This window comes from Myxine glutinosa, chromosome 3, assembly GCF_964187855.1.
Source record: "Myxine glutinosa chromosome 3, kmMyxGlut1.1, whole genome shotgun sequence".
NCBI lineage: Eukaryota > Metazoa > Chordata > Myxini > Myxiniformes > Myxinidae > Myxine > Myxine glutinosa.
The window spans coordinates 82,659,236-82,731,324 of record NC_136263.1 but is presented as its reverse complement, the minus strand read 5'-3'; positions in this window follow the sequence as shown (position 1 = coordinate 82,731,324).

Genomic DNA, 72,089 nt, shown 5'->3' with positions numbered 1-72,089 from the left:
CTTAATATCTCTTCCTGGTTACTCCCTCCTCCGGTATGATAGACCTGAGCCTCGGCCTGGTGGTGGGGTGGCTATCTTTGTCAAAAACTCTCTTCCTCACTCTCCTTGCACTGCTCTCTTTCCTCCTCACCCGCAGGAGTACCTCTGGTTACGGCTTCCTCTCCGCTCCCACCTTTTGTTCATATGTGTTCTGTACCGTCCCCCAAACAGTGATGACTCCATCTACATTTCAATGTCTGACAACATGGACCAACTTCTATCCACTCATCCCAACTCTCTCTTCCTCATATGTGGTGACTTCAACTGTCATCATGCCACCTGGTTGGGTGTGGGTTCCTCTCTCACTAGTCATGGCACCTCAGCAAAGGACTTCTGTGACTCACTGGGATTGACACAATCTGTCAATTTCCCGACCCGGATCTCAGCCAATGGAGTATCTTCTCTTCTAGACTTGGTTATGACAAACTTCCCTGCTAATGTCTGCTGCTCTTCTTCTGCTCCAATCGGTTCTTCTGATCATGTGCTTGTCAAAGTGGACATCTCTCTGGCCATTCTCAGAGAGCCTCCTCAGCGTCGACGAGTCTGGCATTTCACTCAGGCTGACTGGGACGGTCTTCAAGCAGCCATCAATCGTCTAGATTGGTCTCCCATCTCCACTGCCTCTGACATCAATTCTTCCTGGGAATTCTTCCAAAGCAAACTGATCTCTCTCATGCACAGATTTATCCCATCTCGCCTTCAATTGTCTTACCCTTCCTCCCGTCCATGGTACACTGAATCTTGTGGTGAGGCAGTTGCCCTGAAACAACTTGCCTTTGCCTCTTGGAAGGCTAATCCAACTGAAGGAAATCTCAGTTCCTTCCACCAAGCTCGGAACAAGTGTGTGTCTACCCTCAGGAGTGCCAGGAAGCACTATCTCTCCTCACTCAAGAATGAACTCTCAAACCTGTCTCCTTCCTCCAAATCCTGGTGGCGTCTGGTCAAATCCGTTTCTGGTGTTTGTTCCCCCTCCATCCCCTCCCTTACCTCAAATGGCCACACAGTTGACATCGCACGTGACAAAGCCGAATGCCTCAACTCTGTGTTCGCCTCGAAATCCTTAGTCCCAAACCCATCTCTCTCTGTTCCCACCTTTCCCAGTCGAACCCAAATGCTCCTGGACTCTGTGTCCTTCTCTCCTGACAAGGTGGAGGAGTTTTTGTCAAACCTCGACTCTGATTCTGCAACTGGACCAGACGGCATCAGCCCACGGGTCCTAAAATCCTGCTCTGCCGCTCTATCTCACCCTCTCTCTGTTCTTTTCACCCTATCTTTTGCTCAAGGTCATCTGCCAGCATCCTGGAAATCAGCTAACATTACCGCTTTACACAAAAAAGGTGCAAAAACAGATCCTTGCAACTACAGACCAATCAGCCTGCTCCCAATTATCAGCAAAGTCATGGAATCCACCATTGCTTCGGATATGAAATCTTTCCTCTTCTCCAATGGCTTGATCTCTGATCATCAATTTGGTTTCAGACCAGGTCACTCTACTCTGGACATGCTGCTTCTGCTGTCTCAACAATGGATGGAGGTCCTGAATGCCAAACAGGAAATCAGAGCTGTCTCCCTTGACATATCAAGGGCCTTTGATACGGTCTGGCACCCAGCTCTGCTCACCAAACTCTCCTCCTATGGTATCCATGGAAATCTCCATGCATGGCTTGCGGACTTCCTCTCTGGTCGTAGTCAACGTGTGGCCCTGAATGGATTTCTCTCATCTCCCCTTCCTGTTCAGGCTGGAGTTCCCCAAGGAAGTGTGCTGGGCCCTGTGCTTTTTCTGGTCTTTATCAATGATCTTTCTGACTCTCTGGAAAATCCTCTCTATCTCTTTCCTGATGACTCCACTCTCTGCCGCTCCATTCCTCTTCCCTCAGATAGGCAGTCTGCAGCCTCCTCACTCTCTGAAGACCTGGACAAAATCACAGACTGGTCAAACAAGTGGAACATGTCTTTCAATCCTGCCAAATCTCACTCTCTTACTATGTCTCTCCGAAAAGATCGACTGGACAACCCTCCCATCTACTTTCTCAACAATCCTCTCCAAGAAGTTCTGTCACTCAAGCTTTTGGGTCTCACTATCTGCCATGATCTTTCTTGGGAAAACCACATTTCCAAGCTGGCCTCCAAAGCCAGTCGCCGACTGGGCATCCTCCGTCGTGCGAAGTCCTTCCTCGGCACACCTGAGCTCCTCACCACATACAAGGCTTTCATCCGCAGCTCAATGGAATACTGTTCTCCCCTATGGGCTGGTGCTCCTGCCTCACACCTGGCTCGGCTTCACGCTGTTGAATCCAAAGCTTTCAAAATCATTGGAATCTCCCGCGATGAAGCTATCTCTGAGGGCCTTTCACTCACTCACCGCAGGCAGGTAGGTGGTCTTTCTGTCTTCTACCGACTCCTCTCCGGCCTTGCTCCCCCAGCTCTCTCCGTGCTCTGTCCCCCAAATATTCCTACAGGTCGCACAAGATCTGCCAGCAACCCTCTGATGGTTAAACTGCCGAAATCTCGGCTCTCTGCTCACCTTCACTCTTTCATTCCTCTTTTCTCCCGCCTGTGGAACAAACTCCCACACTCCCTTCAATCCCTCTCCTCCCTCCAGGTCTTTAAAACAGCTGTTCACCACCATCTCTTATCTTCCCCCATCCATAACCTTGATCTTTTCTACCCCCACTAATTCACCCCAGATCCACCTTGTTTGAAATTCCAACTTATTTCCTGGATATCCTGGCAGTGTCCATATGTTTATACCTCTCCCACCCCCCCCCCCCCCTTCACATGCCTCCCCCCCAAAGCCCTCTCCCTCCCACAGATCTCTCGATGTATCCATGTCTCTCGGTCCCTGCTCTCAAATGTTGTGTTTGTGTCCTTCCCCCTCTCTCCCCATCTTGTCTACCGCTCCCGATGTTATTTGTTTTATGTGTCTGTCTTTCTGTGTGATTAATTTTCGCTCTTTCACGAGCCTCGATCTTGTATACAAAAAAAAAAAAAAAAAAAAAAAGGAAACGGAAGGAAACGACACACACACAAACACACACACAAACCGGAAGGAAACGGAAGGAAAAAAAAAAAAAAAAAAAAAACCATTGACACACACACACACACACACAATTAAACAAACACACACGCGCACACACCTGAAAACAATAAACCTTAACCTGTCGGTGAATTCAGACGCCCATTCAAGTTCTCCCAAACTTGTGCCTTCTGGTCCTTGTCTTTGTAATCCGCCACACGAGGATCCCACAGCAGGGGCCTTGCTCTCACTAACTCGATCAACTGTTCTCGGTAGTCGTCCATTTTGTTTCGGAAGTTTTGCCCGGATGTCAGTCTAAAAATAATCAGGTCGACCGAGATCTCCGTTTTCACGCATAGAAAAAGTGTGCATGTTCATTCCGCCTTTCACGCGTGAAACGTGACACGTGAAACGTGAAACATGAAAGGCGTTCTATGGCCCAGAGCAAGTCATACTACGTTTGTCCATTTTTCTTTACACGCGTGAACCGTGAAACGTGAACCGTGAACTTCTATGGCCCAACAGCCTTAGGTGACAGCTGAAGGTCATGAGTTCAATTTCATAATGATTCAACAGCTCAGTAATATCCAAAGTTGTCTTAATGTGTTCCTTGCCCCCAAAAACCTGGGGATAGACATCAAGATCATTAAATTTGAGTCAATAGTTATGGACTTGCGGTCATTTGGAGGTGTTGGCGGCCATTATTGACGCCATATTGGATTTTTGTGTTACATATAATGGCCCACTTTCATTTTTAATGGTCTTAATGTGTTCCTTGCCCCCAAAAACCTAGGGATAGACACCAAGATCATCAAATTTGAGTTGATAGTTACATAGTTATGAGCATTAAGAGGTTTCAGCGGCCATCTTGGACGCCATCTTGAAAAAAACACTTTTCAGGGGGTCCTACTTTGGTAAACTTTTAGTATGTTATAACGTACGCTAAACCCTACCAGAATCAGTTGAGAAACCTTTTGTAGCAATTTTTTGGGGGTTAAACTGTATTTTGACCTGACTATCAGGATAGTCTGAGATACTGTTTGCCTGTACGAGTATCGCTTTGCTACCTTTGTGTTCAATCTCGGCGCTCAAAAAGGTACGTTTTAAGCTCTTCTTAGCCCCGATGCCTTTCATCAATACTTCCTCATATACCATATTATCTTGAGGTTGTGGCCTCTTGTCCACATCGACTGGATCCTCAGCTGCTGCACTAACCTCAGCAACACCGCCACCACTTGCCACACCCTGGTCATCTGGTGTGGATCTCTGTACCCCACCAGGCTCATTAACGGGGGGCACTGGTTCAGTCACAGGGGTGGGCGGGGGGGGGCGACCCAGCTGCTGTAGCGTACGTCTTTTTGGCGTCTGGACAATACTGCTTAGTGTGTCTGTGTGCTCCACATCCGTAGCAGATCAAGGTCTCGGTCGCCATGAAGATTCTATATTCATGTTCGCCTACTTTAAAGGTGTGGGAGGTGCTCAACTGTTTCGCTGCGTCTTTTAGAACAAAACAAAAACGTCTAAACGATTGTACGTGCTTCAACCTGCCGTTTCTCGTACGTAGAGGAACCCGAATGATTCGAGACGACAGTACCAAACTCACCGAGCTTATGCAGGATTTCCTCGTTACCTAGAAAAGGCGGAACATTGCTCGGAATGACTTTAACTGCCGGCGTGTCCATCGACGACACAGGAACAAACAGATCGTTTCCCAAGGTCAAACCATTCTGCACAACAATGTCGGCAAGACTCACTTGCGAGACAAATACCACAAACACAATTTTGTGATTCATACGGGACGCGGCACGAATGTTACTCACGTCGATCAAATCCCCAATCGCGAGCAAAACGTCATCCATGATCCATTTCAACTCCCGCCGGCGGGACAAGGCACAGCCCGAGCTTACGCGATAAACCCTCATCGGTAACACGATCGGCAGGCCTTTGGCTACTCCTATTAGCCATATCGTCAAAGGAGAAACGAAGTGAACAGTAAATAGATTTGTATAATCCCCAAAAAAAAAAAATTGGGAATAGAAAAAAACTAAAAAATTATTAAATAAATAATAACTAAAGCACGGTTTAAACCACGTTAGGAAAAAACGTGGTTTAAACAAACCCTCACCGTGCTGGCTCTCCCTCTCTGTCTCGAAAGAGGGGAAAGAGGGACAGGTGGTAACGAAGAAGGAAGGGAGGAAAGGTCAACAGACACGACAAAGGTACAAAAATGGGGAAAAAAGGAAAAGGGGAGGTGGAAAGGGAGGTGGGGAGAGGACGAAACCGACACGAGCACGAGCACACGCCATCTTGCCACGCCCAACAGCACAGCAGGAGCGATAGAGACTTGACTTTTGTGTGCTTTTATTATAAAAGCATCAAAACACAAACGGGAAACACCACAAATTTTTACAAGAAAAGAAAGTTGTAGAAGCAAAAAAGATGTACATACATATATATGTGGACATTGAGCATAAGTAACATTTACAAAAACAAACAACACCTCATCTGTAAAAAAAATCGTCGTTCACACTGCCGAAACTTATCCGGGCCGACACTATTCCTTTGAAGCAAAAGAGCACATTGTCATCTCTGCCACTCAATTTGATCTTCCTAGTTTTATATATTGCAAGTTTAGCAATCCCGCACAGAAAATTCAAGAAAAGGACCACTGTCTTGCTCTTGGTGCTCCTTTCAATGCCATACACAAAAATTGCAACAGAAAAAACAAACTTAAATTTATAAATTAACTGTTGGAGGAAACAAAAAAGGGGTACCAATCTCTTACATTGACAGTAGGAGATTGGTACCCCTTTTTCATGGGTTCATGGGGTACCAATCTCCTACATTTCACGAAAGCATGGGTCACATTTTCAGCCTCTTCACAAAAAGGACAAACATTCTGCACAGAAGGATCAAACTTATTAAGTAAGTATTTGGTGACCAGGGCCTGATGAACTAATCTCCAATTTAAGTCTCCGGTTCGACCTAAAGTGGGAGACCTATACATCTCTTTCCACACTGGAGATCGGAACGAACTAGCCGGAATGATCTCCTCCCACCGATTTTTTAAAGGTTTTGTGAAACCCAGTATAAGCACCTCTTGGCATATCCCATAAATAACTTTTTTTCCCATCACATGAAACACACCACAACCATCTGACTTTGAGAAGACACACTGTTGTTTTTTTGAGGTGATTTGAAGCTCAGAGAAATAGAGACGAGAGTCCACCACTTCATCTGCCCCAGTCCAACCGATATTTAATTCCCTGAAAGTTTTAATCACAACTCTCAAAACTTTGTCCACCATTCTGGATGACCGAACCCCCACTTTTGATGTGAGAGAACCGGTGGATAAGCATCCATTTAGGGAAGGCTTCATCAGGTCTCGCACTCTGTTTATTCCATTACTGGTGAAGCAATGCATAAATGACCTGGAGGTTGAAATTTCAGGGAATAAGGGATTCAAAACCAATGGCTCATGCATATATTTTTTGGCATCGAAGGACACCTCTAATCGTTGTATTCCAAGGACTTGCCAGGCATTCAAAAGGCTCTGATGAAACTCGGAGAGCAGAGTCGTGTTGACATGCTGCAGGTCCATGAGGAAGAGCTCTCGGTCATACTTCAACCCATCTGCTTCCTGCAGCCAAGCATTTGTGAGAGGCCGCCATGGGACACACTCACCATACAATAAACGCTTTATCATCAACATGCGGAAAGCCATTATCCGACTCGGAACATGTATCAAGCTTTGGCCACCTGCATTTCGTGGTCTGCACACCACGTCTTGTCCAAGCCAATGGTGGCCTCCCCAGAAAAACTGAGTTAGAACCCTCTGAATGCCTGTGACCAAGTATCTCGGAGGTTGGAGGGGGATAACTTTATGCCACTAAATGGAACCACCACGTTATTTATTATTGTCACCCTTGCCTTAAGCGATAGAAGGTGGTGAAACCGTTTCCATCTAGCCAGTTTCTGCTTAATTCTTTCCAAGAAACCCTCCCAATTTTTGGTTCATATGCTTGGACTCCGAGAAATAACCCTAAATATTTAAACCCCTCTTTATTCCACTGCATTCCTCCTGGTAACACAGGCAGAGCTGAGGAAGGCGGACTGGGGCCCACCCATAAGGCAACACTTTTGTTCCAATTTACTTTTGCCATGGAAGTGAGCTCAAACTGGGACAGACATCGAGAGACCTCACCCACATCATTTTGGCTGGAAACAGCAACACAAATGTCATCCGCATAAGCTGAAGTAACCATTTTGTAGTTTTTTGTTAAGGAGACCTTTTCCACTGAGTTGCGGAGCAAAGCTAGTAAAGGTTCGACCGAGAGACTGTAGAGCATACCTGAAAGCGGGCAGCCCTGATGGATGCCTCGCTGAAAGGGAAAAAGGCGACATAAGCTGTTCTTTACCTTCAACAGACAGGATGCATTTTCATACAACAACTTAACATAGGAAACAAAATTTTGTCCAAAACCAGCTCTCCTTAGTACAGCAAACAAAAAAGAATGGTCAACACTGTCAAAAGCTTTTTCTTGATCTAAAAGAACCAAACCAAAACCATGAGATGTAGTACGACCGAGACTGATCAAGGCTCTCACCAAAAAAATGTTATCGTAAATAGAATGCTCGGGAACACAATAAGACTGATCAATGTCAATCAAAAGGGGGATGACTTCCATTAGACGTATCGCGAGCACCTTCGACAATATTTTATAATCCGTATTTAGTCGTGACACAGGCCGCCAATTTGTGATGTCTTGCAAGTTCCTTTTTTGGAAGGAGACACAAAACTGACATCCGTCAACTTAATGGCAATTCACCTTGTTCAAGGCTATCATGAAAGATGTCAAGTAGAGTAGGGCCTAGAATGTCCCAAAAGGCCTTGTAAAATTCAACTGGGAGGCCGTCAATTCCAGGGGCTTTCCCATATTGGATTCTTTAAGAGCAGCAGTAAGTTCTCCGAGAGAGATGGCAGGCTCCAGTTGTTGTTGCTGGTCTTCAGACAGAGATGGGAGCAGTTCAAACATCCCGTTTCTGTTTTCCTGGTTCAGCGTTCTCAAGGCAAACAGCTTTGAATAAAAGTTTCGTAATTCATTCTTGATGTCACTTTGAGAAGACAGAAGCGCACCGGCAGAAGAGCGCAAAGCGTGATTTTGTTGAGGGACCTTGGCTGTCTTTTCCAAATTGAAAAAGTCTTTGTTTGGTTTGTCAAGTTGGATAATGTCCATTCGCAGTCGGACAAAAGCTTCAGATGCACGCTCTTTCACCATTTCAGCCAGTAGTGTTCTTTTCTCTGACAACTGCTGGACATTTTCGTTGGACATTCCAGATTTCTGCTCACAATAAAGTATATCGTTTTTTAAGGCAGATATCACACCGAGTGTGTTACATGTATTATAACGGCAGTATTGCTGGCAAAAACACTTAATTTGGGATTTTGTGCAATCCCACCATTGCCTTAAATTTAGGTAGGAAAACTTTTGCATTTCATATTCTTTCCATACCATCCTGAATGCTTATTTGAAATGCTCACTTTGTAAAAGTTTGACATTGAAAGTCCAATATGCACTTCTCAAACATGATGAGGTAAGCCACATACAACAACGACCATGTGATGATCAGAAAAACCAGATGGCCTTATATAAGAATTCTTGACAAGAATTACCTTATCACAGTTAACATAAATTCTATCCAAACGAGCCATTGTCAAAAGATTTCTAGCGGCACAAACCCACGTGTACTGCCGGATGTTGGGGTTCTGTACCCGCCACACATCCACAAGTTGAAATTTTTTAATGAGCTGTGCCAAAGGCCTTGCACTCGGTGGATGAGTCTCTGGAGTATTTCTATCAAGTTGTGGGTTGAGGGTACAGTTGTAGTCTATCAAGTTGTGGATTGAGGGTACAGTTGTAGTCTCCCCCCAGACAAACCAACATAGACAGGTCAAGAGTGCTTAAAAAACCTGCTAACTTTTGAAGAAAAGCACTTCTTGCAGAGTTAGTACTAGGGCAATATACATTAGTCAGGCAAATCTTTTGGTTACTACTGACAAACTCCACAGATAGTAAATGGCCCTTGCAAATTTCCCTACATCTGATCTCCAACGGCTGGAGTCTAGGATGTAACACGACTGCCACACCAGCCTTGGCATCAACGAAAGCACTGGAGAAAAAGTGATAACCTTTAAAGATTTTACGCCACTCAACCCCAGACGACTGATTTGCATGCGTCTTTTGTAACATCAGCACATCAATTTTTTCATTCTGAAAAATTTGAAACACCTGGAGGCGACGCACACAACTGCGACCACCGTTGATGTTTAAGGATGCTACTTTTATCTCCACTAGCAACTGTACCCGCCCTACGGGCGGGGCTTCAATTGGGAAGCCGAAATGAAAGGCAAAATATCAGAAATTGAAGGCAGAAATTTTTTATTTTAAACGATTCATATAAACATCCGTCAAATCATATCACACGTAAATCATCAAAATCAAAACAGTATCTTTAGAATTTCAATAAAAGCCACATCACTGTTCATATCACTGTGAATTGTGATTGTGTTTCATTGTGATGTTTGTGCGGCGACGGGCAGTGTTTTCAAAGGGCAGGGACTTAATCAACGCGAGCTGATGACTCGCGCTTACTGGGAATTCCTCGTTCGTGGGACACTGTCTCAAGCCCCAGTCCCCATCACTGATGGGGCTCAGTGGTTTACCCGAGCCTGACGGCAAAGGGCAAGGTACACACTGGCCCGTCCAGTGTAGCGTGCATGCGGCCCCAGACATCGAAGGGTATTAAACGTTCTTTAAACATTAAACGTTGATTAAAGGATTACGAAACGAAAAACATTACGAAATTACGTTCACACCGTCACGTCAAACACTACCGTGAACACATACATCGTCACAACATCGTCACAATGAACGTTATGCGAACGCGAATGTTATGCGGGAGTCCAAACCTGAGAATGCTGGAGACCAAAGCTGAAATTGGGAAAACTAAATAGCCTATGTTACTCCTGGAGATCCCAGGATTACCCACCCAAAATATCTTTGCGATCGGTTCAGCAGTTTTTACGGTACCTTCGAACAGACAGAGAGACATTTGGTGAATTATAGTAAGATTCTGTTAACTATTCATGAAGTTCCTTTCCCGCTTGAGTTACACATTTTATTTGCCTCTGGAATTGAGGTTCTGACATGTTAACCTGATAGGGTTCACGAATCATGTTCTTTGCAGTCAAAATAAAATCATCCAGATTTGGAAAGTAGTCTTTGATTTTTACATGTCTTTTCCTGAACGTTTCATCAAGGAACTTAATAACATTTTCTTGAGAAACCCTGGTGATGGTGTTGTCATCACCAGCCTCACTCTCTTGAGCACTTAAAGCACTAAAGAGTGGAGTAGAAGAGGTTTCATCAGAATCAAGTGCTTCGTCTTGATCTGCACCTTTTCCTACTATTTGTTGAACACTTAGTTTTGGAAACAGCAATTCTACAGGGTCAAGGACCTCCGCGCTCTTTGCTGACCCTTCCAAATTTACCATATCCCCTGTGGCTATAAGTATGTCCCCCACCTCATCATCCCTTTCATTTTCATTCCTGGCGTCCGCTACCGATACTTCCATGATACCGTCCGCACTGTCGTGTACAGTAGACGAAATGGGAGAGGGTTCAACCACTTTCATTCCCACCTTAGATGGGGTGGGGGGGGATTAGTCACCTCACCGCTCACGTTCCAAATCTATCACTTCCCCCCCCCCCCCCCCCCCCCCCCCCCTGGTCGAGGTGGTCGGGTCTGGCGCTTCGCTTACCGCAGTCGGTGCGGTGGGTGAATTACACAGACCACAGTCGATCCACCTTCTCCCCATCGGTGTACGGTGAAGATGAGTCTCTCTTCACCAATCCTCGGCTTTCCTGCGGTGTAACCGCATTGGGACAGGCACTCCTCACATGCCCGTAAGCCCCACACTCGAAACACGTCATAGCCTCCGAGGAGGCATACATTTTGTATTCAAAGCCGTTGATTTTCACACTCAACACGACATTGAGCCTTTTTACATTTGCAGGCAGTATCATGTACACCACTCTCTTGAAGGACATGACATGTTTGAATTGATCGCAAACATTTCGCATCGGCACCATCGAAATCCTCGATACGACCTGACCAAACTTGCTTAATTGTTCACGTAAATCCTCATTTCTAATAAATGGCGGGATATTACTGATGTTAATCTTTACCGTAGGCAGGGCCGGCGCCAGACTATTTTGCGCCCTAGGCAAGGCCAGCTACTTCCATCCCCTCCCCCCCCCCCCCCCAAATTTTTTTTGGCCAACTTCGATTATTCAAAACAGATGTCTTGCAGAAAAAATAAAAAAATATTTTGGCACACAAATCATTTTGAACTAAAGGGCACTCGGTATACTGTGTCCGGTCTTAAAACAATAATTTGTATAAAACTGTGACCCTTTAAGGTTCAGTAATGCGCCCCTCTGATGTCTGCGCCCTAGGCGGCTGCCTAGTTGGCCTTATGGTAGCACCGGCCCTGACCGTACGGGCTTGTAAAGCGAACACAGAGAGGAACGTGTTCGGTTCAATGAACAAGCCTTGTTCAACTACACTCGCTACCATGTGCTCCTCGGACAAAAATAAGACGAATTTCTTATTCATACGAGAGGCAGCGCGAATACTGTGTGCACCAACGATGTCTCCAATGGCGGAAAGCACATCGTTAATTTCCACCTCGTTGGGAGGAACACAAACTAGCCCATGTTTACGAGTTAGCGATTCGTACGTATCAATGCGGAAACGTTCGCCCGCCATTCTAACTCGACCAAAGACACGTTCGTAACCGAGAACCGAGAGAACCCAATGTTTGTCGAACACCAACAAACAGATCAGCTATAGCCTAAGGCCATTAAACACAGCCACAAAGTGAAGAAAAGACCTCCCCCCAGCGGCCATAACAGACCGCCGGCTTAGGACCCTCTCAACACCGGACTGTGTGCTCTCTCTCTCTCTCTCTCTCGAAGACAAAAGTACAGAAAAGATGAAAACAAAATGCCAAAGCACACAGGATGGATAAAGGAGAGGGAGGGGTATGGCAGGAGAGGAGAAAAACACACAAAGGACTCACCAAAACACAGAGCAGTTGCTCACAGCCACCATGACGCCACACCCAAATTGCAACAGCCGGCAGGGGGCGAGAGAGGGAGAGAGAGAGAGAGAGAGAGACAGAGAGAGAGAGAGACAGAGAGAGACAGAGACAGACAGAGAGAGAGAGACAGAGAGAGACAGAGACAGACAGAGAGAGAGAGAGAGAGAGAGAGACTTTTAAGTCCTTTTATTATAAAACTACAAAAACAAGCGTCAACAAGAATAAACCAAAAAACAGTTTTCAAGAGAATATAACCAAAGTCATAGAAAGTCAAATAAAAGGAGAAACAATCAATGTAAATGTACTACACTCCAGAACAAGAGATTGCAAGGACAAGAAAACACCTACATGTAAATCTCTAATACATTTTCATTTACCCCGCATATTTTTCCCACACACCATGTCTCAACAAAATCCTTAATGTTTGCATTTCTACTACAATACTTAAATTCCAGTTTTAACTGAGTTGTGACCAGGGATTGGAAGTGCAGGATCACATTAAATTGCTCGGGTGGCTTGCCCTTAATTTTCGTTTTTCGCGACAAATAGATGGCCAGTTTAGCCTCTGACAATAAATAATTCAGAAACATTAACAATTTTTCCTTTGCTGAAGTGACCCCAAGGCCAAATATAAACAACCGGAGAGAAAAAGGAACATTAACTTGACCAAACACATTGTTCAGTAAAAGAAAAAGAGGACACAATCGTATGCAATCAACATACCCATGAAACAAATCTTCAATATTATTACAAAAGGGACAGATCACCAATACCATAGCATCCAAACGGTTTACAAAAGTGTTTGTTGGCAATACCCTGTGAGCCAGTCTCCATTGTAAATCACCCGACCTTTTTGATATGGGTGTACCATACATTGATTTCCATTCAGATTCAGAAGGGGGGCCATTAGCTAAAAGAGCTTTCCATCTCATAACTCCTGCTGCAGAGGTGTTTACATTAATCAAAGAAAGACAGAACTGGTAAATAGATTTACTCTCAAGACTACTAAATAAACAAGAGCCAGTACTGACTGGGGAAAAAGTAGAACCCGTGAAAGCAACAAGTAAGTTAGGAAGCGAAGGATTATGGGATGCCCATTTAACCACAGTACTCCACTGCAACCCAAGTCTAAAGGATGTACGAATGACTTCAACAAGTACCTGACCTGCAGCTCTCATTGATCTGGTACCAGTAATCTCAGCGACTTCCTTAGCAGATCTCCAACCACAATTTGCTGAGTCACGAAGATGCCAGACATTTCTGATGCCACCTGAAATGAAGTTTTGGGAAAAACAACGGCTCTTGGGAACCTGGGGAAAGAGTGGGTTGAGGAATAGAGGTTCTCCCGCAAACATTTTAACCTCATAGGACTCCTTTTGGCGGCTTACCACTACGGCTTGCCAAGCATTCAACAAGCTCTGGTAGAACAGAGGAAAGTGGGACACATCAACTTTTTGGGATTCGATCAAAAAAGTCTCAAGGCCGTAGCCGAGCATTCCAGCTTGTCTCAGTATTCGTTGTGCCACAGGGCGCCAGGGCAGTTTTTCAACATTGAGCAGACGTTGTATTGACTGCAGCCGAAACGCCATCAGCCGACACTTTAGGTCAATGAGCCCTTGGCCACCAAGAGACACGGGGCGGCAAAGTACGTCCATCCGCAACCAGTGGTAACCTCCCCAAAATAAATTTACCAGTGCCTGTTGAATAGCTTTAATAGTCCATCCATCCCATAATCCATCCATCCCATAATCCCATAATAGTCCAGGATAGTCCCAGGATAGTCCCAGGATAGTCCAGGATAGTCCATCCCAGGATAGTCCATCCCATAATCCAGCCCTCTGGTGGCTGCAAACAAATAAATTTATGCCACAGGACAGAGGCGACCAAGGTGTTAATAATCAGTATTCGGCCTCTAAAGGACATTTGTGGAAGGAACCTTTTCCATTTGTTGAGCCGCTTGGTTGCCTGTTCTACCACTCCTTCCCAGTTAATATTGGAGTACTGATTGGGTCCAAGATAAACACCTAGGTATTTAACCCTTTCTCTTGTCCAACTTATGTCTTTTGGATGAGACTGAGGGGGGGTGACGGGAAGCCTACCGGATGTACCGTGAGCTGAGGAGACCCACAGAGCTTTGCTCTTTTGCCAATTGCACTGCAAACGTGAAGCAAGGTAAAACCTGTGTAAGGACTCAACAAGAATGGTTAGGTCCTTATCATTCTTAATGATTACACAGACATCATCAGCATATGCTGATACCATGATGTGGTTCTCTTCTGCAGAAGGCACAAAGCCGGAAAGAGAGGCTCTCAGACTTATTAGTGGCTCAAGAGAAAGGCTAAACAGCAACCCTGACAAAGGGCAGCCTTGCCGAACACCCCTCTGAACCTGAATGGGTGAACAAAGACGATTATTTACTTTGCACAAACTAAATATGTTGTGGTATAACAATTTCACAAAGCCTATAAACTTTTCACCAAAACCAAACTTTTGCAGAACGTGGAACATGTAAGTGTGGTCAATGCTATCAAAAGCCTTTTCAATGTCTAGGAAAATCAACCCAAGCCCCTCTTCCTCCTTAAGGCCACAGTCAATCAAGTCTCTAATTAAAAAAGACATTATCAGAGATTGATCTTCCCGGAATGCTGTAACTCTGATCAGGATGGACAATAGTGCCAATGACACCCTTTAGCCGATTGGCCAACAATTTGGAAAAAAGTTTGTAGTCAGAACACAGTAATGAGATGGGGTGCCAGTTCTCTATCCGACGGAGATCACCACCTTTTGGGAGAAGGCATACAACTGCTCTTCTACAGCTGAGGGGTAGTATGCCAGAGCGTAGGCTTTCTTGTAACACCAGCAGTACTTCTGGACCTAAAATGTCCCAAAACGCTGCAAAACATTCCACTGGAAGGCCGTCGATCCCAGGGGCTTTTCCGTGTTCAAAGCTACGTAGGGCTGTGCTTAGCTTCTCCAAAGTAAACGGCTCTTCAAGACCTTGACACTGGTCACAACTCAACGAAGGCAGGTAATTCGTCATATCATCAACCATATCTTTACACACAGCTTTCTCCGCAAATAAACCAGAAAAAAACCTTTTCACAAGCATCTTAACATCACTTTCATTTTGTGTAATATTCCCCTTAGCATCTAACAAGGAAAACATTTGCCTTTGGGACTTCTTAACCCCTTCTAACTGGAAAAAAAAAACTTTTGTTTGGGGTGTCAGAGAACTTCACATTTTGGATTCTGAGTCTAACTGACATCCCCATTACTTTTTCATGAATCAGTTCTCTTAAATAAGCTTTTTTCTCCAATAATAACTGAAGTTTCCTGCCATTTTGAAACTTAGCCAAGTCTTCCTCTAAGTGTAAAATTTCAGTTTCTAAGAGCGAAACAGCAATCTTACTCTTGCTTGTGGAAAAGGACTTAAAATATTGACAAAAGACGCGAATCTGGGCTTTCACGTTATCCCACCATAACTGAATAGAAGAATAACAAGGTTTTATTTGGATGAGTGTTTCCCAAAAACTACGAAAAGCATCCTTATAACAGCAATCCTCCAACAAGCTGGTATTGAAAGTCCAATACGCACTTTTACGAATTGACTGAGAAAAGGATAGACCAAGTACAACCAGGTGGTGATCAGACAAAGTAGAAGGGAAATGATTACAAGACACGAGTACGTTTCTAAAAGCGGAATTAATATACCATCTATCAAGCCTTGCAAGTGTTATTAACCCACTAGCACAACGGCACCATGTGTACTGAGATGTTGTGGGGTGCTGTATGCGCCATGCGTCAAGTAGGCCAAGTGATGAAAAACAATTCAATAAATCTTTATGAGATCTGGATGTGGTTCTGGTGTATTTCTATCTAAAGTAGGTTCAAAGGTGCAATTGAAATCTCCTCCTATACAGATACAATGATCAAAGGCTACTGTGTGAAGGTAATTGGCCAGACGTGTGAAAAAAATATTTACAAGCTAAGCTGCTACTAGGAGCATATACATTGAGTAAGGTGAGATGAAATCCTTGATAGACCAACTCTAAGGATGCTAAGTGTCCTATAACTATTTCATTAAAATTAAAAGAGTCAGGAACAAACCCCGGACGAAGCAAGAAAGCAATTCCCACAGAAACAGAAGACAGATTGCTAAAGAAGCACTGCCCAGTATTAAGGCGAAGCCTGTCAGGCTGTGAAGTCTCTGTTATGTGTGTTTCCTGCAATAAACATATATCGATAAGTTTCTGAAACAATAAGTTTTTAACTTGGAGCTGACGTAAATAGTTAGCACCACCGCCATTCATGTTTAAGGTGCCAAACAGCACTTCCTTCCTTTTCATGCCTCATCAAGGGGGGTTTAGCTGCTGTTGAGACAGTTCCAACCTTGCTTTTGTAATGAATTTCCTCAGTCGATGAATTTGCGCTTTTGTTACTTCAAAATCTTTAGAATTTCTAACTATACACTTTGCAGTCTGCATGAAGGAAAGCAAGTCAGGAAAAGGTTTTTGAATCATGACATTTCGCTGCCTAAATGTCTCATTTAGAAAGGCCACAATAACCTCGGGGGGTATTTGTAACTGCTCAGATGACGACTGTGACGGCTCAGTCACCTCCATGTCATCATCTGAAGCAGACAGCCCAGATAGCATTCCACCAGGTTCGTAAATTTCAGTTTGGACCTTTACCAACTCGTTTATAGACTGGTCTTGGGTCTGGGGGGGGCCTGGGGAGGGCTACTTCGACATGAGATGGGGCTGTTGCACCACCATATTGTACAACAATGTCGGGCACCTCCGTCGGTGCCACACAAACAGTATTCTGATCATCTGTTGCAGTGGGAACATTGGGAAGGATCAACGCACTATTTTGTTGAGGCTTAGGCAGTGGTGGTGATGATGATGATGGTGATGTCTCCTGACATTCAACCAACGTCTCATCAATAATAATAGACCCTTCATTTGTACAACTATATGATGGAACCGTACCACCTTGTGCACTTTGGATTAAAATTCCATCATTGGAAGGTAATCCATCTTTTTTCTCACTATCTTGAGGTTCCTCAGCTACTGCACCACTCGTATGCAGTACAACTACTTTGGGGGCACTAGTGGGGCCACGAGGAGCGGAGGCTCTACGTTTTTTTGCCACAGTCACAAAACCCTCCTCACTCTGTAAGGACACAGTGTCAGCAGAAACATTTGAGACACTGGGTGTCACCTCCTCCGCCACACGAGGTAGTGGGTTGTTAACCGTTTTTCAATCTTGATCAACGTGTCCTGCTTCCCCACACTTTGAACAAGCAGCTTTCGGACAAAATCTCTTTAAATGCCCAAAAGCCCCACAAAGAAAACATGTTAATGTCGCTGATGAAGTGTATATTTGATAATCACGGTCATCAATTTTAATCTTAAATGAAATCTTTAAACCCGTGTCATCCCCACGGTCTGGAAGAACCATGTGAAGCTGCCATCGAAAGCTCATCACGTGCTTCGCTTTTTCATGGCGGCACCCGAGGGGGATCATCGAGATTCTCGAAACAATTGTACCATATCGAGACAAAACAGACACGAGTTTTTCATTGGACACGAAGGGAGGACCATTTGAAACGAATATTTTCATTGCCGGGACATCCATCGGGGAGGCCATAACAAAGTGACCACTCTCTGTGGTTAACCCGGAACTCACGACATCGTGAACTATATGCTCATCCGCAACGAAGACCACAACCTTCTGGTTCATATGCGACGCAGCACGTACATGTTCGATTCCGATAACTTCTCCAACCGCCAAGACGATCTCTTCGGTCGGAATCCCTTCAGGAGGGACACAAACCAGAGCATGTTTGCGAGTTCACGATTCAAACGCAGCGTCTTGCTGCGAACGAGTCATCGCCATGACTAAAACAAAAGAACTCCGTTTTACCTGAAGAACTCGGGTTGAGGAGATTAAAAAGAAAAAAAGGAAAAGGTAGTAATAATTAAACCAAACGAAAGAAAATAAATATGATTTAAAGTGGAACGTCTATTCTCCGGCAAGATGCCGGACTAACGACGAAGAGAAAAAAACGAAACCAACATTTTATCGCGATAACCAACGCCCAGAACAGGGAAAGGCATACGGCCAATGCCTCCAAATAGCTGCTCTCTCTCTCTCTCTCTCTTGTCTCGACAAAGAGAGGAAAACACGAGGAAAACTCCACAAACACGTACAAGACACAAAGGGAGTGAAATGGGGATAGGAAAGACGCCAACACAGCACAGTACTCACAGCTCAGTGCACACAGCCGCCATGAAGCCGCACCCAAATCGCAACAGCCGGCAGGGGGCGAGAGAGAGAGAGAGAGAGAGAGAGAGAGAGAGAGAGAGAGAGAGAGAGAGAGAGAGAGAGAGAGAGAGAGAGAGAGAGAGCCTGTACCTGTCCGTGGGGACCAATCGGCACTCTGACTGTGACCGCGCTGCCCTGACGAATCCAGTCAGCAGGGAAGAATGGGGAAGATTTGGGGCTCTCGACTTGAGTACAACCACCACGAAGTGGCCCTGACTTTGTGAAGGCATGGATACACCATCGTAGATATGGGATATCTCTGGGTCGCTCCTGCGAGATCGATCGGCCATCTCTGTGTCATGGACTTGATTGAGAGAACTGTCCAGTACTATTCAACAACAACAACAACTGTCCAATTATTCACCTGTGCATCTGTGCGCCATGAACACTGCAGCAAAAATGCTCTCAATGATTGCCAATGTACAGTCTCCAGCAGTCGTCTATCTGTCCAATCAGAAAACTGATACTGGTATCATACAACCAACCTCAACTATTAACAGTAACAAAAGCTTCACTGTCACTTCACCAAATCTCTCTTTTAACCGAAACTGTTGATTTCGTCTTCCTGAAAATACATGTGATCTCAAAATTGAGAACCTCGGTAGTTTTGTTCAATGAGCAGTTTTACAGCTATATCATCATCTTTCTTTCAAAGAAGGATGAAAAGCAGCATTATTGAAAATTAAAACATTCCAGGATGGAACATAGTATATACCAGACATTCTCCTGAGTTAATTTTATTGATTTCCCATTCAAGAGAGACTTAATGACCTCAAGCACTTCCACTTGGTGCCAGCTGAGTAAACAGGTTTACACCATGAAATTGACTGGTTTAGGGATAAATTCAAAAGACAATATTTACAGGTTCAATCACCTTTATTCAACTTCAAAAAGAGCTTTAAAGCCTCCTGTTAAGCCGTAGGGCCAATAGGGATAGGTAGTGCAAGGGACTTAGACGCTGGACCTGCTGGCAACAAACTAACCAATGGATAGTGGGCAGGCCAAGAGGCTATAAAAGGATGGAGCTAAAAAGTCCAGGGTCAGACAAGTAAATGGAGTCGAGTGGACTGTATAAAAGATGGAGATAAAGAGTCCAACATCAGATGAGCAAATGGAGTCGAGGGGACTGTATAACAAGATGGAGCTAAAGAGTCCAACATCAGACGAGCAAATGGAGTCGAGGGGACTGTGTAAAAGATGGAGCTAAAGAGTCCAACATCAGACAAGCAAATGAAGTCGAGTGGACTGTATAAAAGATGGAGCTGAAGAGTCCAGGGTCAGACAAGCAAATGGAGTCGAGTGGACTGTATAAAAAGATGGAGCTAAAGAGTCCAACATCAGACAAGCTAATGGAGTCGAGGGGACTGTATAAAAGATGGAGCTAAAGAGTCCAACATCAGACGAGCAAATGGAGTCGAGTGGACTGTATAAAAGATGGAGCTGAAGAGTCCAGGGTCAGACAAGCTAATGGAGTTGAGTGGACTGTATAAAAGATGAAGCTGAAGAGTCCAGGGTCAGACAAGCTAATGGAGTTGAGTGAACTGTATAAAAGATGGAGCTAAAGAGTCCAGGGTCAGACAAGCTAACGGAGTCGAGGGGACTGTATAAAAGATGGAGCTAAAGAGTCCAACATCAGACGAGCAAATGGAGTCGAGGGGACTGTATAAAAAATGGACCTAAAGAGTCCAACATCAGACGAGCAAATGGAGTCGAGGGGACTGTATAAAAGATGGAGCTAAAGAGTCCAGGGTCAGACAAGCAAATGGAGTCGAGTGGACTGTATAAAAGATGGAGCTAAAGAGTCCAACATCAGACGAGCAAATGGAGTCGAGGGGACTGTATAAAAGATGGAGCTAAAGAGTCCAACATCAGACAAGCAAATGGAGTCATGGGGACTGTATAAAAAGATGGAGCTAAAGAGTCCAACATCAGACAAGCAAATGGAGTCGAGTGGACTGTATAAAAAGATGGAGCTAAAGAGTCCAGGGTCAGACAAGTAAACGGAGTCGAGGGGACTGTATAAAAGATGGAGCAAAAAAGTCCAACATCAGACAAGCTAACGGAATTGAGGGGACTGTATAAAAAGATGGAGCTAAAGAGTCCAACATCAGACAAGCAAATGCAGTCGAGGGGACTGTATAAAAGATGGAGCTAAAGAGTCCAACATCAGACGAGCAAATGGAGTCGAGGGGACTGTATAAAAGATGGAGCTAAAGAGTCCAACATCAGACAAGCAAATGGAGTCATGGGGACTGTATAAAAAGATGGAGCTAAAGAGTCCAACATCAGACAAGCAAATGGAGTCGAGTGGACTGTATAAAAAGATGGAGCTAAAGAGTCCAGGGTCAGACAAGTAAACGGAGTCGAGGGGACTGTATAAAAGATGGAGCAAAAAAGTCCAACATCAGACAAGCTAACGGAATTGAGGGGACTGTATAAAAAGATGGAGCTAAAGAGTCCAACATCAGACAAGCAAATGCAGTCGAGTGGACTGTATAAAAAGATGGAGCTAAAAAGTCCATGGTCAGACAAGCAAACGGAGTTGAGGGGACTGCATAAAAGATGGAGCTGAAGAGTCCATGGTCAGACAAGCAAATGGAGTCGAGGGGACTGTATAAAAGATGGAGCTGAAGAGTCCATGGTCAGACAAGCAAATGGAGTCGAGGGGACTGTATAAAAGATGGAGCTGAAGAGTCCAACATCAGACAAGCTAACGGAATTGAGGGGACTGTATAAAAAGATGGAGCTAAAGAGGACTGAAAACGAGTGAGTTCTCCGATCCAGATCGGAGATTTGGTTGCTCACCAAATCTATTCATTCCAAAAAAAAAATCCATCTCTTACAGTTCCTTTTTTCTACATTCCCGAAACTCTCCTGCACTCCACCCCTCCTTCAGCGTCCTCAAACGTATTTTTGACTCGAAGGTCTCAAGAAACTCATTTTGCAATAAATGTTCGTTTCCCATTAATCGTACACTTTTCAAAATCCAATCTCACCCCTCCCCTCCAAATCTTCCCCATCACCCCTTCCCTCCAAAACTTCCCCATCACCCCTCCCCTCCAAAACTTCCCCATCACCCCTCCCCTCCAAATCTACCCCCTTGCCCCTCCCCTCCAAATCTTCCCCATCACCCATCTCTTTCAAATATTCCCCCTTGCCCCTCCCCTCCAAATCCTCCCCATCACCCATCCCTTTCAAATCTTTCCCTTGCCCCTCCCCTCAAAATCTTCCCCATCACCCCTTCCCTTCAAAACTTCCCCATCACCCCTCCCCTCCAAAACTTCCCCCTCACTCCTCACCTCGAAATCTACCCCCTTGCCCCTCCCCTCAAAATCTTCCCCATCACCCATCGCTTTCAAATCTTCCTCCTTTCCCCTCCCCTCCAAATCTTCCCCATCACCCCTTCCCTCCAAAACTTCCCCATCACTCCTCCCCTCCAAAACTTCCCCATCACCCCTCCCCTCCAAATCTTCCCCATCACCCATCTCTTTCAAATCTTCCCCCTTGCCCCTCCCCTCCAAATCTTCCCCATCACCCATCCCTTTCAAATCTCCCCCCCCCCCCACACCCCTCCCCTCCGAGACTCTCCCTCGCTCCTCCCCTCCTCGACTCCCCTCTCACCCCTCCTCCTCAAAGCGTCCTCCCCGCTTCTTCCCCCTTCCAACTTTCACCTTCATCTTCCCCAACCTTCTGCCTCGCTCTTTCCCCTCCTCAAATAACACCTCACTGTGCCTCACCCAATCACCATCAAACCTTTTGTCCGCCCCATTCTTCCCTTTCTCCAAGCTATTCTGAAATCTCTGACACACCTTTAACAGCTCTCCCTACCTCTTCCTCCTCTTCCACATCTTACCCTACCCCTCCCCCCCCTGTTCTGTATCCGATGCTCCCCCTTCCTCTTCATTGACGGTATGGACCTCAAACATCCGGGGCCTTCGCTCAAACTTGACTGATCTCTCCATACAGGTTGCTTCTGACAAACCAGACGTGATCTGCTTAACAGAAACTTTCCTCCTTCATGATGTCTCTGATTCCTTGGTATCTCTCCCAGGTTACTCCCTCCTCCGGTATGATAGACCTGAGCCTCGTCCTGGAGGTGGGGTTGCTATCTTTATAAAAAAAACTCTCTTCCTCACTCGCCCTGCACTGCCCTCTCTCCACCTCACCCCCAGGAATACCTTTGGCTACGGCTTCCCCTTCGCTCCCACCTTTTGTTCATATGTGTGTTGTACCGTCCACCAAACAGTGATGACTCCATCTACATCTCGCTGTCTGATAATATGGACCAACTTCTATCTACCCATCCCAACTCTCTCTTCCTCATATGTGGTGATTTCAATTGTCACCATGCCAGTTGGCTGGGTGTGGGTACCCCTCTCACCAGCCATGGCTCTTCAGCAAAGGACTTCTGCGACTCACTGGGACTGACACAATCTGTCAATTTCCCAACCCGGATCTCAGTCAACGGAGCATCTTCTCTTCTGGACTTGGTTATGACTAACTTCCCTGAAAATGTCTGCTGCTCTTCTTCTGCTCCAATCGGCTCATCCGATCATGTGCTTGTTAAAGTGGACATCTCTCTGACCATTCTCAGAGAGCCTCCTCAGCGTCGACGAGTCTGGCATTTCACTCAGGCCAAGTGGCACGGTCTTCAAGCAGCCATCAATCATCTGGACTGGTCTCCCATCTCTACCACCTCTGACATCAACTCATCCTGGGAATTCTTCCAAAGTAAATTGCTCTCTCTCATGCACAGATTTATCCCATCTCGTCTTCAGTTGTCATACCCTTCCTCCCGTCCATGGTACACGGAATCTTGTGGTGAGGCTGTTGCCCAGAAACAACTTGCTTTCGTCTCCTGGAAAGCAAATCCAACGGAAGGAAATCTCATGTCCTTTCACAAAGCCCGAAACAAGTGTGTGTCCACCCTCAGGAGAGCCAGGAAACAATATCTCTCCGTTCTCAAGACCGAACTCTCTTATCTGTCTCCCTCTTCCAAGTTTCCAAACTCAGGTGGAGAGTTTCCAAATATAAAAATATAAGTTTCCCAAAAAAAACAGCAGCCGGGAGCAACCAATCCAAACATAATTTCAGCAGTTCTCCAGCTTTCAATGAGCGCACGTAATGACGTCACTGCCATGTACGTACGCTCTGCCTTTGCCAAATATACAATGCATAATGCACGTATAGTTGATGCATGGATTCACGTCACGGGATGTGACGTGACATGGGGGAGGAGTCTGGCGTGCTTAGTCGGGGGCAGAGCAGAGCTCTCTATCTACGGCTCTGGTCGGGGGGTGAAGGATGTGCTGTTGTGAGCTCTCAGGCACGGCCTTATTATCTGATACCCAAATAGTGACTGGTTTGCTTTACACAGTAATAAACAGTTGAGCCTTTGCTGTTGTGAAATCCTTGAAAGAGGCCAACGCAACAGCCATCATGCCCACATACCTGAGCTGCAGAATGAGACCACGCCCACCCAGGAACATCGAGAGCCAGCATGGGCCCCGAGGCAAGCAATCTTGGGACCCCCACCCCCACCCCTACCCTTCCTCTCTTTTATAACTTTTTAAGGAACTTTCTTTGATGAAAAACAAAAAAACTTTTTAACAGTCACTTTTATCTAGCCGTATGATCGAAAATAAAGGAGATAGCGGGACGTTTGGACTGATCGAGACAATTCGCACCCTCGACTGTTGAACACTTTCTCCATAAGATTGGCAAAAAATACGTGAGAAGATGGTGAATAATTTTTTTTTGGACAAAGAGGATACAAACTTATTTCTTTGTAACGCACATTTCTGGTTAATAACCATTTTCTGTAAAGTTTAAAATTGTACCATTAACAGCGGTAAATGTTTTGTTTTCGGCAAGAAAAGCAAAATCAGCTTCTGGGTTTAAATGTAACGATGAGGAAATGAGGATGAGCCGATGAGGGGTTTCACTGTACTGTTTAAAACTATTACAGGAGAAGCTCGGGCCCCTCAACGGACCCCAGCCCCCGAGGCAGCGACCCCCCTAACCCCCACCCCTCCCCCGTCCATGCGCTCACCTAAACCTTCGCAAACATGGCCACACCGGCCTGTACAAGCAAAGACCCACCTCCAACTCCATCTGGCGCTGTGTTTACATGGGACTAGGGGAAGGCCCATATAACTGAAATAATCCCCAGCTCCTTTGAGGGAAGACCCATCACCACGAGTCCTCTTTACTTCACTTTAACTCTGTTTGCCTGCTCGTCTTGTCTCCCTTCCATCCCCAAGCTTACCCATGGTAACGTGTGACAAGGAGAGTCGAATTAGAGCAATACTTGTCTAGGATAAGAGGGAGTTTGTGCCGGTTTTATTTACCCAGTCTCTGAAATAAATGTGCTCTGCTTTAAAGATGTGTGCATTTTAGGACTGCAAACGTCACTCCAGCATGGATTGATTAAGGCATTGGTCGGATCCTGTGCCTGCGCATGCTGATTTGTGAACAGCACGTACTATAAATCATTAATGTTTATCCACCGAAGTGTGGCTACATGGTCGTCCATCCCAATATTTTAGCCTCCTCATTCCGTCCATTATGTGAGATCCTCATGTCTCACCGAGCCAGGTTCAAGTACGTAGGACAAGACCCGGATTCATTTCAAATTATATATATATATATATATATATATATATATATATATACATATATATATATATATATATATATATATATATATATATATATATATATATATTGTTGCGGTTTTGAGAGTGTAAATATAACATCATTAAAGGTTAAAGGTTTGCCCCCATAGTTAGTCCACAAGCAACACGTAGGCCCATTTAGAACATTAGTTATGTCATAATATGTGTGAGGATAAGGCCATTTCCACTAGTGATACCTGCGTTGTGTAAAGAAATAATAAGCTTAGGTCCTTTTCATTTTGCGGCCACCCTCCAATCTCCATCATGGGCATAATCGATCACGCGCTCCATTTGGCATCCCTCAATTTGTTACGCTTTGGCCGCCAGCAGCGTTCGCTGCCCTTGGTTTCACTCGAAACCAGTCAAATGCCACGAGGTAGGCCTGGAAAGAGGGAGGAGCGCGAGGAAGAGGTGTGGCCGCATCAAGCAGCACGTCAGAAGGCAATGACGGTAAGGGCAACAACCAACCAGGGCTTGGTGGGCATGGCTCGAGAGGGCGTGGTAAGGGCGCATCTAGCAAGTGCTGGAAGGTTCGCTGAAAAGGCTATATAAGCGCATGCACAAAGCCCTTGAAAGGACTGATGAGCGAGGGGCTTTGTGAGAGGACTTTCGAGGACTCGCATGTTTGGGCTTGCGGTGAGAGGACTTCTGCGGGAGAGGCGCTTTGCCAGTGAACTGTATTGGGAGCGCATATAGCGCCGGTTCTTCTATTACGTACGCGGCCATGACCGCAATTATAACCGCCAAGCCCCGTTCAACTATTACGTACGCGACCGTGGTCGCAAGTAATCGCCCAGCCAGCCTTACCTTTCGCCCCGCATTTAACCCCGTAATTGTCCGATCCGCGTCAACGACATGCGGAGAGCTTCTGCCGCCTTGACCATCTACTTTGCGGTGCGAGTCGAGGACCGGAGTGAACTACCTGGACGCCATCATCCCTGGACCATCGCCCTGACCATCTGCAATCCCCATGTGAGTGTCTGAGTGTGAAACGGGCCCGTGTCCTGGGATAAGTTAAGACTGTAATAAGGCAGCACTGTGTTCTTCTTCTCCTTCCTGTACAAATTGTGAATAAACCAATCTGTTCTTCCTGTCTTTCCTGATTCGCCCGTATCAGTGTTTTCCTCCATTGGGTAAGCGTGGCACGATTCAGAACCGCTCAGATCGGGTTTAGTCCTTGTTGACGGCCCGGGTCACAGTTCGCTATCGCTCGGCGTTTCCACCTATAACCGTGATTCGGGCGGGGTTCATTTCCTTGCTTCCTGGGCGGCGTTGGTACTTAGGTAATAGGAATTCGGGCTACAACCCTATTCAACGCCGTCCGGAAGGAATGTCATAGCCCGGATCCCGTCGGCTAGTAAAAGACAAGGGGACTAACCCCCCCTTGGTAAGGGGAAAGGCCGACGAGGAGATCCGCAAAAATTGGTGTCAGGAGTGGCATTGGACCCGAAGTGCGCTTAACGCATTCCAAATTACGAGCGGCCGAAATTTCATCATTACAATCCAAATTGAAATCGTGTCATGGATAGCCAAGACGGTCGGATGCCGGTGGGGGTAAATGATGAGGTAGAGGGAGAAGAGATAATAACCCAGGACCCCCGGGAGGAATTGGGAGAAATAGAGGAGGAAGCAGTGGAGGTAGCAGAGGAAGAAAATGGCGGCGCCTCGCAGGTGGCGGCTGAGGCCGAGCCCACGATGCCAGGGTACATGCAATTCTTCATGGCGAAATTTATGGTGGAAATGAAGGCTCAGAGTGAGCGATTGGAACACAAAATGGATACCCAGGGGGACCAATCCACCAAAGAAACCCGGGAAATGAAAGAAATGATGGGCACCCAACAGAATGAAATAAATAAATTAAATGGAAAATTGGACACCCAAAGTGATAAATCCACTCGGGAAATAAAAGGGTTGGAAAGCAAAATGGGGGGCCAAATGAAGGAAATGGGGGGGCCAAATGAAGGAAATGGGGGCCAATTGAAGGACATGGGTGGCCAAATGAAAGAAATGAAAGAGGGGTTAGTGGGGTTGGAAAACAGAATGGCCACCCAAGAGAATCAAATGGAAGGAATGAAGGACGGGTTAACGGGGCTGGAAAACAAAATGGGGGTCCAATTGAGGGAAATGGGGGATAAATCCGCCCGGGAAATAAAACAGATGGGGGATCAATTAGAGGAGGTAAAAAACGGGCTGGAAAGTAAAATGGACGCCCAAAAGAACGAATTGGAACAAATGATGGTGGCATCTAAGAGGGAAATAGAAGAAATGGGGGAGGACGTAAGGCACAGCTTGAGCGAAGAGGTCGCGGGGGTACGCGACGAGGTTAAGCAGTGTGAGGAGCGCATGAAGAAAGAGGTGAGGAAGAGTACGGCTAGGTTACAAGGGGGTATAGAAGAGTTGACGCGGGAAGTAGAGAAGCTGACGGTGGGACAGAAAGAGTTAGGGGAGCAAGTGGGCAAGAACTCGGATGTGATAGGGGGGTTGAAATCAGCACAGAGGGAAATTAAGAGGGAACTTATAGCGACGAAGAAAGAGTGCCAGATGGTACACGAGGTGCTGACAACGAGGTTGGATGAGGTGGTAGAGACGTTGGGGGCGAGGGAACGAGAAGTCAGGACCCATATAGAGACGACCAAGGTGGCCTTAGAAGAAGAAATTGTGGGGGCGCACCGGGAAATAGAGGAGGTGAAACAAAAGTTGGAGGAGGTAGAAGAAGGTGTGAGTGAAATTAAAAAGAGACGGAGGGAGACTAAAAATGAAATAAAGTAGGAGGTGATGGAATTTTTGCAAGGTCTGTGTTCACATCATGATGACATGCTTGCTAACCAAATAAAGAGTTTGCAGGTGGCGGGGGAGGAGCGAAGAGGAAGAAGCGCTGAGGTGAGTGGCGATAATGTCGGAAATGTATATGGTGTGAGGGGAGGTTCAACGAGCTTGGGAGTTGGTATAGACCCGGGCGTTCCTGAGAGGCCAATGGTAAGGTGTGCGACTGGCCCGGAGTGCGTAGAGAGAGAGTATGTGCAGGGATGTCTGACTATGGGGAGTGCGAGAGGTGTTGGTGAGCCAGGGTGTGCGAGTATGGAGTGTGTAGCGGGTTGCGAAGAGGCAACCCAGGCATCGACACCGACAGGGGCAGTATTTAGAATGACGGTGGATGCACGCGAGCCCCCGGAGAGTAGAGTACTGTGGGGGCCCGAACGGTTCGGCCCCGCGTTAATTCCGCAGAGAGTGACGCACGGGGTCCGGCCTTCGGGCAGCCATAAGGTTCCACTCACGCCGTATGATGGCAAGAGTGATTTGAGGGCAAATCTGGCGCAATTCGACCACGTGTGTAGGGGGAACGGTTGGAATCCGGACCAAGGTACACCCTGTGGGGGCACAGCACGGCACGGCGGCGGAGGTTCTGACGGCCTTACCACCGGGTGCTATCACCCTGCCAGACCTCCGTGCGGCCTTAATTAATAGATTTGGTATTGAACAGCAGAGCGAGCTTGTTAAAGCTCAGCTCGCGGTGCGAAAAAGAAAGCCCCAGGAGACCATCGGGGAGCTTGCATATGACATTCGCCGCGCAGTAGGGATCGCACACGCGGACATGGCAGCGACCTCCCAGGAAAGCCTGGCGCTGGACCATTTCACCCAGGCCTTCCCGGACCCCGAGCTGCGGCAACAGCTCACCATGTGGCGCCCGCGGACCTTGAGCCAGGCGGCCGACGCTGCGGACCGTTGGGAAGCAGCGAGGCCCCTGGCCCGGGGAAGCGAGCGCCATGCAGTGGCGGTGCGACAGGTAGGGCCCGTGGCTGGTGGCGGGCCCATGAGGGGGTCCGCCCCCGAAAGGGGCCCTGACCTGGAAAGCATGGTCCAAAGGCTGGTGGACCAGCGCCTGGCGGGATCTGGACCATGGCAGGCGGCTCCGGAGGTGGCACCCGGTAGGCCACGGACAAATGCCCCAATTAGGACCTTCAGGGGGGGCAATTTGGATTTCCGGAGGCAAGCACCTTACCAGGCGAGGTGCGTTAATTGTAGCCGGCTGGGTCACCGTGCGCGGGAGTGTCGAGCCCCGCGCCGGGACGGACCCCGGCAGCCGGGACCATCAACTCCGCCTGGTATGGGTCGGACTAGCCGACCCCAGACACCTCCCCGCCAGGGCCCGGGAAACTAGTAAGTGCCGAGCATACAGGGCCATGTTCGGCAGTAGGGGATGGGGAAGTGCCCTCATTGACGCGACAGGTCATCTATTGTGGCCAAATTGGTACAGGTAGCTTAACAATTCGGTGCAAAATTGCCGGCGTGGGGGTAGACGCCGTAGTGGACACAGGAGCTAGCACCACAATCATCAGCCCTGTGATCATTAATTCGAGTGCAGACGGCTGGGATAAAATCCAGCGTCTGGAAAATCATAGTTTGCAGTTGGCTACCGGGGTAACGGCCCCCATCATAGGGCGTGGTTTTGTAACCCTCAAGTTGGGGTCAGTAAAGAGGGAGATGGAAGTTTGGGTGGCAGAGGTGTGCGACCCATGCCTAATCGGGTTGGATTTGTTGTCTGCCAGCGGTTGTAAAATCGATTTGTGCCGGGGGACCTTGCAAATGGGAATAGATGAGCTGCCATTGGGAGGGGTGAGCATGGCCGAGAGGACGGAACTGGAGGCTTCTGAGGCCATGACCATTCCCCGGAGGGACGAGGCAATATTGCCGGCACGATGGCAAGCTCGCCCAACATGTCAGGAGTCCTGCGGCCTCGTCGAACTGGTGGCAGCGCAGTCCATCCCGGGGCTAGTCGTGGGCCGCACCCTCATAAAAACGGACGGGCTGGTGGTGGCCGTCCGAGTAATTAATATTAGTACAGAACCACGCACTATTGGACGGGGCACGAAGATAGCCGGCTGCACCCCAGTTAACGAAGTCCCGGCAGTGAGGGGCGAGAACGTCCAGCCGAGCCGGCCCCAGAGGGAGTCTTCAAAAAGTACTAGGAATTGGCCCGATCCCATTTGTGAGATGGTAAACAGAAGTAGTGTAGAGTTGGAGGAGACCCAGAGGGAGGCCTTACACAAATTAATTGAGACCCATTTGGATATCTTCTTGTCCTCCGAGGATATTGGACGTACCGGCCTGGTGAAACATCAGATCCACACCGGTGAGGCCCGGCCTATTCGTCAGCCCGCCCAACGGCTCCCTTGGAGCAAGAGGGATGAAGCTGACGAGCAGGTAGAAAAAATGCTCGATGCAGGTATCATCGAGCCCTCGGGAAGTCCTTGGATGTCACCTGTTGTGCTGGTTAAAAAGAAAGATGGGACCACGCGTTTCTGCATGGACTATCGCAAGCTAAACAACGCGACACTCAAAGACTCGTATCCCCTGCCAAGAATTGACGATACCCTCGATGCCGTTGCGGGCTCAAATTGGTTCTCAACGTTGGACCTCAAGAGTGGGTATTGGCAGGTGGAGATGGATAGGGCAGGGAAGGAGAAAACGGCATTTTCCACAGGTGTATCAGTTCACTGTGATGCCGTTTGATTTGTGTAATGCCCCCGCCACCTTTGAACGATTGATGGAGCATGTGCTGGGCGGCATGCCATGGCAGTCATGTCTGGTGTACTTGGATGACGTCCTGGTACATGCTAAAACATTCCCCCAAGCTATAACTAATTTGGACCAGGTGTTTGGGTGCCTCAGACAGGCAGGGTTGAAGCTGAGTCCGAGTAAATGCACTTTGTTTGCTAGAGAGGTGGCCTATCTAGGTCACGTCATCGGTCGTGAGGGGGTAAAAACAGACCCAGGCAAAATTACAGCGGTAGAGGAATGGCCCACACCACGTACCATCAAGGAGGTGCGGGGATTTTTGGGACTCTGCTCCTACTACCGGCGCTTTGTGGTAAAATTTGCAGAGTTGGCCCGGCCCCTTCACCGGCTTACGGAGAAGGGGACGAGATTTAATTGGACAAGGGAGTGTCAAGAGGCCTTCCTAGCATTGAAGGGGTGTTTGACATCCGCACCCATTCTAGCGTACCCCACTCGTGACGGGACATTTACCCTGGACACGGATGCAAGCCAGGAAGGATTGGGCGCAATTTTGTCCCAGACACAGGGGGGCATGGAGAGAGTAATCGCGTATTATAGTCGGGCCTTGAGTAGGCACGAGCGAAATTATTGCGTCACTCGCAAGGAGTTATTGGCTATGCTGGCTGCCATGAGCCATTTCCACCCGTACTTGTACGGGCGGAAATTTCTGGTTCGAACTGACCATTCCTCCTTGCAATGGCTCCTCCTGTTCAAGGAACCTGAGGGCCAAATTGCAAGGTGGTTGGAAAAGTTGCAGCAGTACGATTTTAATGTGATCCATAGGACTGGGAAGGCCCATGGGAATGCCGATGCACTATCTCGACGTCCTTGTTTGGGGGAAAACTGTAAATTTTGTGCGAGACACGAGGTGAGGGAGCAATTGGCAGACTCCACCCCTCCCCTCGTAGTCCGTGCAACCCGGGTGAGAGGACCAATTTTGCCACTAACTGCAGATGAAGAATTTGGAACTTTGGCTTGGAGCACGGCCCAGCGGGAGGATCCCGTACTGAGACCGGTGTATGAATGGGTTCGATTTGGGCAAAGACCTAATGAGGAAGAGGTCACCCCCCTCGGGGCACCAACAAAGGCATATTGGGCTCAGTGGCAAACCCTGGAATTGAAAGATAACATCTTATACCGCAAGTGGGTGGAGATTCCCTCTGAGAGAACTTCCTAGCTGGTGATAGTCCCAGACAAATTTAAGAACATCATATCACAGCAGGTGCATGGTACCGCTCCGGCGGCCATTTGGGCAGGACAAAGACTACATCTCGGGTCCGCCGGAGGTTCTATTTGGTAAATATGGGGCGCGATATACAGGACTGGTGTCGGAGATGCGACGCCTGTACTGCTAAAAAGGGACCAGCACGGAGGATGAGGGCCCCCCTTCAATTACACCAGGTGGGGGCCCCCCTTGAGTGGGTGGCTATGGATATTCTAGGACCACTACCCCGCACCCGCCAAGGTAACAAGTACATCCTTGTTGTAATGGACTATTTCACCAAGTGGCCGGAGGCCTATGTCCTCCCCAACCAAGAAGCCGGGGTGGTAGCACAGGCCTTCGTGGAAGGATTTGTATGTCGGCATGGGATTCCGGAGGAGCTGCACACCGACCAGGGTCGAAATTTTGAAAGCCAATTATTAAAAGATGTGTGCAGACTCCTGTCAATTAGGAAAACAAGAACAACGCCCTTAAGACCTCAATCTGACGGGATGGAGGAAAGATTTACCAGAACCCTGGTTCAACAATTGGCATTGTTCACCACCACCCGTCAGGACGACTGGGACGAACATCTCCCGTATTTGTTAATGGCCTACCGAACCAGCCAGCACGGAGCCACCGCATGCAGTCCAGCGTTGCTGATGTATGGGCGGGAGTTGCGGGCTCCCGCCGACCTGCTATGCGGTCCCGTGCCAGAGTCCACTGATAGACCGCCAGGGGAGGGCTATGCACGTCACCTGGAGGAAGGCATGGAGAGGGTCCATGCCTTCGCATGCCACCAGCGCCAAGTTGAAGCGCAGGTACGACCACGGGAGCCAGGGGAGTCAGTACGCTCCGGGGATGAAGATTTGGTTCTTCAATCCCCGGAGGCGGAAGGGCAGGTGTCCTAAACTCACCTCTCCCTGGCAAGGCCCGGGGGTCGTCCTGTCGCAAATCTGTGACATGGTCATTAAGATCAAAATGGGGCCACGAGCCCTCCCTCGGATCGTCCATGCCGACCGGTTAAGACCCTAAACCGGCGAGCAGGTGCCCTCATGGATCGCCTTGGCTTTAGAGGCCGAGGCATGGCGAGGCAGGACCCAGTACCTCCAATGACGGGGGCTCATAATGCGAGAGGACTGGGGGGTGATAGTGGGAAATAGTGTCCGATGTAGAGGGATGGTAGCTCTATCATCCCTCACATTACTTTTGGGGCACATGAGCTTTAGTTTATGGGGACGGCAGTGAAAACTAGCCGAGGGCGGGGTAGGATAATTGTTAGGGATTTAGAAATGACAGTAGAGACATGAGATTTAAGTAGAGACATTGATACAGGTAGAGGGGACGTAGAGAGATTAGATGGATGTTAATGACGAGGGAAGTGCTTAGTGTAAGGGAAGAGGGGGAAGCACAAGCATTAGAGGGAAGGAGATAGTTAGATGATGCTGTGTGTGTGTAATTGTGGGTGCATCCTGAGCTTGGTGAAATGAGGCATTTGTGGTGAATGTTTGTGTGTGTGAGAATCTGGTTATTGGTGAACTTGGTGAAATGGGGCATTGGTCGGGGATGACCGGAGAAAGTGTATGAGTGGTGTATTGAGGATGTGTGTAAGTGTGTTGAGTGATTGACTCGTATGGGGTGCAAGTGAGAATACTGAGTGGTGTGGAATAAATGGTGTGGAGTAAGTAGTGTGGAATGAGTGGTGTGGAGTGCAAGGTGCGAAGGAGTGGATGGGGGAAGATGGACCCCTTCACGAATACCCGGGGAGGGTAGTTTATAGTCTGTGCTGCAGGTAGTAGCAAGTTGTTGCTTTGAGGGGTGCATAAGTGAGTGGAATGGCTGGGCGTGTGGGCTTAATTGGTGAGTATGGTTAAATGGGCACTCCGCCACTGGTAGTCTGTTGGCCAGGTGAGGCCGCAGGTAGGCTCTGGGAGCCAGTTGGAGTTCAGAGTAGAGTTTAGTGGGGCCCGAGGATCCTAAGAGAGGACCCGGGTAGTCCAATGCCAGAGAGGGCATCAGAGGGGTGAGAGAGCCAGGAGGGCCTTCCCCAAGTTAGGGTAGTTGTACGGAGCTAGGCAAGCTCGGGTGGCAACTTCAGTGGCGGAGGTGCGCAGGTAGGTAGACCTGCTGGTAGAGCCACACGACCCAGCCCCAAAATTGTGCGAAGGCACAGTATTGAAAAAATGGGGAGTGAGACCCAAATTGGAAGAGCACCACAGGGTGGGTCAATGGTAATTGGTTTTTAGAACCGCATCGTGTAAAGTGGCCAATTGAATTGGCAGTGCAAGACCCCGGGTAGCTTAACAGAGTTAATGTCATTAGAGGATAGTTAGGATAAGAAATCTCTTTGCAGCATCCGCATCCACTCACCAAGGTGACAGAACTCCACACCAGGTTTTGCAGATGATTTTGAATGAAAGACGCATCATGACGTGGGTGAGACATTGTGTGTAATTCCATCCCTTCCTTCTTGGGAGGGATTGGACGACGAATTTGGCATAGAGGGTGGATATAGAAAAGACAAGACGGTAGAGACGGAATTTGTAGAGTGTAAATACGGGGAAGGGCAAGGGTAGTGTAGGCTGACATGGGGGGGTTACGTACGGCTAGGAACGAGCTTTCTCCGCTCGCTCTCCCGTGCCCCTCATGTTTCATTACCTTGTGATTGTGTGTACCCTTGCGGCCTTGCCCCGCTAAACTCTCTCTGCTTTGTCTTTCCTCCCTACCCATGGACCCATATCTTTTGTTGAGTGGAGTGTGCAGGAACCCTGAGCTGTGCGGCTGCACTTTTGTGCTGCACCCTGCTACCTGTTGCCTGCACCGATACACCTATGGACCACACGTTCTGTGGCCTGGCACCTTTGCTGGGACAGACAATCGCTGCAAACGGTACCTTGTGCCCTGCGGACCACTGTTTTAAGTGGCATCAATGCCATGCAGTCGGACCACCTAGGTTGGCCCTGCTGGCCGAAATAAAAACGGACACGGTTTGTGCCTTTTTATTAATTCCTTTGGTGTGTCAGGAAAGAAGACTTTAAGTTTTGATGATGGCACACCGAAGACGAAGACAGAAGACGCAGCCAAGATGCAGCTGCCCAGCAGCCAAGCACAAGACATCATAGATTTTTGAAATGTGATTGTGCATTTTTTTTGATGATTGTGCATTTTGGTGCCTTTTTGTGCATTTTTTTTGCATTCTTGAAAATGGTGTATTGGTGCAGTGCAGTGCATTCTGTGTTTCTCAATTCCAAAATTCTCTCCCACAAAAAGAACAGGTCCTGGGTTGTAGTACTGTAAATAATTAGGTTAGTCTTGTACATAACATGCTCCCCACCGGTTTGATGTATAGTTTGCGAATTCTTTCCGTAATTCGGTTAGTTGTGGGTGTGAGTCTGATAGTTAGTACACAACGCAGTAGGTGGGACACATCTAGTGTTTAAAACTGTCACACACAGGGTGTTAGAGTAAATGTAGAGGAAAACCACACCTAAGTGTCACACTAAGTTAAAAAGTAGTCCTGACCTTTGCATCAGAACCGGTTGTACTCACTTGTGTGGGTTCGGCTTGGGGATGAGCCTGGCGAAGGAGGGGTGCAGTGTCGCGGTTTTGAGAGTGTAAATATAACATCATTAAAGGTTAAAGGTTTGCCCCCATAGTTAGTCCACAAGCAACACGTAGGCCCATTTAGAACATTAGTTATGTCATCGTATGTGTGAGGATAAGGCCATTTCCACTAGTGATACCTGCATTGTGTAGAGAAATAATAAGCTTAGGTCCTTTTCATTTTGCGGCCACCATCCAATCTCCATCATGGGCATAAGCGATCCCGCACTCCATGTGGCATCCCTCAATTTGTTACGCTTTGGGCTACCGCGGCAGTTTGTTACGCTTTGGCCGCCAGCAGCGTTCGCTGCCCTTGGTTTCGCTCGAAACCAGTCAAATGCCATGAGGTAGGCCTGGAAAGAGGGAGGAGCACGAGGAAGAGGTGTGGCCGCATCAAGCAGCATGTCAGAAGGTGGTGACGGTAAGGGCAACAACCAACCAGGCTCGGTGGGCATGGCTCGAGAGGGCGTGGTAAGGGCGCATCGAGCAAGTGCTGGAAGGTTTGCTGAAAAGGATATATAAGCGCACGCACAAAGCCCTTGAAAGGACTGATGAGCGAGGGGCTTTGTGAGAGGACTGTCGAGGACTCGCATGTTTGGGCTTGCGGTGAGAGGACTTCTGCGGGAGAGGCGCTTTGCCAGTGAACTGTATTGGGAGAGCATATAGCGCCGGTTCTTCTATTACGTACGCGGCCGTGACCGCAAGTATAACAGCCAAGCCCGGTTCATCTATTACGTACGTGACCGTGGTCGCAAGTAATCGCCCAGCCAGCCTTACCTTTCGCCCCGCATTTAACCCCGTAATTGTCCGATCTGCGTCAATGACACGCGGAGAGCTTCTGCCACCCTGACCATCTCCTTCGCGGTGCGAGTCAAGGACCGGAGTGAAATGCCTGGACGCCATCATCCCTGGACCATCGCCCTGACCATCTGCAATCCCTGTGTGAGTGTCTGAGTGTGAAATGGGCCCGTGTCCTGGGATAAGTTAAGACTGTAATAAGGTTGCACTGTGTGTTCTTTTCTCCTTCCTGTACAAATTGTGAATAAACCAATCTGTTCTTCCTGTCTTTCCTGATTCGCCCGTATCAGTGTTTTCCTCCATTGGGTAAGCGTGGCACGATTCAGAACCGCTCAGATCGGGTTTAGTCCTTTTTAACGGCCCGGGTCACGGTTCGCTATCGCTCGGCGTTTCCACCTATAACCATGATTCGGGCGGGGTTCATTTCCTTGCTTCCTGGGTGGCGTTGGTACTTAGGTAATAGGAATTCGGCCTACCACCCTATTCAACGCCGTCCGGAAGGAACGTCATAGCCCCGGATCCCGTCGGCTAGTGAAAGACAAGGGGACTAACCCCCCCTTGGTAAGGGGAAAGGCCGGCGAGGAGACCCGCAACAATATATATACATAAATACATATACATAAATACATATACACATATTGGTGCGTTTGTGGGGGTCGATGATGGAATACCAAAGTACAGATAGAATTGTATAGGTATAGCATGGACCGTGGACGCGTAGGAGTCATCTCGGTGTATTTAAGTATGGAAACTGGAGCTTAAGATTTCTTATGTGTCTTCACACGGAGGGGTGAAGCTGGGTTAAGGAGATAGGGGTCAAGCTTATTTTCCCCCCAGTATGTGATTGCCTCCTGTGGCTTTTCCCTACCTTTTTACAACTACGAGTACAATAAAGGCCGGCCATGCAAAAACTCCATTAACCAACAATGGCCGACATAACTGCCGACAGAACCCAGAACATTTCCCATCAGGCTAAACCCCGCCTCCATGAGGAGATCGTAACCGGCAGGCCATGCCCCGAGCTTTGTCATTGGTCATGGAGACACGGAGGAGGGGGGTGGGGGGGTTCGGTGGAGCTTGGCCATTGGTCAATGTGACGTCAGAGCAAGAAGCTTCAAGCAGGAAGAAGAAGACTCTCTCTCTCTCTCTCTCTCTCTCTCTCTCTCTCTCTCTCTCTCTCTCTCTCTCTCTCTCTCTCTCTCTGTGCTGGTTCTGGGTTGAACAAGAAGTTCGCCATTGTTGATGCGTTTGGTGTGCTCGTGATTTTGGTGCAGTTTTAAAGAGAGTGAGGAGCTCTTGGCTGTGTGGACAGCATTGTGAGGGAGAAAAGAAGAAGAGCACGTTTCTTGGCGCTTTCTCAGTAGTCTCTTGCTGTTGTATGCTCGAGGAAGAAGAGCTTGTCTTTCGTCTCTCTCGGGTGGCTCGGCTGCTTCTGGCTCGTGTGCGCTTGTGAGGAAAGCTTTTGGAGCTTTTGTGGAACTTTTGTGAAGTCGGAGGAGGAGGTGGTGTTGGTCTGTGGTGCTCTTCGGGGCGGTGGGGGCCGCATTGTGCTTGCTGGCAGGGAATTGAGAGGAGGGCGGTTTGGCAGCCGCTACACGGATCGTCAATTTTAATCATAATAAAATTAACAATTTGATGTAGCCATGGCAACTTTTTTTGGGTGGAGGGGTGGATTTTGCAAGTATCATGCTCTGCATGACACCTTCTTGTTTGTTTGTTTGTCTTTGAACAATATATCTCAAAAAGTTGTGGACGGATTCGGATTAAATTTGGTGGAGAGGTTGAGTATTTGAAACAGATGAAATTGTTAGATGTTGGTGAAGATCTAGATCCGGATCAGAGAATATTTCTTTAGTGAATCTTCACCAATGAGAGATGGGTCAAAAAACTATATATAGTGCACCATATCTCAAAAGGTTATGGACGGATTCAGACGAAAGTTGATGGACATATGTGTGTATGTGACATCGACGGACGAATCGATTTGATTTTGATGAAGATCCAAATACGGATCCGAAATTCTTTTCTTTTTTTTAAAGTAATGCTTCACCATTGAAATATAGAGCATAATATTTCAAAGAGTTGTGGACGACTTGTGATAAAACTTGTTAGATGAGTTGGTGCAGCGAAAAGAACAAGCCAATTAGATTTTGGTTCAGGTCCGAATCCAGATCTGGCCTATCAGTGGGATACAAAACATAAAGTGTTCAGCCTGGCGGAGGTATGCTCTCCACCTGAGTGCTGTTCGAGTTATTATATAAGAGTACAGAAAAAGGAAGGAAATAGGGTATGTATTGGGCCTGAAAGAAAAGGTGGCAAAATTCCCTATCTAGTATATGTATTAAACAGAAGGCTCCCAATTGACTGTGGACAAAACTGCAGTTTGTCCTTAACATCCTGTGGTCAAAGGAGAGTTGCTCACTCATGCGTCATTTTGATAAGAAACAACATTGTAACTTTCCTAAGAAATCCCACTGTCCTTATTACAAAATGTTTTCACGTCATCTGTCTCATTTTAAAACAAATCACACATATTAAAGCTTTCAAGATGAAAGAGTGCACGTAATCTTACGACAATGCTTTGTGTCGCGTTTCATAAATTCCCCATTATGATTGAACCCATCGTGAATATTAAAGATGCCGATGAAGAATCTGTATGAACAACAGCTTGAAGCGACGACATGGGAGAAGGTGAGTGTATTAAACGGAAATGACTGAACGCCAGAATTGTCATCGTTATTCAGATACAAGTGAATATGTAATATCAATTTCCACCTGTCGTCACACCCATCAAGCTCCTGAAAAATGATTTACTGCATTGTGGTCTCAAATCAACGGATTTCATTTGGAATATCAGTTGCAATTGCATGCACACAAGGACACGGGTCATTTGATTCCAAAAGGCCCAAGTCGGATTGTCTTTCGTCATTCATTATCGAACGTCCCCCCTTTCTTATTTGCATCTATTCTTAGCTCCTTTTTCACCCAAAGGCCCACAATCATCTTCAAACCCAGCTGCATTCATTCATTTCGCTCCGCACTCTTCACGGGGAACCGAACACAACTCCCCATCTCATTCTGTGCCTTCTGTGTTGTTGTTTTTTTTTTTTTACAGCAAGGAGCAGATTGCCATGTTCTGTCATGTAGCACCTTCATTTGTGACCTTTTATTTATTTATTTATTTATTTTGCTGCTATTCCTAACATTTTGTTATGTTTGCTCTTTCCCGAGACTTGCTTGATGTATGATAAAAACAAGCAGAACTGACAGTGCCTGCGTCTCGACTTGATCCACGTGGCGTAAGAAGGTAAAAAGTGATCTGCCCAATGACTCATGAGAAATTGCATCGAAAATGTAACAAAACAAAAATAATGGAAAAACGTCTGGGTATTTCTTTCAATGTATTTTTAATTTTAGAAATTTGTAAACATTATTTGTCTTGATTTTCTTTTTATCGCATTTCTCCAACATTGACATTTATCGATGAACGATGTTCTTTGAATGATGTTATTCCTTCACATCTCCATTGTTCCACCATCTCTGCTTCGGTTTGTGTTGTTTATTGCAATTAAATTTGCTTCAAAGGCTCTGAATGATGAATGAATGCTCGTTTTAAGGCCATTTCCCCCACTAAAGTGGGGGTTAGCCTTGCAGGCCCAATGACAATCATGGTTCCCTGTTTGAGGCAATGTTTTTATGACCGGATGCCCTTCCTGATGCCAACCCTTGGTCACGCTCTTATGATGCGCAGGGATACGGTGTACCTATTCTAAATCGGGGTACACACCAGGATCATTCATCCCAGCAAGCTGGTGCTCAATTCGCCGACCTCGGAAGGATGACAGGCTGAGTCAACCCCCCTGGCGTTAATTCAGCGATCAACCGGGATTCAAACCCAGGATCCTAGGAACCCCAAGCCTGTGCCCTAACCGCTAAGCCAACATCAGGCTCTAGTGATTACAAATGCCGAAGAGAAAAACAGGGCGGTGAGAAATAGACAAATGGGTCGGAGTAAAGAAAGCACTTGGGTTGTAAAACGGTACGACGAACAATGAATAAGAGATATGTAATTTGTGGGAACACTCCTGCATTTCCTCGTGATGATAGTTACACTGCTGAGATAAATATGCAACTTAAAAAGACAAGACTAATAGTCTAACAACGGTGTAGCCGGGAATAGATCTGCTGAGTGGAGGATCTGCTATTCCCCTGTCATATGACCAGATCCTCAGCTCTGGTTGGTCGACGTTTGTAAGGGACATACATACATACATACATACATACATACATACATACATACATACATACATACATACATACATACATACACCAAACAGACAGGCAAATGCTGTTCCAGGTGGCATTGCCCGACGGGCTACGCCGTAAAAATGTGGCTGTGGAATGACGTCATCAATTTTTTTTCTCAACCAATTTATCCCAAGATCACGCTCGAGAAATTTCATACTGATCTTATCAAGCGTTCCACTTGTCGATTGATGACGTCATAATGAAGGCACCGATGCCATGATTATTAACAGATGTTATTCCATATGGGGAGTACTTTACAATTAGCCACCTTTCATTTTTTTGGTATGGAGAAATTTTGAAGATATAGAGGTGTTTTTCGGTTTTTCCAAAATGGCACTCTGACCACATGACCTATGACGTCATTATTATCATTAAATTTTTACACAGCAGGAGGCGCTCCGATTGTGAAAATATTCAGCATGACAATGCTTCCGTGCACAAAGCGAGGTCCATACAGAAATGGTTTATCGAGATCGATGTGGAAAAACTTGACTGGCCTGCACAGAGCCCTGACCTCAACACCATCAAACACTTTTGGGATGAATTGGAACGCTGACTGTGAACCAGGCCTAATCGCCCAACATCAGTGCCCGACCTCACTAATGCTCTTGTGGTTGAATGGAAGCAAATCCCCGCAGTAATGTTCCAACATCTATTGGAAAGCCTTCACAGAAGAGTGGAGGCTGTTTTAGCAGCAAAGGGGGGACCAACTCCATATTAATACCCATGATTTTGGCATGAGATGTTTGACAGGCACATACGGGTGTGATGTTCAGGTGTCCACATACTTTTGGCCATGTAGTGTACATACATATATACATATATGCATGCACACATACATACATACATACATATATACATACATATATACATACATACATACATACATATTTTCATATATACATACATATATACATACATATATATATATATATATATATATATATATATATATATAAGTCTGGTGTTGGCTAAGCGGTTAGGGTGCCAGCTTGGGATTCCAGGATCCTGGGTTTGAATCCCGGTCGATCGCTGAATTAATGCCAGGGGGGTTGATTCAGCCTGTCATCCTTCTGAGGTCGGCAAATTGAGTACCATTTCACTGGTAATTCCCTGTGTGTCGCAAGAGGTGACTAACAGGGTTGGTGGCAGGAAGGGCATCCAAATTAAAATAAAAAAAGGGGACCCATGGTGCCCAAAAAAAGTGCAAAGAAAGGCCAGCCCCTGCTCTGCGGGGGAAAATGGCCTCTAAAGGCGGTTCATATATACATACATATATATTTTCATATATATATATATATATATATATATATAATTTAGCAGTGTAGGAAAAAATGCCGTTTTGGCACAAGATCCACACTCCTGAGCAAAACTGTAGCAAAATCACCGAGCAGAGCATCTCAATGCAAACATAATCTCAAAATTCCCAAAAGGCAAACCAAATTCCCATTGAAGCCTACTGACACTTTTTGCTTCTCGATTTCCCTTGGTTGGATGGGTATCCCGGGCAAGACAGGGTTCAGCCTAATTGGAGTCTCAGAAATTCCACAAACCACCCAGAAATCCCAGACTTCATTTCGTCCGCAAGATTCAAGTGCCAATGCATGCGACATCACGGCTGTGATTCCATGATTCTGAAACGCATGAACGTGAATCCGAGCATGCTCAGAGAGTATTCAAGGGAAATCTAGAAGCGAAAAGTGTAAGTTGGCTTCAATGGAAATTTGCTTTGCCTTTTGGGAATTTTGAGATTGTGTTTGCATTGAGATGTACATTGTACACACCTCCCGGTGTGTACCCTGGTTTAGAATAGGTACACCGTATCCCTGCGTGTCGTAAGAGGCGACTAAGAGGGTTGGCGTCAGGAAGGGCATCCGGCCATAAAAACATTGCCTCAAAAGGAGAACCATGACAATTACAACTACATATGGGCAGGGTACAGCCCGAAGTGGAGATCGGTTTCTGAGGTTTGGGAACAGAGCCTGTGATTGATGCTGTGAAGAGGAACAGGTTGAGATGGTTTGGTCATGTGTTGAGGAAGGATGAAAGTGACTGGTTGAGAAGAGTGATGGAAATGAATGTAGAAGGAAGTAGAGGACGGGGAAGACCGAGAAAGACTTGGTTAAAGATGTTGGAAGAAGAAATGCGGGCAAGGGGGTTAACAAGGAGAGATGCAGAAAATAGGGCAAAATGGAGAGGATTGTCACGGGGACCGCAAGGCTAATCCCCGCTCTTGCAGGGAAAATGGCCTTAAAATGTATGTTGTTGTTGTTGTTGTTTGCATTGAGATGCTCTGCTAGGTCACTTTGCTACAGTTTTGCTCAGGAGTGTGGATCTTGTGTCAAAACGGCATTTTTTCCTATAATGCTAAATTATATATATATATGTGGATGTATCCGAGCACGCCACATTGTAACTCGCGTGGAAAGACTCGTTCGTGCCTTACATCTGTACAAAATGACGACACGATGAGATGTACAAATTGTTAAAGATTCTGCTATCGGATAAAAAAAACACTTGAAAAAAAAATTGCCAGCAAAAGGTGCTTCTCCATTCTCAAAGCTTCCTCTTCACTTTGAGTAGGAGAAAGAAAAACCGTGGCTCCTGCTGGCAAATGCGCATAAGTGCAAATGAAGGAATCTCCAGGCTTTTTGTCATTGCATTAACTTTTTATGTATATTATATCTATATATATTGCGCTTGTCCCTGAATGCATCACTTCTCAATAAACTCTTCTCAGTTGGTTTTCGTATCAAGATTTTATTTAACGCAATTTTCCCACCGAAGACTGCTCTGCAGTTCAAAAAGAAACCTCCAATTTACATGGAAACCACACAAAAACTCCATAGGAATTCGTGTCAATTGCTTTGACTGATTCATGCTGTTTTGCAACGTCATGCAACATGCTCAGGGAGTTTTCAAACGCTGCTTTTCACTTTGCATACATACTCTATTTTTTTTATTTTTTTTGTCATGCTCAGACTTATGTTCCTGCATTGTGTGTCGCATACAGTTGAATGGAAACGCACTCGAATGTGTCGCAAGAACAAACACGTTACAATGCACTGTGAGTTAACATAAAAACCTGTCAGCATGCAACTCATATCTCTTCAAAAGAGAAGAGATGATTAATGACTTTCTCAACATTGTGAACCAAGCCTTGTATATGTGCTTTGATCCAGTGTTGTTGATGAAAAAGAGAAGAAATGCCGATTACTCCTCATAAATAAGCTCTCTTCTATGACCCTGCTATTGTTATATATACTGTATATATATACATATATTTTTGCCATACATGTATATATGCTTTTTATGTCCCTGTTGGACGGGTTTTATGTCCAAAACGGGGGCTTATGGATTGGGTGGGTCTCGTCCGTCCGTGCATGCGTCTGCAACCATATCTCGGAGATGTGTAGACCGATTTTGTTCATACTTGGCACAAAGACAAAATATGATGGTGTACATGAGCACATCATTTTGTTTGGCGATGTGATCAAAGATGGCCGAATGGCGGCCATTTTAGTTGTAAAAAAAAACCCGAGGTTGAACACATCCTCAACTATACACAAAGAATTAAGTTAAGCACCCCTACACAACGAATTAAGGTAAGCACCCCCTAATATATATTCTTTGTGTATATGTATACATTGGCATATATTCTAAGGTATGTGAGATCAAATAATGATTGGTATGACATTAGCAATTATCCATTGATGAAATGGAGTGATCAAAGTGAAAAAAAGTGATTGGTTGAGTCAGTGATCTGATCACGTGGGTCCTACACAGGTTATTGACGCAAAGATCGCGAGAGGTCTTCTCAGAACAATGACTGTACGTTAGAAAACATAAACGTCATCCACACTGTCCGTGATGGACCTATAGCTCCATACTTAAATTGAGGTGAAAATATGCCTAAAATTCCCAAAAAATTTCACCTTAAATTATTCAGAATAAAATATTGAAAACGGCATGATTGTTATGTTTTTATGTGACCATAATATCACTTCTCCAGAAAATATAGCAATATCATGGGTATATTACACTGTTTTGACGACAACAAACTTGTAATGTGCGAGGTTGTAAAAAAACGGGGGGGGTGCTTAACTTAATTCTTTGTGTATATTTATCGGTCAGGCATTTACCGATGTTGTTAACACTTGGCACACAGATAATTAATGATGGTTTGCATATGCACGTCATTTTATTTTGACGTCAGATCCAAGATGGCCGGCTGGCGGCCATTTTGTTCCTTAAACGTGTCCCCTACCATTTCGGAAACATGCATGGTTCGATTTTGTTCAAACTTCGCACAAAGACAATAAATGAGAGAATACATTTGCAGATTTTGTTTTGTAATCCGACCAAAGTTGGCCGACTGATGGCCTTTGCCTCCGTACAGCAAAATTACGAAAGCCACAAGGGCTATGACATTTTATGTCCTTTTATTATGGGGCTTATAGCTGGAAGCCTATTGCTATTGTAAATACTAGGGCATGCCCGTACTATATCTATATCTAAAATTATATCCCCCCCCTCTATTTACATGAAATGGTTTGGTCCAAAGCGAACGGCTTGCGAGTACGGTGACAATCCCCCCCCCCCCCCTCTATTTACATGAAATGGTTTGGTCCAAAGCGAACGGCTTGCGGAGTTTGGTAAAGAAATCGCCATCGCGTGCACAAACGCGCAGGAAAGCGAAAGAATCGCAAATTAGTTTTAATTAGTTTTAAAACATAGTTTAACGCCAACATAGCGGCAACATAGTTTGCCAACGTGAAATAAATGAATACGCTCTCAAATGTGCCGTCCGAGGCAGAGTCTGTTTGCCACGTTCGGCACACGTGATAACTCGCTGCTCTCTGATTGGTTGAATCGTTTTTTGGACATAGCTCGGTAACTACTTGTCCGATTAATATGAAACCTTGAAAAGGCACATCCTCGGGTCCCCAGCAATATACCTGGCAAGTTTCAAGTATATCGGACCCGTGGTTGTCGAGAAACAGCGGTCACAGACATACATACATACATACATACATACATACACACAGAGATTACTGGAATTATAGATAGATTATTATTGTTCTCGGCAAAGTTTGTGTCCCGAGAAGATTTTGAGTAAACTGTTATAGCCGGCTCGACAAATTTTTAATTGTGTATTGATACAGATGTAAACGAGAGAGTTAATAGAACATGATAGTGATAATTATGTCCCCATAGGTCACGTGGTATGGGCGCCATCTTGGGGAAAGGGAAAAACTTTGGACCTCAATATCTCCGAAACCGCTCCATGGAAAAAAATTGAAATCGGCTCATTGTGAAGTACTCTACACGGGAAATAAGACAAAGTGTTGTAGTCATCAAGCGGATTACATGTTTAAAATTTCAACATGATCCGTCGCAGTCTGGCAGCCAGAATTTTAAAATTGTTTGAAGAAGAAGAAACATTAAAATTTATCTTCTCCAGAACAGCTTTCAAGATCACTGTGAAACTTCACACACATGATCATCAAGTGTTTCGGAATGTAGTTTGACAATTTACACATCACAGGTCGCATCGTCTGGCAGCCATTTTTTTATTCTTCTTTTTTTTGAAAATCCAATTCTGAATTCAGTTTTATAAAGAGGACGTCATGGGGCGCGTGTCTAATCAAAGCATGGTTGCATCAAAGCGTGCTTGTATCAAAGCGGGGCAGCTTGGAACCCAGTCATAAAGTGGCTCATCTCGTTATTGTTATTATTATCAACCAACCACCTCCAAACATATTGTCGCATCCCCAGGATTAACACCCCTGGTGACGGATGGCCAACCGAGCTTTAACACCGAGGCGTTCACCTAAACTATGGCGGTGCCTTTTACACGCGCGAGGTTGGAGGGTGACAAGGCTTACCTGCACGGGTTTCACTGGGGCGTCCTTGAACCCATGACAGATAAACAAGACAGACATGAATCGGATTGAAAACGTAACAAATAATGCGTTTAATAAAAACAAATGCCAGGATAACAGAACTGTATGGTAACTAAAATTCTTAAATTGAGACGTCTCCCACGGACTCATAAAACAGACACAGGGAGAAATAAACGAAAGTAAAAATGTGTGTGGTGCATTTGCCTGCTACTCCGTGGTCTCCTCAAGCGGTCCCCAAATCCCGCCGGCCACTGCACAGGTCCCTTGCGTGGGAAACGCGCCTTGGCGAGAAGTCGCATTCCACCAGCCGCCCGCGCGAGGCAGCCAAAGCTCTCTCCTCCACCACCCCATGCTACACAAAGCGGCGAGGGCTCTCAGGCGCACAGCCATGGAACACAGCCATCACGAAACCAGCACCACCGGGATCAGAGAGAAGTGTGCGTCCTCCTTCCACCGCAGCCAGGAACAGAGAGAATGCGCGAATGCAACCGCCTATGACCAAGCTCAGCTCGAGAGAGAGAGTGCAAAACGCGACCGCTTGTGATCAAAGCCAGCACCAAGATAGAGCAAATGAACCATGACCGCTTGTGATGCCAGCCACGAACCAAGAGAACGAAAATGGCGGTGCTCTGCCTTTTTGTCCCTTGTGCTGGAATATTCTCCAATGACGTCATGCGTGCGCCAATCAACGAGCGCCATCGCATCACTCCACAGCCACAACCAACCATCACCTCTTGGGGCGGGGCCCCACGGCCCTTCTTTCGGTCCCTTCCGATTACTCATCTGGTGGCATCAGTGGTAGTGTTTGAATCCAGTCAGTGATTGGGTTATTTTGTGTAGGTGCGGAATGCATGACTGGTGTTGCGAGTGTCATAAGGAGCAAAGGGAAAACCACAGAGGCGACTACATACAGGGAAAGTTACCTTACACCCTAACTAATTAGTATAACTCCACCCCTCGCATGGAGACACATATACAATCTTACTGGACATGTGGCCTACCGGGTTCCCTTCTTAGTTACATGAAGGTTCCTCTTCTTTGCGACATTCGGAGCACACTACCCTGTACAATCTACCTGGACTAAGGTATTTCATTGCTACCCCCATACACATAACAATATTCTCTCCCGAACTCAGTGATACCACCTTTCACTCCATATTCTTACTTTGACTCCATATTTTCCAACCTACATTATTAACAGCTTTCATGCAATCAGTGTACAGATGCTCACAGTCAATAGCTTGAGTTTTTATTGGTATGCAGAATAGCTTTTTCTACTTTTAGACAATGAAATTCCCAGAAACATTGTAATACTTACTACTTATGCAGCAAACAAAACAAAAGCTGATTCTATTTATTCACCTCTTACTCCTCCTCCCCCAGCCCACCACTCAGCCCCACCACACTATCAACTGCCAATGTCATGTCTCTCAGCCCTCCATCCTTGGAGAAACAGCTATCCTTGGACCTCAAAATATGAAAACAAGATTTGTGGTGTGACAAGTCCAAGTATAGACAATTTTAAGTGTGATAGGAAGGTCTGTGGGAGATGTTTAATTGGAAACTAGGGATCAAGAATGACCAGAAAATATGAAAGCGCTACGGTGTGTATTGTATAAGCAACTAGAGAGTTCATAGAACACCTTACCATGTGCAGTCTTGAGAAGAAAGGACATGGGCTGGGTCTGCGAGCAGCAAATTTAATTGGTCGAGATGATGTCAAATGCGGTAATATTTTTTCCAAGTACTACTGAACGAAAAGTGTCAATAAGGAGATTTGTTTTCGACATTGTTGAAGTATATAATTCAATTGAAATGTAATACAAATTTAGAAGGGTTCAGAAAAATATTGAGAAGTTTACTGCCGTTGATGCAGCATCTTTTACACCACCCTATCTAACATGTTACATTAGTTATTTGTGCCTGGTGTTTGTGTCCTTTATGACATCCTTAAAAGAGCAAGTTTCCTATTTGGAATGATTTTCAACTTTGACTGCCAGACAGAATGAATGATCGTTTTAAAGGCCATTTTCCCCGCTAGAGCGGGGGTTGGCCTTGCGGGCCCCATGACAATCATGGTTCCCTGTTTGAGGCAATGTTTTTATGGCCGGATGCCCTTCCTGACGCCAACCCTTGGTCGCCTCTTGCGATGCGCAGGGATACGGTGTACCTATTCTAAATCGGGGTACACACCAGGATCATTCATCCCAGCAAGCTGGTACTCAATTTGCCGACCTCGGAAGGATGACAGGCTGAGTCAACCCCCCTGGCGTTAATTCATCGATCGACCGGGATTCGAACCCAGGATCCGAGGATGCTAAGCCAACACCAGGCCAACACCAGACAGACATACTAAAAATATTATCTCACTGTTCTCTGCGCATGTGCGATTGGCACAAATTCAAAGGCAAAGTACTGTTAAACGGCAGCTTTGTTTTCCGATTCATGTTCCGATTCGTGTTCAAAATATAACATTCAATTATTTAAATAAGTTGTTCCTCAATCATAAACATTTGTAGACAGACCGACAGACAGACAAACGTGAACCAATTGCTTATCCCTGTTCTTCGTTTCACATGCAGGGGGGGGGGGGGGGGTAGGAAATAATTAATTATCAACTCACATAATGTCAGGACAAGGATAATTCTGAATGGGATTATCAGTGTCCATGCATCATCGGGTTATGTAACTTTGCAGAGTGAAGAACCAACCACCTTGCTGATATGCTTCACGTTACAAATACAGTGCTTAAGGTCAAAATAAAATTGTTATACTTGGCTCTGCCATTCCCTAATTAGGCCTATTTGACAAAAAAAAAATTGGGATGTATTTTTGCAATTATTAATCTTACGCTGCATGCATTGATGTGTCGCCATGGTACAGAATCCTGGAGCAATGGTGGTTCCAATATGCCTTGACGGGGTTCAAGATGTACTGTATTTGATCCAATTAAAATTTTCTGGGAGGGGAAAATGAATGTCGATTGTGACATGAAGGCCAACTCATTTATCTACATGTTTTAAGCATAGATTGTAATGAACTCACACAACTGTAGTTGGATGAACCAGGATAGTATTCGAAATGGAGAAGTATATCATAGTCCAGGTGTTGTAGGCTGTGGAACAATGCAGGATTGGTACAGGTGAGCAGAGAACAGTCGCATGCTCTCCTTTGAGAGTCTCGTCCTTGATTTGTTCACTCGTGAATTAAAATCCAATTAAGACTGCTGTCTTGGTTTTGTGCTGGAAGGGGATTGATTTATTTTACATGAAATCAGCTGCATGCACCATCTGCATTTACAAGGTGATGATCCCACAGATATCTTTCAAATATCTCAAGAATAATACAAGTCATCTTGTTTTGTTTGACTGCCAATTTGTGGAATGACAAGTCCAAGTAGAGATAACTAGCAGAGCCTACCCGTCGCTTTGCTAATGGACCAAATATTTGGGCGGGGCAGGCGGGGGGGCGGGGGGGAGGGTACAACTACACAAAGTACACGATGTTTTAGCACACAAAGTTGTAGTTGTACCCCGAGTTTGACGTTTGTAACTTAAAATATGTGGCCGAGCATAAGGAACAAAGAAAGAAAGCCACAGACAGAGAGAGAAAGAGACAGAGACAGAGACAGAGAAAGAGACAGAGAGAGAGAGAGAGAGAGAGAGAGAGAGACAGAGACAGAGACAGAGAGAGAGAGAGACAGAGACAGAGACAGAGAGAGAGAGAGAGAGAGAGAGAGAGAGAGAGAGACTGACTTTTTATGTCCTTTTATTACAAAAGTATAAAAACCAATAAATGATGATTCAAAGGAAACAATCACAACAGTTGCACAAACCTTTACATGATAAATAAACAAAATATAAACAAACAAACAAGAAAGTATTAAGGAAATCAACTACATAGTAAATATTAACTGACCCTCAGCTATTCAGCGGTGGGTACGGGAGGGTTGTTTGCCCAACCATGTGAGGCACAGTGGATGTGCAAAGCACCCATATCAAAATGCTGTCAACTCTGCGACACGATATAATGCCAACCGTCGAAGCCAGAGCGGTAGCACTTATCCACCTATCATTGGTGGCATTTCTCAAATGACACACTCTTGTTATTGAGGCATTTATAAACTGCTGAATGAAGGTGCTTTCATTCACACAATCACCAAATAAAGAATTGTGAAATAATGGTTCATTGAAGAACATGGATCGAACATAAGTCGAGGGGTCACGGAGACAGGTAAAGGCTTGCCACACATTCAGTAGGCTTTGGTGAAAGGAAGGTAGCATGGATAGGTCTATCTTGGTCGAATCCATCAGGAACAGCTCCTGTGCAAGGTCCAACTTCCCTGCTTGACGTAAGATGCAACTGGTAAGCTGTATCCAGGCCAAACAAGGTTCAAACATGAAGTGCCATGTTGTTCGTAGGTGGAAAGCCATGATGCGACACTTGACATTGACCAGCCCTTGGCCACCTTCTGCAGTTGGTAAGTTTAGGATCTCTGGTCTCAGCCAATGCTTTCCAGACCAGAAGAAATGGGTGATGCATTTTTGTATTTCATCCACCAGAGTTTTGGGTGGCTGTAGGGAAAGAACCTTGGACCATAACGTGGAGGTGATTAGACTGTGAATGACTAGTACCCTACCTTGGTAGGACAGTTGGCAGAGCAGGATCTTCCATTTCAGTAAAAGTACTTCAATGTGTGCCAACAAGCCTTCCCAGTTATGCCTCACAAAATTTCCGGGGCCAAGAAACACCCCCAGGAACTTAATCCTATGTCTTCTCCAATGAATATTGGCAGGGAGAGGAGGGGGGAGAGGCAATAGGGGGGCAGGTAGGGGAAAGGTAGAGGGTTGAAGCCACAGCGCTTCTGTTTTTGTCCAATTGATCTTGGCCGATGATGCCCTGCCAGGTAGAGAGCCAACGCATTCATCATCAAAACAACGTCTTCTGAATGTCTGATGCAGACACAGATGTCATCTGCATAATCAATGCTTTTTAAGGGGTGGGTTCCAATAGTAACACCAGACAAGGACTTACCAAAGGTATTTAAGAGGGGCTCAAGGGATAAAGCATAAAAAATTCTTGAAAGAAGGCAGCCCTGCCTTACCCCTATCCCAACACAAAAGGGGGATACAAATTCATTGTTTATCTTCAAGATAGCCGATATGTTTGAGCAACATAACTGCATATGGGATATAAAAAGAGGTCCAAAACCAAAACATTTTAGCACTTTAAAAAGGTATGCATGAGAAACACAGCCAAAAGCTTTCTCCTGGTCTAGGAAGATCAAGCTACAACTTTAATAGTTAATCACACAGATTTCAATTACATCTCCAACAACAGAGATATTATCCTGAATATTGCGACCAGGAACACAATAAGTTTGGTCCATGTGCATAATGTTTTTTAGTAGGTGTGAGAGATGCAAGGCCAAAGCCTTTGAGAAAATTTTATAGTCTGTACACAACTAGGACACTGGCCTCCACTGTGAGATGAACAATGAATTTCCTTTTTTAGGAAGCAGAGTAAGCACGGCTCTCCTGCAGCTCAGTGGAAGTTCACTCTTCTTCAAGCTCTCCAGGAAAACCAGAAGCAATTCGGGTCCAATCAAATCCCTCGTCTGTCCCCCAAATATTCCTACAGGTCGCACTAGATCTGCCAGCAACCCTCTTCTGGTGAAACTTCCAAAATCAAGACTCTGCTCACCTTCACTCTTTCATTCCTCTTTTCTCCTGCCTCTGGAACAAACTCCCTCACTCTCTTCAATCCCTCTCCTCCCTCCAGGTCTTTAAAACAGCTGTTCACCACCATCTCTTGTGGTGGGAATTCCAAAACCTTAAACTCACCTCACCCCATCCAAAACCTTAAACTTTTCTACCCCCATTAAAACACCCCAAATCCGCCTCTTTCAATCCCCAACTTCTTTCCTGAAATTCCTAGTAGTGAAATTCTTAGAAATGTTAATTTGCTTTATACCGTGTACCCTTCAATCCTCCCCCAGCTCTCCCCCTTCCACAGATTTACTGATGTCCCTGTTCTCTTCTGTTGTTGTGCTTGTGTTCTTCCCTCTCTCCCTCTCTTGTCTCCCGCTCCCTTCATTGTATGGTTTATGTTTTATGTGTCTGTGCATCTTTTCATGTTCAATGTTTTAGCTCTTACACGAGCCTCGATTCTGTATACCCCCCCCCCCCCCCCAAAAAAAATCCCAAATTTTTTCGAAGAACTCCACTGGCAGACCATCCAAGCCAGATGAATTCCCTCTGTCCAGGCTTTTAAGGGCAACTGAAAGTTCTTCAAGTGTGAGCGTTGACTCCAAATCCGTTCTTTGCTTTGGGGCTAGCGTACCAACACCATCAGCCAAAATGGGACCAAGTTCTGCATCAACATCTGTTGCCTGATAAAGTTTAGAGAAGACGAGTCTTGCATCCTTCTTAATTTCTACAGGGTTAGTCGTGATCGAGTTATCAGGACGTTTCAAGGCAGTAATTAGAGAATGAGGAGATTTTGATTCAAAATCAAAGAAAACCGGGTCGGAGAATCCAGGAGGTAGAGGTGCTGAAAGCGTAGTCTTGTTGGCGCTCCTTGGGTTTATTGGCAATTATATTATTAAGAAGAGACTTTTTCTCACATAGTCTTAGTTTCTGGTGGGGGAAGGATGGATTTTTTAATTGGTTTGAATTTGAAGAATCTCCTTCTCCAGCTCCACTTTATCCTGCGTTCTACTTCCATGTTTAGAAAACAGAATTGCTGACAGAAACTTCTAATTTGGACCTTTGTGTTGTCCCACTACAATCGCTGGTCCTTAAAACTGGATTTGGAGCCTATCAGACTGGACCACACCCTTTCAAAGGCATTCCGCAAGGATGGGGTTATCTAATATGGAAATGTTTAGTTTCCAAAAAGAGTGGCGATTTGGAGATAACCCAACATAGTGGGGGACCTTGGTACACAAAACCCACCTAAGTGTGCACTGCCGGATAAAAGTGTGAATTTTGGCACACAAGTACCTTAGACCTTGACAATCCAAAAAATTGATGGAAGCACTTTGCCACGCCCCTTTTATGGCCGCCATCTTGGATTTCTAGATGGCCGCCATCGAGAAGCTATTTTCCACAATATCTCAGAAACTAAAATAGCTAGAGAGTTAATTTCAGTGGCTACACCCACATTTTTGGGGTCAACAAATCATATAACTTTGAAAGAGCTAAGGTGGCAGCCATCTTTAATTAATCGAAAATTAAAAATGGCCACCATTCGCGACATACTTTTAATGATATCTTCATAACCAAACAAGCTAGGAAGATAAATTTGGTGTCTTCACCCATATTTGTTGGGTCCAGGAATATAATGAAGTTAATTTTAAAGAGCTAAGGTGGCAGCCATATTGAATTTCTCAAAAAATAAAAATGGCTGCCATTTGCGACATAATGCAATGATATCTCAATACCCGAGCAAGCTAGGAAAATCAATCTTGTGGCATATAGATGTATTCTTTGTGGCATATAGATGTATTCCAGGGATACCTGCTGATGCCTGTGTGACTTCATCACTTAGATATCGAAACAGGTCAACTTTGTTTTCACGGTTTTGTAGAAAGTGCTTCCAACTGGTTGGAACTAGAGTTGTACCTTTGACAATAGTGCGGGCAACCTTTGATCCAGATCCGCGCTTTTCTTGGGTTTGCAGTTTGAGACAGTCTTCTGGATACGTATCCCAAACTAAGTCCAATCTGCTAACTTTGCATTGTGCTGCAGACGAGATGTAGGGTATGAAGTGGTGGGTAACATAATCATCAAATGTCTTTGCCTTGGTTGGTTGCACCATGTGAACTACTGCAGCACCATCTAGTACTTTAATTGTCACGTCCGGAGCCTCAGAAACCTTTGGAATCTTCAGACATTCCAGAATATCAGATTTCTTGCCAGCTCGTAGCTTCCCTTGATCTGATAGGGCAGGTGGGTCCTTCTGGTTTTCATACTAGTCAGGTTCACTATGTTTTTTCGTTCAAAATCATGGTAGATTAGCAAACCTATACATTTTTGGAAACGTTATTACATGGAAAATCTGAAAATCAATGTTTACATTTGCCAATTCCGACCAATTCGATTCGACCAATTCGACCAATTCGACCAATCGACCAATTCCATTCGACCAATTCGACCATTCGACCATTCGCCCAATTCGATCGATTCGATTCGATTCAATTCATCGAATTCGATTCGATCGACCATTCGACCAATTCGATTTGCCAATCAATTTGACCGACCTTTGCTTGTGTGGAACGGACTGTGAAAACGATGCGGACTATATTGTCGGATACGACACACAGGACAGTGATGACGACCTCTAAATGGCATATTCTGTAATCGTGTATGTTTGATGCCATTGACTGCCTGTGTATATTTTGTCATTGACTGCCTGTGTAGATGTGAAGTTATACTGACTGCATGTGTATATATGATTTTGCTGACTGCCTGTGTATGTTTGGTGATATGAATTATTGTGACACATTTTGATGTTATTAACTGCCTGTACAAAATGATAACATGTATTTGATTATGCAACTTATCGCGAATATAAAGACAGTATTTTGCAATTCAAAACCTTTGATTCGTGTCTTACCATTCCCCATAGCACTAATTTGATACTTTCATTGGATTCCTTGTCCCTGAAAATATAGGTTTAGTATATTTTTAAAAGTTTTTAGGATAATTAGAGGCAGAAATAGAGCAAAATATGTATTTTACAGTGGCCATTTTGAAAATCCAAAATGGCCGCCATACAGGTATCTCTCCAAATGTAAACATTGATTTTTAGTTTCCTTATGCTACAACCTTTCCAAAAATGTATAGGTTTGCTAATCTACCATGATTTTGAACGAAATATAATTTATTGACATAGTGAACCTGACTATACCGAAATAACTCATCCAGGTCACTGTCTGGTCTGGACTGCACAGAGAGAAAAAGCTGTGTTCCAAGTGAAGCATCACGCTTGAGCATTAGTAGGATCATTATGCTGACTAACCCCAAAAAAATTGCAAGAAAACGTTTTATGGTGTTTTCCTGTAGTATTTGGTCCAGAGAACAACATATCAAAAGTAGGCCGAAATTGGCTCACCAGAAAGGGTCCAAATTTGACCTCAAACAAGATGGCCGCCATCAGACCAAAATGTCCAATATATACGCATATCTTTTGAAACAAGCAGTTCTAAATCACTTTAAAAAGTAAAAATTAACCATAAAACATATTACCTTGGATGTCTTGCAGTTGACAGGAGTGTCCCAATGACGCCATGACGTCATTCGTTGCGTCATTACGTCATGTCATGACGTAATTACGTGTAATCTGATGAAAAATTCAAAATTTATGAAAACTGAGATTCACAGGAGTATTTGAAATAGTTTTTGTCCTTTACATCTGTATGATATGGCATCATCAAATCACCGATGACGTCAAGATGTTGATGCCTCAGCCACTCTCTTTATTAACATGCAGTTTCATATATGCAAAACGACATAGAGTTTGGTCAATGTATCCTATTTTTCTCAATTAGTTGGTACCCAGAATGTCATTCCAGTTGGGATACCATTACTGCTTTACAAAAAGAAGTCACAAATCAGTCCTCATTTTCATCTAAAATGGGAGCATGGTTCATATTTTCACAGTTGTCATCCTGGCAAGGTCCACAAGCCCCGGTGCGTTCAAGTCCGTACTTCTTACAACTACATCTAAATGTGTTGCATCCAGCTGAACAGTTGCAGTGAACCATTTTTAGCAGGATGTCAGGAGCAGGGTTATTGTCCATCATTACTGGTGTCAGTTTGTCACCTTGAATATCCCAGCCACATTTTGCAGGGTCCATGTTGTCACTATGGCCCATCCATTCCATGACTTGAAGGTAACTGCGTCTTGAGTGATGTTTTGTAGCTGAGGTTGTGGGGGGCAATCGCTCTGGGGTTACGAATGTCTTTGCTGTCACCACCTTTTTGCAGAGATGACTGTACCGCAATGATGCTAGAGAGTCGGACTTTGTCCCGTTAAACAATGATACCATTGCTTTGCACCCAGCACTTTCTACAGCAACGTGATCTGTGTCTGGTGCACAGAAAATCCTTGAAGAGGTACGCAATACAGAATCACCCTTGGTGACTTTTTGAAACACTGATTTTTTTTCCAACACCAAAGATTCTAGAGGTAGTGTCACACCCAGTGAATGCATGGGCAAACAACAAATCAGTACAGACATCATCCCCAAGTAACTTCTTCAAAATTTTGATATTGTACACATTTGGTTTCCCTTTGTCTGACCGAAAGTAGAGCTCCTTGCTGTCTATTTTCCCATGATATAGAAGTAATACTAGGAGATCTGTGTCTTCTCCGATAAGGGTGGTTGATTTGGTTTTGGACATCGTGACGGCTGCTTTTACTATGTCCACGTCGGCATCTCCCTCAGCCTGGACAACATGGCAGTGTTTTTGTCTCAGGCACATCGTAATTATATCAATTAGTGACTTTTTGTTCCTTTCATTGGAGAGGAAATCATCCTTCTTCCCCACGAATGTGGTCGTCTCTGTAATATTGACAGTATTTCTCACAGTTGTTGTCTTCCATCGCTGGTGGGTGTTGTCCTTTGTGCTGGGTCCTCCATATCCGTCGAAGACAACGGTTGCTTTACCATACAATTCTGTCGTAAAAGATGCGTAAGCATCAGCAACTGAACTGTATGTGCTTCCTTCAGTCCATTTCAGCCGATGTAGGAGGGAACCCCCGTCTAAGACGTAGTGCTCAGTCTTTGGAATAGACTGAAGGACAGCATCATCCTTAGAAGTAGCATGGTTCCGTATAGCCTCGAGAAGTGCGGGTTTGTCTGGCTTTCGTAGTTGTTGTTTAGCTTCGAACAAGGAGGGTGGATATGGGGAAAGTTCGTACTTCATCATCTCGTCTAAGTTTAGCTCTCCAGACTGTGACACAACCAGGAACCTCTGAAATAAGAGTGCTGGATCAATTGTTCTATCTTCAGTAACCTTGACAGCCCTTGCTGACGCCAAGGTCTTTACTTTAGTGTTGCATCTGTGTGAATAAGAAAATACCAACTGACTCTCCATTTTGGCAACAATTTCCAAACCAACAGTGAAAAAGTTGTGCACGTTCACATCATCATCAGCGTTTATCCCTGTTATAATGTTGCGCAATGTCGTCTCATCTGAGAATGGGCTATAGAGTCCAAGCATTGTGGCAAGTTTGGTCCGATCCTCTTTATCCCTCACTATTCTTGCAGAAGTTGCTTCTTTGTGCTGTTCGCTAGTTGTATATCGCATTTCACAAAATTCCTGCATGGCATAATTGTAGGCAGATGATACGGGAGAAGACATTGTCCAGATGGCCCTTTGGTGCTCTGATATTCCACTACCTCTTGTTAAACCCCCTGTACTTTTGAGTTACCTCATAAGCGTCTGTTCGATCAAGTCACAACCAAGACCAGCCCAGAACTTGTCGCTTCGCCGGATTACATGGTATCCACGCATTAATTTCTGAAACACTTCAGGGTTTTCGATCTCCAAAGCAGTCATCTTTTGGAGATACAGATAGGCAGACTTCAGGTAATTTGGGTGACCTGCAGCAGCAAATATCGGCAAACAATCAGATACAGCATGGATGTGCATTTGCCATGATCCTGTGCGATCAGCCTCAATAAACTCCCGGGCCACTCCCAACATTCTCTGATAGTTCAACCACAGTTTGCTCGTTTTGGAATTGTCAGCCAATTCAGACTTTTTTGAGGTGACTGCACGAACAATCTTTTCCATACAATCAGATCCAAGCACTCTGTCGACATCTATTTCACCATTCGCAGCTTGAGCCTAACCAGGAAAAACTATGTTAATGCACTCACCTACCTTTTGTTCTTTGGCATGACTGGGGTTCCCTTTATATAATTTAATGGCTAAAATGTCAGTAATACCATCTAAAATCTTCTTCATCTAAAATTTGCCACAAAAACTTGAAATTATGGAAAGCTACGTCATGACGTCATTATGACGTCATGACGCAATGAATGACGTCATGACGTCATTGGGACGCTTGTCAACTGCAAGACGTCCAACATAATACGTTTTATGGTTAATCTTTACTTTTAAAGTGGTTTAGAACTGCTTGTTTCAAAAGATATGCGTATATATTGAACATTTTGGTCTGATGGCGGCCATCTTGTTTGACGTTAAATTTTGACCCTTTCTGATGAGCCAATTTCGGCCTACTTTTGCTATGTTGTTCTCTGGACAAAATACTACAGGAAAACATCATAAAACGTTTTCCTGCAATTTTTTTAGGGTTAGCCCATTTATTTCATATTTTAACCCTACTACATGGAAACTTTGCTCTCCTTTTTCTTCTGTTCCTCTTGTTTAGCAAAGGTAGGGCCGAAGTTCCTCTTAATTGTGTCTGTTAGAGCAACAGAACAATTCACAAGACAGTCTCTAACATAGCACTCGTGCAGTTCTTTCCCCTTCTCAATGGCAGTGATGAAGCCCTGTGCTAAATCTGTACTCATGACTTCCCTTGTATCCATGGTCATGAGGTCTGGACCATTTTCATTCAGGAAAGGGTTGCCTTGAGCCCTCATGACTTGAGCCCTCATGAAGTAGAGAAACAACATCTTTGCTGAAGCGATGTTGAAGACCTCCTGATTCTTCATGATGTCCTATGTCTGGCAAATCAGCACCAATTTCAGCTTTTTTTTTTTTTTTTTGTATACTGAATCGAGGCTAGTGAAAGAGCTAACATTTATTTCACAAACAAATCAACCAGACAAACAAAATATACAAAAAGAGGGAGCGGAAGACAAGATGGGGAGAGAAGGGGAAGCACACAACCACAACATTTGAGAGCAGGGAGAAGTGTGGGAGGGAGAGGGCTTGGGGGCAGGAGGCGTGGGAAGGGGGGGGGGGGGGGGAGGGAGGTATAAAACACAAGGGCACCGAAATTAGCGGGGGTAGAATAGATCAAGGTTTTTGAGGTAGAATAGATCAAGGTAGAATAGATCAAGGATCAAGAATAGATCAAGGATCAAGAATAGATCAAGGATCAAGGATCAAGGGGTAGAATAGATCAAGATCAAGCTGCCTCTTCAAACTCAGCAATAGCTGTCATTCTGATGCCTCAGCCTGGGGTTGGGTGAAGGATGAAAAGAGCAAGCTGTATGCTCCATTATGGACTCTACTCCCAGATGCAAGCAAAGCATGTGTACTGCTTTTTCATTGTGGGTGCTCTAAAGCTTGCATGGGCAACTGCAAATGTTCAAAAGCATGCCTGCAGTGTACACTCCTCTGCCGATGCCAAGGTGGTTGCATCAATAATGATACCATCTAATGGTAGCTGACATTTGTTTGAACTGTAACTATTAGCCAATGAAGATTCAGCCAAACAGAGTCAGTCAATATAGCTGCCGGACTATTCAAAATGTTGGTCAAATATTAATTAAATTATGTTTCGAATAATTGTTATCTTTCAATGTGCTCCTTGATACTTTATCCAACAGATGTTAGAATAGACTGACGTATGGTGAATATATAATTACTTTTTTGCAGACATTATGTTTTGAGTACGTCATGAATGTCAGTTATCCTTGTTTTTGTCTATAGTTTGTGATATTCATCATGCCAGGCTACCATCTTAGCTCAGTCAAATCGATAAATTTCATTGATTGACTTAGATTGACCTTACTAGCTTGTTTGGTTGTTGACATCTCATTAAAAATATGACACATGCAGCAGCCATGTTGATTTCTCATATAACACTGAAAAACACTCAAGAGCTTTTTAAAATTTGTTTAAATATAATTCCTTGACCCAACAAGTATGCATGTTGACACAAGATTGATTTTCCTAGCTTGCTCAGGTATTGAGATATCATTGCATTATGTCGCAAATGGCAGCCTTCTTTTTTTTTTTGAAAAATTCAATATGGCTGCCACCTTAGCTCTTTAAAATTAACTTTATTATATTCCTGGACCCAACAAATATGGGTGAAGACACCAAATTTATCTTCCTAGCTTGTTTGATTATCAAGATATCATTAAAAGTATGTCGCGAATGGTGGCCATTTTAAATTTTCGATTAATTCAAGATTGCTGCCACCTGAACTCTTTCAAAGTTATATGATTTGTTGACCCCAAAAATGTGGGTGTAGCCACTGAAATGAACTCTTTAGCTATTTTAGTTTCCGAGATATTGTGGAAAATAAGTTCTTGATGGCGGCCATCTAGAAATCCAAGATGGCGGCCACAAAAGGGGCGTGGCAAAGTGCTTCCATCAATGTTTTTCATTGTCAAGGTCTAAGGTACTTGTGTGCCAAAATTCACACTTTTATCCGGAAGTGCACACTTCTGCACTAAGGTCCCCCACTAACACGGTAACTCATGGTAATGAGGTGATGGTCTGAGAAACCAGACGGGGAAATTTCATTGGTGGGGTAGAGGTTAGCAAATGGCAAATTTATATAAAATCTATCAAGCCTAGTGAGGGCCACCTGATTATAATTAGCAACCTTACACCAGGTAAATTGATGGGCGCCTGGATTTTGTATCCGCCAGATATCTTGAAAACCAAAATCTCTTATTATTTTAGATAAGTCTGGCTGGTCCGGGGTGAGGTTCTGCGCCATTCTGATCGCACTCAGGTTGCAGGATGCAATTAAAATCACTCCTCCCCCCCCCCCCCCCCCCCCCATTATGATGCACTTCTGCAGGTCTAACTGCATCATGTGGAGTCGTAACCTGTCATAGAAGGTTCGTCGGTCTGTGCCCTTTGAAGAGGCGTAGACATTTATTAAAGTAAAATTAATGTCTCCATCAACAAAATCCAATGAAGCTAAGTAACCTGGGATTATTTCCTGAAATGAGAGTTGGAGTGGGCAAAAATGGGGATTAATTAGAAAGGCAACTCCTGCTGTACGAGAGGTTGAATCGCTAAAGTAGCCGGCCTTTTTTATCATTCGATTCCAGATAGCATGAGACGATGGAGTTGAGTGGGGTTCTTGTAAGAAAACCACATCTAGTTTTCATTGCCTTACAAGGTTGACCACTTGGAGCATCCTAGACTGACTGGCCCACGCCACCATTTATATTGAGGCTACCAAAGATCGTCATGGAGATGTAAAAGAGGTAAGGAAAGGGAAATATGCGTATCATCTTTTTAGTTCATTTTTTGCCTTAACAATATATTTCTTAAGCCTACTGAATTGGGGTTCCGTGAAATTGTGGTCACTGGGTCGGCGAATAATGCTCCTTGCCGTTTCAATAAACCCATGTAGATCAGAAAAATGATCTTTTATTTCAATATGTCTTTTTCAAAAAGTCTGGTTCAGAAACTTGAGTATTTGCGATGGGAAGACGTTGGAATTACTGTATGTGGGGAATTCCTCAATGTCATAGGAACTCCTCCTCAGACCTGTCAGAAGCACTATCTGGGACCCCTGGCTCTTGAGACACCAAAATACTCTGTGGTGTGCAGGTGTCATCCTGCCCTGTTTCTGTAGGAGCAGGTTGAGGGAGAGGTTCCACCAGAACCCCGGGTAATGTGGGGGGGGGGGAGGGACGATTCTGCAACCTGTTGCACAATTTGAGGTTCTTCCTCGGGACAATCATTGTGCTCAGGTACGTTTTCTAAATTGGCCGGTACAACGACTATTTGGTTTGAAAGGTCGCCATCAGGTGCGTTGGAACACTGTGGGGTCGAATTTTGCTCTTTTTTCCCCCAATCGATTCTCGACCCAACTTGCCATAATCCGCACAAGGATTTAATGTAGTTTGAACTCCAACCTCATCTGGAGGTAGCGCATGCAACTCCTCCATATTAGGCTGAGGGTCCATATCGGCAGCAGGCAGAGCATCTGCATTCACATTTACCAATATTTCATATCGATTACTCATCGATATTTTATCAGAAGGTGGTACTGAGTCCAATGCATCGGAGTCTAACACCACCTTCTTTTCCTTACGGGGTGGAGGGACATTCCGAGGTGTTTTCCTCTTTCTCAAAGAGGAGACGAGTGTAAAACCATCCCAAACATAATCATTTTTGGAGGTTTTCGATGTCGATGGTACGTTTTCTGTTACAGTAACATGGGATGTCGTCTGCTCGGCCACCGCTGGGGAAATTTTTGGACAAACCGTTTTAGATGGACAAAGTTCCCACAGTCGAAACATTTTAACGTTTCCGGGGACGCATATACCTGATACTCGTGATTATCCACATGAAACGTAAATACCGCGTTGAGCACCTTGTCCACATTGGATGCAGGAAACACAATGTACGCCTGCCGCCGGAAGGACATGATGTGATTAGCCTGCTCGTTGCGACACCCCCAGAGATAACATCGTGATCTCCGACACCACTGTACCATACCGAGAAAGCTCTTTTAAAATTAAATCGCTTTTCAGGAATGGGGGACAATTTGATATCAAGACTTTCACGGCTGGGGTGTCCAGTGGGGAAACCAGGACAAAGTGTCCATTCTCGGTAGACAAACCGGTCACAACAATTTCATGTACCAGCTGTTCTTCAGCCACGAATATAACCACACGTTTGTTCATCCGTGAAGCTGCACGGATTTTCTCAAGCCCGATTATTTTACCCACCGCAATGACGATGTCTTCCACGCTGACCTCGTTGGGGGGAACGCAAACCACGCCATGTTTCCGTCTCAGGGGCAGCGTAGCGGAAACGTGCCGACATTACTACGATCGGGAAAACCCTTGGCCTAAGCCGAGATGGAGTTGGGGAGGGTGGAGGGGCAGGGGGTATAGCTTTAATAGGGCGGGGGGGGGGGGGGGGAAGAAAAAAGCGCTACTCGGAATACACCAGCACGAGCGAAACTATCCCGAGGAAACACACCTCTCAATGAGGAAAAGGGCGAGAAATCACAACAACCCGTCAGAGTGCCGATGGACTCACTCCTCGATCTCACCGAAAGGCATGGTCTTGTAATGAAATTGTGTCAAGTTGAACCCAGGTGTTATGCCGACTCTACCCACTGAGAGGCTCCTATAAGAATTCGGACTGGACAGCGGTCCGATGATTCCTGTGACATTTATTCTGTGTGATGTAGTGCATACTCAGATGGTGCGGGTTACTCTTGTTTCTAAGCTTGCTTATACTAATTGCAGATCCATTACTTATTTCTATGATTACTGTATACTGATGTGTGGCTTGTTGGTTTCTTGCAGGTATTGCTAGAGATCGATTCTGAATTAAACCTAATCTTGGGACAATGTTGTAGGACTGATTCTTACAACAATTAATTCAGAATCGTCTCTTGTCTTGAACGGGGTCATCATGACTCACAAGTTAATACAATTTCCAATCTTCGGAGCGGACCCTCAGGCGCCGGACGCGTCTGCGCAACTCTCGCATTGGCTGAAGTTACTGACCAGCCATCTGGACGCCCAGGAGGAGCTCACCGATGTAACTAAGCTCGCGGTGCTGCACTCCCGCGAGAACCATACGGTCTACACGTGCATAACCCAGTGCGCTACGTATGATGCGGCTGTGGAGGAATTTAAACGCATCGACATCAAGACTTGAAGAATGGTCTAATTGGTCTATACTCGATATCTGCTCGCATCACGGCAACAAGATCCATTGGAGACCATCAACCATTTCGTTCAAGAGATACGCCGATTAGAGAAGGGCTGTACTACTGTGACACGAACCCCTGCGTAAGTCTCTGATGATTTGATGCGAGATTCTTTTGTTTCTGGGATTTATTCTCCAATCATCAGACAACGATTGCTTGAGGAAGAAGCAGAGTTGACGCTGGAGAGAGCTCATAAGCTCTCGCTCTTGTACCAATAAGCTCAAGTTCAAGCCGAATCATACGATTGACCGTACATCACTGCAGGCTTAACCGGCATGACACAACCGGAGAGAGCTACCACGGAGCACACGGATGCTCCCCCTCCGCCGGAATCGGGGACAACGGACACTCTCGAGGATTTCGACCCTAGTGTGACAGCCGCCGCAGCGGCCGCTTCCCCAGCCAGAAATAACGCTATGTGCTTTTTCTGCGGGAACCGGAACCATTTAAGGTCAGTTTGTCCGGCTAGAGATGCGAAATGTCATGCGTGTTCTCGGAAAGGACACTTTTCGAAAGTTTGTCGTCATCGCGGGGCCGGCGACCTCGCTCGACTTTGAATGTGCTCCTCTCTCCACCCAAATCACGACCGGCGCCACGCGCGGCCTTGATTGGGATCGCCCCTCCATGTGGGCCCCGTGCTGCACACGCGACCTTGACGGTGAACGAGGCGCCGCCAAAACAAGTGGCGCGAACAGGCGTGATTGCGGCCCGCCGTCCTTGACTGGCATTCTTTCGTCGCCCAGCCCACGCCCGGTTTTGGCACGATCGACGCGAGCTGGCGTCAAATCTACATGCGTGGCTCGAGCGCCACCTATTGACGGCTCGACCGACCCACGTTCGGCTTTAACTTCACGAAAGACGGTTGCTGGCGTTGGCTCCACACGCGTGGCTCGAGCGCCCCCTCTCGACGACAACGGCTGCAGGACCGCCTGGCTTGTCCAGCACAGTTATTCCACGAATGATTGCGGGGCAACATGCTAATGCCTTAATCGACACGGGATCGACGGCTAATTATGTTGATTTGCGACTCGTTCAAAAGCATGGGTGGCCGATTCTCAGGACAACACGTCGAATCTTCATGGCCTCCCAAGGGCTATGGCTCCGCACTCGGGGAGAATGCCGCCTAAAGCTTGTGATTAATGGTCGCATGTTTCCGGATGTGCATTTAATGGTCTTACCAGCATTACGTGCGGAAGTGTTGCTGGGCCATGATTTTCTCCGACGGCATGGGAGATTGGAAATGCAATTTGGTGGTGCTGATACTCTTGCTGTGTGTGCTCTTGCAGGGATGGAAATTGAACCACTGTCGCTGTTCCACAATATGACTGCTGACTGTACACCGGTTGCCATTAAATTGCGACACTATTCCCGGGCTGACACGCAATTCATTGCTGAGGAGACGGCGCGACTAATAAAGGAGGCTATAATCGAACCTAGTCGATCGCCTTGGAGGGCCCATGTTTTGGTGGTGCAGACCGCCACGCATCGTAAACACATGGTAATCGACTACTCGCAGACGATTAATCGGTTTGCACAATTGGATGCCTACCCACTCCCGGGAATGGATTCTCTGGTACGACAGGCGGCACAGTACTCGGTCTACAGTACTTTAGATCTTCGTAGTACGTATCATCAGATTCCAATCTCCGAGGCTGATCGCATCTACACCTGGTTTGAATCCGGACAAAGGTTGTACCAGTTCACTCGTCTGCCTTTCGGGGTCACAAATGGGGTTCCTGCTTCCAAAGGGCCATGGATGACCTCATTGCTAAGGAGAACTTAACCGATGTCTTTGTTTATCTGGATAATCTCACGGTTTGCGGGTATAACAAAGCACATCATGATGCTAATATGAAGCGTTTCCTCGAGGTTGCGCACAAGTATTGACTGACTATGAACGAGGATAAGTGTCGCTATTCCGCTCGCACGATAGATCTCCTGGGGTACACTGTGACCACGGTGTTATCACACCGGATAAGGAGCAACTGCGACCCTTGCTCGACATGGCCCCACCACTCGATCGTGCTTCTTTGAAGCGCACTCTCGGGCTTTTTGCCCATTACTCTAAGTGGGTACAAAATTTCTCTGAGAAGCCTCGTCCGCTTGTGGATTGCAAAGAGTTTCCCATGCCTCACGCTGCTAAGGCCGCTTTCCATGGCCTGAATTCCGACATAGCTGGCGCCGCTGTGGCGACGATTGACGACAACAAGTCCTTTGTTTTGGAAAGCGATGCGTCAGATCACACGATAGCTGCTACACTCTCTGAAGGGGAGCGACCTGTGGCCTTCTTCTCAAGGACTCTCTCCTCGGCGGAACGCCGACACTTGTCTGTCGATAAGGAGGCGTACGCCATCATCGAGTCGATCAGGCGCTGGCGGCCATATTTGCTGGGCAAATGTTTTCAGATCATCACGGATCAACAGAGTGTTGCCTTTATGTATGACACGCGCCATGTTCAACGCATTAAGAATGAGAAAATCACTCACTGGAGGATTGAGTTGGCTGATTTTTGTTACACTATCAAGTATCGCCCGGGGCAGGATAACCTCGTAGCGGATGCATTATCACGGCCACCAGTGTGTGCGAGTCTCACCTCTTTTGAGGATCTGCGCATCCTTCATGACACATTGTATCATCCCGGCGTGACGTGTTTAGCTCATTATGTGAGCAGTCGTAATTTGCCCTATTCGATTGAGGATATTTGTCGGCTATGTCACTCTTGTTCCGTTTGCGCTGAACTCAAACCTCGCTTCTACAAACCTCGGATGGGTACGCTGGTCCAGGCCACTCAGCCATGGGAGCGTTTGGCTATGGACTTCAAAAGGCCCCTACCGCCTTCGTGTCTACCGTCTTGTCCGGGCATACCGGCTTCGGGCAGTTCTCGTTATCTTCTCATGATCGTTGATGAGTTCTCCAGATTTCCCTTTGCTTTCCTGTGCAGCGATATGACCGCTGCCACAGTCATCTGGTGTCTGCGGGAGTTGCTTTCTATGTTTGGGAGCCCGGCCTATGTCCATACTGATCGTGGAGCGGTGTTCTTGTCTCAGGATGTGAGAGCATTCTTGCTCCAGCGGAATATCGCTTCTAGCTATACTACTCCGTATAGGCCCCATGCGAACGGACAGGTGGAACGCTTTAATGGCATTATTTGGAAAGCCATTGCTCTAATCCTTAGGTCTAATGGACTAGGGTTGGATCGATGGACCTGGGTGGTACCCACCGTGCTTAGCTCGATCAGGACTTTATTGTGCACCACTACTAACCAAACTCACCACGACCGTATGTTTCGTTTTTCGCATCGTTCTGGAGGAGGCCGTCCTTTGCCGGGCTGGATGGCCGAGCCTGGACCGGCTTTCCTCAAACGCTCGGTTCGCTCGAGTAAGTACGAACCCCTCGTCGACAAGGTTCGTATTCTCCAAGCCAACCCGAGCACGCTCGTGTGCTGATGCCGAATGGACGTGAGTCTACTGTCTCGGTACGTCATCTTGCCCCATGCGGGCATACTGTCGAGCCGGACTATGGCACGGTTAATCCGACAAAGGAGAATCTACTGGCTATCCCACCACCACACGCGCCCGATCCGGATGGCTTTGTGGGGTCACCGCCATCACCTGAGTTAGGGGATCACTCCGATGCGGGGGATTTCGATCTCGTGGATGTGGCACCTGGTGCCTATCGGACACGCACCGGAAGAGAAATTTGACGCCCTGACCACTATGGCTGCACTGACTGATATGGACTGCTGCTACCTGATATTACTCTGCTGCTAACGAATGTTTCTATGCTGCTATGACTTGCTAGCTTGACTTCCGCCATTGGGGGTAGTGTAGTTTTAACGGCGGGGAGAATGTAATGAAGTTGTGTCTAAGTTGAACCCAGGTGTTATGCCGACTCTGCCCACTGAGAGGCTCCTATAAGAATTCGGACTGGACAGCGCTCCGATGATTCCTGTGACATTTATTCTGTGTGATGTAGTGCATACTCAGATGGTGCGTTTTACTCTTGGTTCTAAGCTTGCTTATACTAATTGCAGATCCATTACATACTTCTATGATTACTGTATACTGATGTGTGGCTTGTTGGTTTCTTACAGGTATTGCGAGAGATCGATTCTGAATTAAACCTACTCTTGGGACAATGTTGTAGGACTGATTCTTACAACAGGTCTCTCTCTCTGTATCTCGGAGGAAGAAAAACGAAAGTGGAGAAAAAATGAAAATAGAGATAGCAACACAAGTGAGGGGTGCAATGGAGGTGGTGGGGGGGGGGGGGGCGGGAGCTGATGAGGGGAATGAGTGGGGGAGGGGGAGAATGGTCAGAGGAAGGGGAGACCGGGCAGGGGGAACGGGCAGGGAACTGGAAGGTGGGGGGAGGATAATGGGAGGGGAGGATGAGGGTTGTGGTACCGGGTTTGATGAAAATGGAGTGGTGGGGGCAGACAGAGAATAGACAATGTGAAGATAAATGAAAAATTTAAAAGAAAAGTTGAAAACAATGACCGAAAAGGGGTAGGAAGGTGAGAGAGAGAGTGAGAGTGAGAGTGTGAGTGTGAGAGTGTGAGAGTGTGAGAGTGTGAGAGAGTGAGAGAGTGAGAGAGAGTGAGAGTGAGAGTGAGAGTGAGAGTGAGAGAGAGAGAGAGAGAGAGAGAGAGAGATGGTGTCATGTATTGGCCCTTGTCACAATCTGACAGTGATGAGCTAACAGTTCAGTTAACCAATTTAACCTTCAAATCTCTCAAGAATAGTACAAGTCATCTTGTGCTCTATCCTGGATGAATCACCCACCTCAGAGATTAATACGATATTGTCAATTCATTATAATAGGATATGGATTTGAAGTAAGATTAAATGAATGCTAAGAATAAGAAGAGCACACAGAAAAATAAATTGAGAGATTAAATTAATTGGTATGCATACAATACCAACATGATGGTTCAATTGGTCTCCTTATCCTTGTTTACCTTCTAGTTCCTCTGAAAAAAAAACAAATTTAAACCTTGATTTTCAAAATTTAAGTCTGTTATAAGCAGACACCAGTCCAAAATGAAAAAAAATATTTTTTTATCAATATGAGCGAAGCTCATGAAAGGGCAAGGTTAAATTGATGACAGTGGAGTAGCCAGGCAACAACTGGGCACCACCCATTTCGAATCTCCCATGATGGGGTGGAAGTTGCTCTGTTGCTCTTACATCACAGGCAGTCCCATCTAATGGAACTGCCTTCCAAAGGCGGTTTTTCCCCAATCTTCCCAACAGGACTTCAAGCAGGCAATGCACCGCCACCTCATGTCATCCCCCATCCTGGCCCATGATCTATATTACCCCCACCCCATTAATCCTTCACAAACCAACCCTTACTTGCTTCTCTGTCTCTGTCTGTCTGTCTGTCTGTCTGTCTGTCTCTCTCTCTCTCTCTCTCTCTCTCTCTCTCTCTCTCTCTCTCTCTCTCTCTCTCTCTCTTCCTTTCGTATTCGTTTATCCCCTTGCCAGTTTTGCCCAATTGTTGCCCCACTACCCCCACAGTGAATTTAGCCATTTTACCTTGCTCTTCCATTATCTTCCCTCTTGGAGAAAATAAAAAAACGGGAGGGAATCACCGAAAAGAAAAGGAAGAGAGAGAAAGAGACTCATTATTATTATTATTATTATTATTATTATTATTTGCATTAGAGTTTCCAATATTGTTAGAGCGTCCTCTCTGGGTTTGGGATGTCGGCACTTCAAACCCTGGCCGAGTCATAAGAAAGACTTTTAAAATGGTACATGTAGCTTCCTTGGTTGATGCCCAGCACTTAAAAATATATAGAACACAGACAAACAACCATAATAAGTTGGCAAGATGACTCACACTCTTACGATGTCTCTCCGAAAAGACCGACTGGACAACCCTCCCATCTACTTTCTGAATAATCCTCTCCAAGAAGTTCTGTCACTCAAGCTTTTGGGTCTCACTATCTGCCATGATCTTTCCTGGGAAAACCACATTTCCAAGCTGGCCTCCAAAGCCAGTCGCCGACTGGGCATCCTCCATCGTGCGAAGTCCTTCCTTGGCACACCTGAGCTCCTCACCACATACAAGGCTTTCATCCACAGCTCAATGGAATACTGCTCTCCCCTCTGGGCTGGTGCTCCTGCCTCACACCTAGCTCGTCTTCACGCTGTTGAAACCAAAGCGTTCAGAATCATTGGAATCTCCCGCGATGACGCTATCTCCGAGGGCCTTTCACTTACTCACCACAGGCAGGTTGGTGGTCTTTTCGTCTTCTACCGACTCCTCTCCGGCCTTGCTCCCCCAGCTCTCTCTGGGCTCTGTCCCCCAAATATTCCTGCAGGTCGCACAAGATCTGCCTGCAACCCTCTTATGGTTAAACTGCCAAAATCAAGACTCTCTGCTCACCTTCACTCCTTCATTCCTCTTTTCTCCCGCCTCTGGAACAAACTCCCTCACTCTCTTCAATCCCACTCCTCCCTCCAGGTCTTTAAAACGGCTGTTCACCACCATCTCTTATCTTCCCCAATCCAAAACCTTGATCTTTTCTACCCCCGCTAATTTCACCCCAAATCCACTTTTTTGAGGTGACTTTTGTCTTCTTTCCTGGAAGTCCTTGGTGTCCTTGCGTTTTATACCTATCCTGCCTCCCCCCAGGCCCTCTCCCTCCTAAACATCTCTGGATGTCCCTGCTCTCAAATGTTGTGTTTGTGTGCTTCCTCCCCTTCTCTCCCCATCTTGTCGACCGCTCCCCTTTTTATATACTTTGTTTGCTTGTTTGTTTGATTGATAAATGTTAGCTCTTTCACGAGCCTTGACTCTGTATACAAAAAACAAAACAAAAAAAAACTGGAGTTGATGGGCCTAATGGTCTGCTCCCACAATGAAGTTTCTGGTAAGAGAGAGAGAGAAGGGGAGGAAATACTGAAAAAAATTAAGGTCTGAAAATCGAGTCGAACAATACAACTGTTCCTCTCTCGAAATTGGCAGTACTATTTAAAGTTATAATTAAAGAGAAAAAAAATCCCCCGATCCTGAAATGAAAAACCCAAAACACACAAGCAGGAATATGTATTACCCTTCATTCGAAGCATATATGAAAGATCATGTGTAAAATCGTTTTTATAACAAAGTTACAGAAAAACAAACAATCATGCCAGGCAATGGGATGGGGTAAAATTTAAATAATAAATTCCCCAGATCCAAAAAGAACAAGAAAAAACACACTACAGGAGTATGTATTACCCTTTCTTTGAAGCATATATGAAAGATCTTGGGTAAAAACGTTTTTATAACAAAGTTATAGAGACATAGCCTAAGGCCATAAAAGACCCCCGATTGCATTATAGGGGTTATCTTGAGAAATTGCATCCTAGGGTTAAAAAAGACATGAAGTAGAGTAGCTAGCTTATATAAAGTGTAAATAACCACTAGATCACAAAGCCAGCTGCAGGGATGCCCTCTTCAAGGACAGTGCGCTTTGCATCCCTTTTTTGGCGGTGCTTTTACCAAGAACTAAAATAATGGATGTCCTTGAGGTGATAGAGATGATGTTAATAACGTAAAAGGTGTTAGGTGGGGGGTTCTGTTGTGCAAAGGCAGTTTTGTCGTTTAGTGGTTCTTGTTTTATGTCCAAGCTATAACCCTTTCCATGACAACAGGTAAGCTATCTGGTGAATTGGCAGGACCTTGGGAATGGATGCAATCATCACAAGTAATGAAATGGTAACCCTCCCTTCTAGTAAATGCGTTGCAGCTATCCATATAGGGTTTATGTCTCAGTTAACTCAGGTACCCACATTAAGGAGCATCATAATTTTGCCACTGGCTTCACTTGGAAAATTGTGACAAGGAGCTTTTTTTCCAT